This window comes from Vipera ursinii, assembly GCF_947247035.1.
Source record: "Vipera ursinii genome assembly, chromosome: 8".
Lineage (NCBI taxonomy): Eukaryota > Metazoa > Chordata > Lepidosauria > Squamata > Viperidae > Vipera > Vipera ursinii.
Window position 1 is genome coordinate 10628206 of NC_139519.1, and position 72089 is coordinate 10700294.

Sequence of the window (72089 nt, forward strand, 5' to 3'; positions counted from 1 at the left end):
GAGAGGAGCCTTATTAGAGACAGACCTGGCATTCAAATACACCAGCCGGAGCTCAGGAGGCTGCACACCCTCACTCCCGGGACCTTGGGGTAGAGCCAGAGGGTCGGAGTGCCCCACCGCTTGTAAGCAGCGCAGAGGCCTTCCCTGAGATCGATACGGCCCTCTGCTCCTACATCTGCTGCCATTCCCTGATGTCGTGGGAATAGGTAGCCCCACGACCAGCCCTGGAGCCCCGGAGGTAACCGACCCCCACTCCTCCCCCCTGCGATCTACATCGGCACTAGCCAGAACAGAGGTTGTTGGATCGCCCCCCTTGTCCAAACAACCAAAAGAACCCTCCTGCCTCCCTAACCCCCTAAAAAATTTTGACAAAAAAATAATCAGGGGCCTCTTGTTAGGTCTACGTCGAAGGCCCCTACCCGTGCCCAGCCAACTCTCAGGGTCCCAATAAATGGGCCCTTCCTCAAGGTTATAATCGGCTGGCAAGGCGGGTCGCACCCAGGAGGGGGGAGCACCCCTGAGGGCGAACAAGTCCGTGGAAGAATATTTAAAGGAAGGCATAAATAGCAGTCCGGATCGCAGGCAGTCCATAGATAATAGTCTGTGAGGAGGATCCATTCAGAGGAGGTGTCCCAGGCCTCCGTCCAGCCGCTGCCACTCAGCTGGATAAACCCCCCCGGGCAGGCCTACCACCGTCCTCTCACGACGGCCACAGAACCAGTTCTCGGGGGGATGGAAGTCTGGAGCAACCGCACTGGGTATAGCATGCCCCATAGAGCTCTCACCTCTAGGGGCAGCAGATGTAGATTCGGCCATCCTCTCACAATGGCTAATACCCAGAGTTCTCTGTCCTTTGGGGGTGTAAGGGGCAATGCGCAGTCGATTGTAAAGGCAGAAATAACAAGCCATCATAGTCAATTCTGCTAACGGCCAAGTCCCCCGTTGTCCCGTCATTCCTAGAGGTTGTAACTGACCACCACTCCATGGGCCCTCAGTTCCATAATTATTAGGGCCTTCCAGACTGTGGTCAACAAAGATTGACTCTGTGTTATATATGTAAACAGTTCTTTAATCGATATGTTATATGTGTAAACAGTTCAATAAGACTGCATTAACAAGTATAAACTAAACAAGCCGCCTGACAGGAAAACACGCGGGAACTTTGACAGCTGTCAAAGTTCCCCGCACAGCGCAGGCGCCACCACTGACAGCTCGCGGCTGTCAAACTCCGGACCATGAGGAAGCCTGAGCTGTCAAAGCTTCCACCGCACAGCGCAGGCGCAACCACTGACAGCTCGCGGCTGTCAAAACACCAACCCATGCGGAAGCCGGAGCTGTCAACAGAAGACGACGTGGATTGGTCCCTGCTTGACACGGCGCCAAAATAAACACCACTGATTGGTCCTCGCTACCAGCTGCCGGCTATAAAAGCCGGACAAGTTATTCTATGTTTGCCTTGCTCTTTAATAAACCTGTTGTTAACTAGCCTGTCGTCCCGAGTGGTCCTTAGGCTACTTCACTGGCGACGAAGGTGGGATCGCTCCGGAGCTGAAGTCACGGCCGAGGAAGAGAGTTCCCGGCAAGAGCTGTCACGGAAGTTCTAACTTCCATCGGAGCAACCCAGGACCGGACGACATGGCAAACTTCGGCCGTGTGAGGGAATTTGATACCCGCCATCCCGAGAGATGGCAATCACACCTTGGCCAGGTCGAGGGATTGCTCCTCGTCAGTAAAATCACTGACGACCGAGCAAAGGCCGCCGCTCTGCTGTACATCAGCGGACCTCCAGTGTATGATGCAGCCGTCGGCTTGTTCAGCCCGGTGCCCATCACTGAAGTCTCCTACGCGGACCTGGTGGACCAGCTGAACAAGTACTACATGCCGGCTCGTTCAGAACTGTACTGGCGGGTGCAATTCGCACAAAAGAAACAACGGCCGGACGAGCCCGCCAACGAGTTCATCGCCGGGGTCAGACACGCCGCACGGAACTGCTGTTTTCCCGACCTGGAAGACCGCATCAGAGACCAGGTGGTGATCGGTCTGAGGGACGAGAGGCTACAGAAGAAACTGACGTCCAAACCCGACATGAACCTGGCAGAGCTGACCAGAGAGATCATGGCATACGAGCACAGCCACAAGAAGAAGCCGACGAACACGACCCCAGAGAGCCCCGCGACCGTCTATCAAGAAAGCGCAACCTTCAGCGACAGCGGAGAGTCGGTGGATTTCACCGATGGAGAAGCCCTACAGCGCAGAATGGAGCACCGGCAACCGAGGAGAGGCAACACGTCGGACCGCCGTAGGTCCAGGAACCCCCCACCGCCGCCTCCGCGCTACGAGCAACGAGCCGCCTGTGCCAGCTGCGGGGGCAATCATGCCCGAGGAAGCTGCCGCTTTAGGAACGCGAAATGCCACAATTGCGGGAAGACTGGCCACATCAAGCCGGTGTGCCGCAGCAAGGGCCGGGACAACATCAATGATGTGGAGGCAAACTCCCCAGGTAGGCCGGCTGCCCAGGCCAGCAGAGGAAACCCACCAGGGCCCCTGGTAGAGACAATTGACCGGGTAAACAGCATAAGCTCCAAGGTTAAGATCTGGGTCAAAATTCAGGGGGTGCCCTGCCACATGGAAGTGGATTCAGGGTCAGCAGTCTCCGTAATTTCGCTAACAACCTATCAGGAGATCTGTCAGCAAGGCCAAGAACAAATTCCCCTGAAACAAACCCAGGTACACCTAGCTGATTTCCAGAAAACCCCCATTCCGCTGGAAGGGAGAGCCAAGGTCGTAGTGCAGTACAAGGGGTTCAAGGGTCCCTTAGAGGTTTTAGTTACGCCAGGGAACCGTACCAACTTGATAGGGCTAAACTGGTTCAGTCCACTAGGCATCGCCTTAACGGGGGTTAATACCATTCAAGCAACCAGCCTGGAAGCCGTTTGCGACAAGTACGCCGACGTTTTCGATGGCACTTTAGGAAAATATACGGGTCCCCCCATTTCCTTGCAGCTAAATCCAGCAATCCAACCAATTAAAATAAGAGCTAGGAGGGTACCCTTTGCCCTTAAAGAAAAAATTGAAAATGAACTTGACCGCCTCGTAGGACTAGGGGTGCTTGAGCCAACAGAAGGGGGAACCTGGGAGACCCCTATTGTCACCCCAATCAAACCTAATGGTGAAGTGAGAGTGTGCGCAGACTATAAAGCGACAGTCAACTTAGCCCTCAGCCCCCATGCTTACCCGGTGCCAGTGGTAAGGGACGTATTTGCTTCCATCCGCTCTGGCGCCATTTTCGCCAAGCTTGATCTCACACAGGCGTATTTGCAACTGCCTGTCACAGATGACACCGCGGAAGCTCAAACTATTGTCACCCACCGCGGTGCCTTTAAAGTAAAGAGGCTCCAATTCGGCATATCGGCAGCCCCGGGTATCTTTCAGGGTATCATGGAGAAGACCCTGAAGGGAATACCCGGGGTCTGCCCCTATTTCGACGATGTTCTCATCGCCGGAGAAAACGAAGCTAGCTTAGCTGACAGGCTGTCAGCTGTACTGGACCGGCTCAGAAAAGCCGGTCTCAAACTTAAGCGAGAAAAGTGCTCCATTGGAGTCACATCTACAGAATTCCTAGGATACAAAATAGATAGCCAGGGCATCCACCCCACATCAGAAAAACTACAGGCTATTCAAACCGCACCCAGCCCTAGGAATAAGCAAGAGCTTCAATCCTTTTTAGGACTGTTAAACTTTTACCATGCCTTCATTCCCCATAAAGCCACTATCGCGGAGCCTCTGCATAGGCTCCTAGACAAGGGCACAACTTGGTCCTGGACCAAAGAACATGAGAATAGCTTCCAATCGTTAAAAAAGATTATCTGTCACAGCTCAACTATCACCCTTTTCAGGGAAGACACCCCAATATGCATCGCTTGTGATGCCTCTCCCTATGGAATCGGGGCTGTGTTAAGTCACCTATTCAAGGACGGTACACAAAGACCCATAGCCTTCTATTCACGCACTCTGACCAAAGCTGAAAGAAACTACGCACAAATTGACAGGGAAGCCCTAGCGATAGTAGCAGGGGTCAAAAAATTTCACGATTACCTGTATGGAAGACCATTTACTATATTTACGGATCACAAACCCCTGCTAGGCATATTCACTTGGAATAAAACTACTCCACAAATTCTCTCTCCGAGAATTTTACGATGGTCTACATTCTTAGCAGCCTATTCCTATCAACTAATACATAAACCAGGTAAAGAATTGGGACACGCTGACTGCCTCAGCAGACTACCCATGCAAACCAGGGACTCAGACCCAGCCCCAGCCAGCCTGATTTTAGCAATCTCCCAACTTCCAGAATGCCCCTTGACTGCAAACATTATAGCTAGTAATTCAGCCAAAGATAAAATACTTACCAGAGTCCTCAAATGGGCCACAACAGGGTGGCCAGCTCAAAACCCACAACCCCAATTCCAACCTTATTTTAACAGAAAAAATGAGATCTCAACACATAGAGGCTGCCTGCTGTGGGGAAATAGGGTCATCATACCAGAGAAAAACATAGACCAAACATTACACATTTTACATGAAGGACACCCGGGGATTGTAAAAATGAAGGTGATGGCTAGAAGTTATGTGTGGTGGCCAGGCATAGATAAACAAATAGAAAAGTATGTGGGTGGGTGTTATACCTGTCAAGAGACCAGGAACGAACCACCCCAGGCACCAATCCATAAATGGGAAACTACAAGGAACCCTTGGTCACGTATACATATAGATTTTGCAGGACCTATCCAGGGCCAAAGTTTCTTAATTGTAGTGGACAGCTATTCTAAATGGCTGGAAGTCACTCCCCTTAGAAAAACAACGTCCCAAGCCACTATTCAAGCCTTACGAAAAATATTCGCTACACATGGCCTACCTGACACCATAGTTTCAGACAACGGACCTCAATTCACCTCTCGTGAATTTCAGATGTTCGCTATGAAGAATTGTATTAGGCTGGTCACGTCGGCACCGTTCCACCCGTCGTCGAACGGAATGGCTGAAATTATGGTACGATCCACAAAAGAAGCTTTAAAAAAATTCGTTAAAGGGAACTGGCAGAGGCGTCTCAGCCAGTTTCTCTTAGCACAACACACAACTCCATGCACTACAACCGGCAAATCACCGGCTGAATTAAGATGGGGGAGGAGGCTAATAACACGACTCGACAGACTGCACCCTGACACATATCCAGAAGAAAAACAGCACCCCCACCCCGCCCGCACACTCAACCCTGGACAAATGATATGGGCACGATCATACACAGATAAAAACAAGTGGGTCCAAGGGACAGTAATAAAACAAACGGGGCCCATCTCATACCTTATAGCAACGCAAGCACAGGGCAACATACGCCGCCATATTGACCAACTCAGACCCAGACAACCACCACACAATTCTGAGCAACCAACCAATGCCGACAATGCCGAAATACAACCCCCACCGGAAATGCTGCCTATCCCAAACCAGGAAGACGAACACCAAAACGAAGGACCAGAACCAGACCACCCTCCACCCCTTCGCCGCTCAACCAGGAATCGAAGACCACCCACCTACCTAAAAGACTATCAGTGGGCAGGTTCCAACGTCCAAGAGGAAAGAAACGCACCAGGGGAGGGGTAAGGGGTGTGTTATATATGTAAACAGTTCTTTAATCGATATGTTATATGTGTAAACAGTTCAATAAGACTGCATTAACAAGTATAAACTAAACAAGCCGCCTGACAGGAAAACACGCGGGAACTTTGACAGCTGTCAAAGTTCCCCGCACAGCGCAGGCGCCACCACTGACAGCTCGCGGCTGTCAAACTCCGGACCATGAGGAAGCCTGAGCTGTCAAAGCTTCCACCGCACAGCGCAGGCGCAACCACTGACAGCTCGCGGCTGTCAAAACACCAACCCATGCGGAAGCCGGAGCTGTCAACAGAAGACGACGCGGATTGGTCCCTGCTTGACACGGCGCCAAAATAAACACCACTGATTGGTCCTCGCTACCAGCTGCCGGCTATAAAAGCCGGACAAGTTATTCTATGTTTGCCTTGCTCTTTAATAAACCTGTTGTTAACTAGCCTGTCGTCCCGAGTGGTCCTTAGGCTACTTCAGACTCCCCCAGGTCCATTAAGTTCCCCGGAGCCCCCTCGAAATCCCGAAACACCAGCCAGATCACAACAAGTGTGTTGGGGGGCGCCGGTCTTCCAGAGTCTTTCGAAATGACCCAGGTCCACAAGGCTCCACTGGGCTCCACCGGGATCCACCGGCTAGCCCAGGAACCTTCAGGGCCATCAGGAACAATGGGGGTGCCAACCCATCTGGGATATGCAGAACCAACCGGGGAACCGGCGAACCGGCCATAACGCCATCACTGAGTCATCGGAGCCGCTGCCGCTGGGCCGCTATGGCCGCCGCCGCCGCCATCACCGTTACCACCGGAACGCCGCCAAAGCCGCAAACAATCCGGGGAAAGCCACCGCCACCGCCGATGGAAAGCAGGCCAAAAAGGCCCAGGCGGTAGCGGGACAAACGGTCCGGCAGAAGCAGGCCAGACCACAGCAGTCGATGATAAAGTGGCCCGAAAACGGCCCGGGAACAACGCCGCCGCCGCCGCCACCTGTTATATCCCGCCCTTCTCCGAAGACTCAGGGTGGCTTACAATCTAAGAAGCACAAATCAATGTGCTTAGCAATAGCCTTCATTCTATGTATATGGCTGCTTATTCGGGCTTTCAGCCCCCCAAGTGGCATTTTTACAAAGTCAGCTTATTGCCCCCAACAATCTGGGTCCTCATTTTACCTACCTTGGAAGGATGAAAGGCTGAGTCAACCTTGAGCCTGGTGGGACTCGAACCTGCACTAATTGCAGGCAGCTGGTGTTACTTAAGGAGGCATTAGCCCACTGCTCCACCAAGGCTTAATAATAATAATAATAACAATAACAATAACAATAACAATAACAATAACAATAACAATTTACAATTTACAATAACAATAACAATAACAATAATTAATAATGATAATAATTCCTCTACCACATGTTCAAAGGGGATTTTGGAGTCTCCTCCTTCAGGAATTGCTGTTGGGAGGGCATTGCATTGTGCTAGGGATAAGGTCCTTCTGAATTTTGGAATACTTGTGTGACTTAGATATCTAACCAGTTGGAGAATATATGCAGAGGAGCTCAAGAAGGGATTTCTGAGAATTTATTTATTTAGAAAGTGTATATGGGTGCCCACTAATTCTATCATAAAAACTTTGGATTTAAAAAACTTTAAATGGCATTGGTGACATCTTGTGGTGAAGTATGATATTACAACTTGGACTGGACTGAAGGGGTTTTAGCTTTTAATATTGTTTTAATTGTTGGGCTTATGTAATTTAATCTATTTTAATTTATACTATTTTTATATCATATTTTATGTTGCCCTGTAAACCGCCCTGAGTCCTTCGGGAATAGGGCGGTATAAAAATTTAATTAAATAAATAAATAAATAAATATTTCCTAAAAGAGACTTGGCTTGAAGCCCAGACTCAAGAAAATTTTTTTCTTGAGCTTGACAGATACCACCTGTGAAAAACTCAGCTGTAAAGAAGGAACTTTTGGGTGGCATATCTGGCCTCTTTGAACTATGAATATAAACCTTTACTGATTTTCAGAGTTATATGTGGGGAATTGCTTTCCTATTTCTTTACATGAGAAGCATCTGTTACTACACAAGATGATGGAATACTTTGGACTATAAATTCTTGGTAAATAATCTCTACTATAAAGTCTACCTATAACACATGAAATAGATGTCCCATACCCAGTTAAAAAAAATGAAAAACTGTTTTTAACATTTGGTTTTAAAGTCTTTAACCTAACACATTATCAAGGGAATATGGATGAAGATCAGGAAAAAATCCTTTCTATGTTGAAATCAATACATGAAACCATTATTTCAGCTTGGGACAAGATAAGATGCAACATAAAGGAACAAGATGCCAGCTTAGATATACAAACCCAGTCCTTCACTACAACCAAAGAACTAACAATGCAGAAAATAACAGGAGAAGTGGAACAACTAAACCTAAGACGGAGGACCCAATTGACCAACAGATCCAGTCAACAGAAAAATCAAAAAAGGGAGTGACAACATTGAGAATGGAAAAGACCTTTTACATAAATCAGAAGAAATTTGAGGTAAAGAAAGAAGAACAGTTTGAATGAAAGATAAACCTATCAGGACAATTGTGGGAAAGTTGATTAATAGGGAGGCAATCTACTTAATATAAATGGGCTAGTTCTTCCAAAAATCTTGTAATCAAATGGTTTTTCTTATTTCATATTATTTGAGGGGCTGCCACAAAGAAGAGAGGGTCAAAGTATCAGAGGGCAGGACAAGAAACAATGGTTGTAAACTGAAAAAAGAGAGAAGCAACCTAGAATTAAGGAGAAACTTCCTGATAGTGAGGACAATTAACCAGTGGAACAGCTTGCCTCCAGAAATTGTGGTTGCACCGTCACTGGAGATTTTAAAGAAGAGGCTAGACAGTCTCTTGTCTGAGATGATATACGTTCCCCTGCTTAAGCTGGGGGCTGGACTAGAAGGCCTCCAAGGTCCCTTCCAACTCTATTCTATTCAAGCTGAAAAATTGGCAATAAGTCCTTATGAATTTTTTAGAAGGATTGGTAACCCTAAAACCTCCAGATGCTATTAAATTAAAACCTAGATATATTACACAGAAGAACTATACAAGAATAAGCTTAATGTCCCTGATAATCACAATGACGTGGTCACTGACCTCAAGCCAGACATCCTGGAATGTGAAGTGAAGTGGGCCTTAGAAAAGCTGGGCAACAACAAAGCTAGTGGAGGTGACAGTATTCCAGCTGAGCTATTCAAAATCTTAAAAGACGATGCAGTAAAAGTGCTACACTCAATTTGCCAGCAAATTTGGAAAACTCAACAGTGGCCACAGGATTGGAAAAGATCAGTTTACATTTCAATTCCAAAGAAAGGCAGTGCCAAAGAATGTTCAAACTATCGCACCATTGCACTCATTTTTCATGCTAGTAAAGTTATGCTTATAATCCTACAAGCTAGACTCCAGCAGTATGTGGATCGAGAACTACCAGAAGTACAGGCAGGATTTCAAAGAGGCAGAGGAACTAGAAATCAAATTGCTAACATATGCTGGATCATGGAGAAAGCTAGAGAATTCCAGAAAAACATCTAGTAATGCTTCATTGACTATGCTAAAGCCTTTGATTGTGTGGATCACAACAAACTGTAGCAAGTTCTTAAACAGATGGGCGTACCAGACCATCTTACTTGTCACTTGACAAAACCTATATGTGGGCCAAGAAGCAACAGTAAGAACTGGACATGGAAACACTGATCAGTTCAAAATTGGGAAAGGAGTCCGGCAAGGCTGTATACTGTCACCCTGCCTATTTAACTTATATGCAGAGCACATCATGAGAAAGGCAGGGCTAGATGAATCAAAAGTTGGAATTAAGATAGCCGGAATAAATATCAACAACCTAAGATATGCAGATGCTACCACTTTAATGGCAGAAAGTGAAGAAGAACTAAAGAGCCTCTTGTTGCAGGTGAAGAAGGAGAGTGCAAATGTTGGGTTGAAACTTAACATTAAATAAACCAAGATCATGGCATCCAGCCCTCTCAATTCCTGGCAAATAGATGGGGAAGAAATGGAGGTAGTGACAGATTTTATTCTCCAAGATCACTGCAGATGTGGACTGTAGCCAAGAAATTAAAAGATGCTTGCTCCTCAGGAAGAAAGCCATGACAAATCTAGACAGCACACTATAAAGCAGAGACATCACCCTGTCAACAAAAGTGTGTATAGTCAAGGCTATGGTCTTTCCAGTTGCAATGTATGGCAGTGAAAGTTGGACCATAAGAAAGGCTGAGCACCAAAGAATTCAGGCCTTTGAGCTATGGTGCTGGAGAAGACTCCTGCGAGTCTCTTGGACTGCAAGGCGATCAAACTGGTCAGTCCTAGAGGAGATCAGCCTTGACTGTTCTTTAGAAGGCCAGATCCTGAAGCTAAAACTCAAATACTTTGGCCACCTAATGAAAAGGAAGGACTCACTGGAGAAGAGCCTAATGCTGGGAAAGGTTGAGGGCAAGAGAGGAAGGAGATGACAGTGAATGAGGTGGCTGGATGGAGTCACTGAAGCAGTAGGTGTGAGCTTAAATGGACTCCAGAAGATGGTAGAGGACAGGAAGGCTTGGAGGAACGTTGTCCATAGAGTTGCGATGGGTTTGACACGATTTCGCAGCTAACAACAACAACAGCATCAAACTGAGATAAGAAAAGCATTAGTAGCACGCATACATTGAGTGCTACTTTATGATTTATGATTTATCCTCCCCTTGAACAGAAAAGCTAAATTCAGCATAAGATGTGGCTTGAGGCTACTTTGATAGCTATTCCCCTAACATGCTTAGCAATTTTAATTAGTCTGGAGTTATTTCAAGGGAGGATGGCTGGTGATGGTAAGGGCAGAAGTTCTGAAAGAAAACAAGATGGCCACCAAAGTGGTTTTCAAAGGCTCACATACCTTCTTGTTTCTAAACAAAGAGAAGATTCTTTTCCCTTTGTCCTCTTGGAATGAAGCCGCTGTTTCCACTGTGGGCTTTCTTTCCCTCAAAATTGCCAAACAGACTAATCAAAAGTAGATTTTCCTCTTTTCTTTTTCATTCATCAAAGATTTCTGATTTGCCTTTTTCCACACTCACCTTTATTGAGACGTGGAGGAGACAAAAGAAGAAGATTATAAGGGAAAAGTGGGTCCTCTTAAGGCAATTGAAATGGTTCACTCTGTTCTGTGATTCATCTCAGAGTTCCCCTTCAAAAGAGTTCCCCTTCAAAAGCCCTTTACAAAATAACAGAGATCGCTGACATCTTCTAGACCAGCCCCCTGCTCGAACAGGAGAGCCTATATCATTGCAGGCAAAGGGTTGTCCAATTTCTTCTGAAAACTCCCAGTGTTGGAGCACCCACAATTTCCGAAAGCAAGCCACTCCACTGATTAATTGTCCTCACTTTGAATGCATATTATTGCAGCTGACATTTGCATCAACATATAAATCCCGTTTCGGAAAATGGAGGGCTTGGTGAAGGAATTATATGAAGAGATAACAAAAGTTCTTGAGTTGTCTAAAAAGTAAGAATCTATTATGGCAGAGAAAGTTTTTTTTCCCCTGTAGTGAAATCAGGGATCCAGGCAAATGCATTGACATGGATTCAGTCAGTGCTAGCAATATTGAAAGGATGCTAGATTGCTCCAAAAGTGCCTCTTACTCACAAAATACTGTAAAAACCAACTCTTGGCATTTAAGACCCCATGCACCAGAGGCCCCAAATTTAGTTGTATTAACATGTGAGCCAGGGAAAGGTCTGCTGTGACCAATTAATCACCTCCTTTGGGCTTTTGGTTTGGGGGATGCCGTGAATGAACCCTCCCAGCTCTCATTTTTGGAGTGACATGTGCTAAACAGCTGGAAACCTGCCCTCCAATAGTATTGTTACAACTTAGAATTTCTGTAAATCCTTTAGCAAACACCTTCTCATATAAGGGCACAGTACACAGGGGAACAGCTCAGGTTGGCTTGAAAGCAGAAAGCGATTTCCTGTCCACCAGCCCATCCAGGCTCCAAAATGATCCAACCTCTCTTGGTTGTTACATGCTTAGTGGTCTTTCCATATCCAGGTAAGATGTTCTCTTTGGTTTCCTTGTTCAAATTCTTAGTGGTAAAAGTCTATGACACCTAACAAATTTCTTTGGTTTTTCTTTGGATACTTAACCAAACTTTGTTCCACTTCAGTTTCTACAGACTTAGCAAAATAATGCTCTCAAAGATAACATAAAGTTGTATAAATGTTTTTCTGATGTTTGCTTAAATTTTGTTAAGCCGCAAACAGATGCTAAGAAAGAAAAAGGGCATTCTTTCCTATCCTAAGATACTCGGAAGAAAAAGCACATTCAAGTTGGAGAGAAAGTTTCTCAATAATGTGAGTTAAAAAGAAAGATTATAAGACTGAAGAGAACAGAGAGACAGAGATTATGGCAAGAAAATTTCAGGAAGCAAAATGTTAAAGAAAAATAAAACGTTTTCAGTTTTAATTTTCTTTCAATAGATCAATTAGACATAATATGTAGCCAAACAAAAGCTAGTGCTACTGTTGTTGCAGAGAATCTTCAAACTGCGCTCAGGGTAATATGACACTAAGTTTTTTCAATGCAAGGTTTTGAATTATCTCAAATTATTTCTTCCCTCCATTCCTTTTACTCTTCAGAAAACCAGGGAGGTTCCCTTCTGAAATTCTTCCCATGTTCTCCTTCCTTCTGTGGGCTGTGATACCTTTCACATGCCAGTTGACCAGTCTTCCTGCCTCCTAAATCATTCCCCCATATCATTACAAGCAACCCAATACAATTGATTCAGATGGTTGCCAAACACAATTAAGGGTTAGAAGCTCACTGGGGGAGCCCCATACATTTTAAAGCAAGAATAGATGGGGATGCCCTTACCATGAGGCAGCAAACAGTAATTTAGGGAGAACGATATAGGAAAGAAGAAAGGGAGAGATGGAAAGGAAATTGCTGCTTTTTCTGTGCTATACTCTAGGCAAGAGAGGAATAGTAAGCTTGCTTGCTAGTAGGTGCAGTTGAGCCCCTCCCATGTTTCTGGGAGAATCAGGTACAAATGAGAAAGATGTATTCTTCTGCCTGGGGCTTCCTTTGGAAGATGCTTATCAGCAGTGCTTTTTTTATAAAAGAAAAAGGTGCCGGAACTCACACATGTCATACAACCCACCTTGCCTACCCTACAAGGTTCCATCCAAAAAAGGTGCCAGAACTCCATTCTGAGCCTTCTATGAGAAAAAAAAAGCCCTGCTTATCGGTCTGAGAAGATATATTTCCAAGGCCAAATGCTAATCCTGCTTAGATATCTCTCTCTCTCTCTCTCTCTCTCTCTCTCTCTCTCTCTCTCTCTCTCTCTCTCTCTCTCTCTCTCTCTCTCCCTCATTCAGTCTCAATTCTGTAGGTGTTTGGCTAGCAGGTTTTTTTCCCATACCTTATGGAAATTGATATTTCAGTTTATTGTTTTATTTCCATTTGCAACTACAAGCACACCAATCATATATCGAGGAATACTGTAGGTGTTGGACTGCCACATTTACAAAGTAACAAATGGCAGGTGGCCATTCAATGTCCTTATGGGGACCAACTCTAAGTTTTTCAACTGTTGGTCTAATTCTGAAATCACTGAATCTCATTATGTACATGTTGTTAGATGCCCCAGTGATAACTATGATGCTGTGGATTCTCCATAGATACTTTTGAAAGTGAAAGAAAGGAAAGTCAGCCAAACTATTAGGATGACAGTGAAATAGCAATTCAGCTGAAAGGAATTCCTAATAATTCCTTTCAGGTTTGCCTAGCTTTTTGACTAATGGATATGCTAAGCCATAATGTAGTATGGTTTACTGAATTGCATGAATCACATTATTTTGATTTACTGTTTCTGGTGTTATCCTTATCACACAGTACACAAACTTGTACATTGTTTGAGATTTATTTATTTATTTTTCTGATTATTCAAGCTCCGAATTCTTTCTTTTGCACCTGCCCAAAGCAATGTCTCCACTTAGACTTCCAGCTCCCCAACATCATTCAGCAAATTGCATTCCCAGAGAAAATCTGGATTTCTGTGCTGTGTCCCACTAGAAAAGATTCCATTTGTCACTGATAACTGAATAACAAATTGTGTTGTGGTCGTGAAAATGGTAGAAATCCCAAAGGCAACCAAACCTTTTCTTTTTTCTTACGAAGGGAATTCTGTAATCCTGGAATCTGGGAACGTTAATGATTATGAAGTAGTGTATCCACAAAAAGTCACTGCATTGCCCAAAGGAGCACTTCAGCAGCCTGAGCAAATGGTAAGAAAAAGATCTTTGTTTCATCAACAAATTGTTTCTTGTCAGCCCACAGAAATTATGATATTCCTTTGCTGCCATCTAATGGTTATCTGATTTTTTGCATAGCAATCTGTGTTCCTGCTTGAATTATTTAGTTATTTATTAAACGGATTTATATGGCCTCCCAATTCACACAAAATTGAGGAGACTCCTGGCAACTTATAACAGAATATCCTAATATTAATAGGTTCGTATAACTAATAAAGTGTTGGAAGACACCCAGGCGTACAGTGAGGAGGGATCAAGTAGGGAATTAGCCATGAGTCATTTCATAGCTGCAACAGATCCAGGACTGACAGCTTCCCCACCACCACCACCCCCAGGAAATTCCATTAAATTTTATCTATCTGTTCTGAAGAGAAGGGAAGCAGTCTATGGAGATTCCTGTATTATAGGCAGAATACAGTAAAGTAGCTGATTTAAATTCTACACGTGTGGAACTGGTTACTTGTGCCTAACATAAATTTACTGCTAATAGGGAACTTTGAGGGATTTTTTTCTTCCTTTTTATGCTCTTGGGTCATCTACATAAAAGATGATGGGAAGCTGTGACAGCTATCAACCATGAGATATGAAATTATCCTTTCTAGCTTCCCAGAATGCATCACTTTGAAATATAAAAGTTGTGTTTCTAGGTGAATATGGCATAGTGGTTACAGCTCAAGATTAGGACTAAGAACCAGATTCAAGTCTATCACTGGATGACTTTTGAGTCAGACTCTCTGTCCCAACTCAACCTCATTCACCAAGATGTTCAATTAGAGAATGAAATTTTGAACTTATGCAGAAAAGTTAATTTAAGATCTTACAGTTCAAAGCACCAGATGAAATACTCTGTCTAATAAATAATTTGGCTATGGCAAATTATTTATTAGATTTAAATTGATACAGATGTATAGTTGTTAAGATTTTATTTTATTTTATTTGCCTAATTTTTTGGAAAAAATAAACCCTGAACTATTTGCATTTCAGTATGAAGACACCATGCAATATGAATTTAAAGTGAATGGAGAGCCAGTGGTCCTTCACCTAGAAAAAAATAAGTATGCTAACTCAGAAGTTCTCTTAACTTTATTAGGACAATGTGGAAAATGTATATTCCTGGACACAATCTAGGAGAAATAATAATTGCATTCCTTTGTTTGGAAATTAAATTATATGTTACTGGGAAGGAAAAAAATGGATATAGTGATTGAATATGTTAATTGTGTCTTACCTTGGAACTGAGAATTTTTTTACTCCTGCTCTCCTATTGTACACTGCTGGACCATAACAATTTTAGACAAAGTTGAACCATTCAAGGATCAGAACCTTCTAGCAATTGAATTAATTAGGTTAGTTATGAAATATTGCAGAGATTTTAAAGTGATTGCTGATGCTGCTTCACAGATATCCCATCAATCTGAATAACATTTCCTATGAGACCTGCATAGCTGCTCAACCTATATCAATATTTATATGTTAAAGCATGAAAGGCAGGAAATGTCATATCCTATTAAGGCCTGAAAGGGGACAGAACCTAAATAAGCCCCAATTTTCACTACACTTTTTTTTTTAAAAAAAAAGCCATGTGAGTCTTCTCAAAGATGTTCCATTTCAACTGTAAATTAAGATATGAATAAAACTATTATGCAAATGTAAGGCACCTGGCTTATATTTGCATAATAACTAACCCATTGAAACGAGTTTTTGGTCTTTCACTGACTCATCTAGCCAGGCCTTTAAAAAACATTGGCAGCTTTGCTTCACTATGGGGAATAGAAATGGAATGAAACTATTTTTCAGCATAAAAGAATAACATAGTTGAAAGGGACCTTGGAGGTCTTCTAGTCCACCCCCCTGCTCAAGCAGGAGACTGTACCGTTCCATGGCTGTCCAATCATACCTTGAATGCCTCCAGTGATGGAACACCCACAACTTCCGAAGGCAAGCCATTCCACCCATTAATTGTTCTCATTCTCAGGAAATTTCTCTTAGTTCTAGTAAATGAACCACGAACACCACTAAAAGAAAGTGTGCCATTTTCATTACCCTAAAACCTGTAAATGACGTATCACCATTTAAATTAGTATGGCAGCCACTACACTGTAAATACAGTATGTCTCTGCAGCCTGGTGCAATTTAATACTAGTGTTAAGTCTGAGATACAAAGTTGGTGCATTGGGAATGACTGCTTGGCTTTGATTTTAGCATGTATCTTGGTTTTGACCATCCTATATGTATCTTAAGGGACGTGGTGGCTCAGTGGGTTAGGACGCTGAGCTTGTCGATCAGAAGGTCGGCAGTTTGGCGGGTCAAATCCCGAGTTCCGCGTAACAGAGTGAGCACCTGTTACTCGTCCCAGCTTCTGCCAACCTAGCAGGTCGAAAGCACGTAAAAATGCAAGTAGAAAAATAGGGACCACTACGGTGGGAAGGTAACAGCGTTCCGTGCGCCTTTGGCGTCTAGTCATGCCGGTCACATGACCACGGAGACGTCCTCGGACAAGCGCTGGCTCTTCGGCTTTGAAACGGAGATGAGCACCGGCCCCTAGAGTTGGAAACGACTAGCATGCATGTGCGGGGGAACCTTTACCTTTAGCTTAATATGTATCTTTAAATGTATATTGTCTTTATTATTAAGTATCAGCTACTAAGAAATTGCCCTATATGTATCTTTCTGTCACTTTATCTTATACTACTGGAGATGGTAAATTCTAATGTGTGCTTTAGAAATTCTAGTGTCTCCTTTTGTTTTGTTTAAATATGAAAGCTGTATGAAATTTCAAGGGTAGCATCTGGAAGCTCTTGTTTTGCCATGGAAGCAAAGCAGGACTAGAGAGGGAAGACCAGCAAGAAATATCTAGATTGGAAAAATAGAAGGCAATGCCAAGTGTGTAGATGTGACACCAGGAATGGAAAGTGACTCCACAAATTGGTTCTGTTTGAAGGTTCAAGGCATTTATTTCCTTGAGGTTCCTTCAAATTACTCTAAAGTAAATAGAGCTATACTGCTCTCCTTTATAGACCAAGCAGTTCAATGAGACTGTTGTATAGACTAGAACAGGAGTCTTCAAACTTGGCCTTTTTATGACTTGTGGACTTCAACTCCCAGAATTCCTAGGCCAGATACGCTGGCTGAGGAATTCTGGGAGTTGGTCCACAAGTCATAAAAGGGCCAAGTTTGAAGACCCCTGGACTAGAAGAATGAAAAGAAGACGCAATACCAAATGTCTTCTCCTGGTCAATCATGCTTCTCTGAGCCTTGATGAAGAGAATTGCACACCTTCCTTAGTGTAAATCTCTCTCTTCAAGTGAATCTAGTATAGCACTCCTCTTAAATAGCCCTCTCTGAGCCTTGATGAAGAGAATTGCACACCTTCCTTAGTGTAAATCTCTCTCTTCAAGTGAATCTAGTATAGCACTCCTCTTAAATAGCCATCCTCATAGGATTGAAATGCTTACTACTTTCCTTTGATACCAAAGAAGATGCTTAAAAGGCCACTATACAATAGTTGTAAACTTATTATAAAATTATCTCAGTCCTACTTAGTTCCTGACATAGATATTCTCTTCTTTGCATTCTTTCCAGAGATCTTTTTTCAGAAGATTACAGCGAGACTCATTATTCCCCTGATGGCAGAGAAATTACAACAAACCCTCCGGTTGAGGTAGGGTCTCACTTTTAAGAGTCTTACTTTTAGGAAGTAAATTGAAACAAATGTTTCTGCACAATATTACAAATATACAAGAAGGAGACCAGGCTACTCAAACAAGAAGGGCTATATATGTATGAAGTATCTTATATTGATATGTTCTTATAAGGATGTATGGATTGTTAAACCCAGTTTGTTTTACTCATTGAATTGCCATGGCAATATTTCAATCATCCAGTTCTTTCCTACTGGTTAAAAGCCAACATTTTGGGGAGTGAGTTTCACAAATAGATTTATTATAAGAACATCAGGTTTAGAAGATCTATATTTTCATTTATAAACCAGACTACAGGGATACATGCAAAGTCTTTTATCTGTAATACCAAAAGTGAGAACAATTCATTTTGTTCCTATACAGAAATTCATATATCTTTCATATTAAAATGGTACAGAATGTGGCCCTACCAGCTGCCAAAAAATGACAGCACTAACATGCTTCATGAACTCCTTGGCTCCTTGCCCCAGATTGATCTAAATGTGCATCCTCTGTCTTCAAAAATTATCTACCTCTGGCTTAGCATCTTCAAAGGTCACACAAATTACTCCTATTTAGTGTGTAACAGAAATCTTTTGATTTTAATATCTGCATGGATCCTGCTTCCAGATAATGCTAGAAATTATATATCTCTGTATATTTCTGAAAGCTTTCCTTGTGTGAGCTCAAGGAAATAACAATTATTTGGTATTATTAGTAAATGTGGAATTTTTCAGTAAGATTTCAGAATGTAGGACAATCATGAAGTCTGAAAGTTTATTCAGCAAATCCTGTGGTTCAGCGCTAGAGTTCACTTCCAAGAAAACATTTTATAGTTTTGTGTTGGTTGTCTGCCCAAGCAGGTCTTCTGCCCCCCTGAATCAAAATTTTCTGAATAACTGCTGTCTTAATATTTCATTGATCTTCTGGAATACATTGGAACTGTACTTCTGCTCAACAAATCACACTAGAAACAAGCTTTAACCAGTGTAGTCCTCTTGCCTCCCTACAGGATCACTGCTATTATCATGGACACATCCAGAATGAGGCTGACTCAACTGCAAGCATCAGTGCATGCAATGGTTTGAAGTAAGTTGGTCTCTAATCTTTTATTTATTTTATTAAGAATAATATACTGCTCTTGGAGTTGTCACAGTGAAAATGAAGGACATCCTCAGTTTTTCATGGAAATTAGTTGGGTGTGATCCAAGACTTCTGCAGAATTAAGACAGACTTTGGTTGAATACCATGAAGAGCTGCTGCCAGCCAGTAGAGACACTGGGGAGCTAAATCAGATCTGTCTAAAGGAGCTTCCAAGCCCTGGTCTCTTTTCCTTATACGTAGGAGGTGATGTTACAGGTAGAGAAGATAAGTAGGTTTCAGACTGCATACCTTGCTAGAACGTGTACAGGAAGAGGCAAGCAGACTTTTCAGTTCTTTTCGGAAACACTTTCTTGAGCCACTCTGCACACCTTTTCCAATCAGGTAGATATCTTAGCCACATAAAGATACCAAAATTCAGAAGGTCCTTATCATTAGTGGGAATCAACATCCTTTTAACATCTGTTACTGAAGGAAGACACTGAAAGATCCCCTTTGAACAGAGACTGTGTCCATGCAGTGGAGGAATAAATGAAAAGATGGAACATAAAAAAAAACAACAGAATGATAAAGGAAAAACAGAATGACAGAATAACAGCATTGGAAGGGACCTTGGAGGTCTTCTAGTCCAACCTCCTGCTCAAGTAAGAGACCTATAGCATTCTAGACAAATGGCTGTCAATCTCTTGACAGCAGCAGTAGTGATAGAACACCCACAACATCTGAATGTAAACTTTTCCACTGGTTAATTGTTCCAATTGTCAGGAAATTTCTCCTTAGTTCTAGGTTGGTTCTCTCCTAGATTGATTTCCATCCATTACTGCTTCTCCTCCCACCAGGTGATTTGGAGAAAAGGTTGTCCCACACTTTTTTGTGGCGGCCCCTTAAATATTGAAAGACTATCATGTTATCTCTACTCCTTCTTGTGGTTAGCCTGAATGTACCCTGTTCCTGCAAGCATTCATCATATGTTTCAGCCTCCAGCTCATTATTACAGTAGTCTGAGTTGTTATTCATGTTATTCTGCATTACCCTCTTTAATGAAGATGCTTGCCAAGACTTGTTATTTTCATTCTTTATTAAATATCCTGGTCATCCTGACTCTTATCTTAAATTGCTATCAGATCAGTTTGAATTTATTTCTTTCCTTCCAGTTATATATTGTTCCTGTTTTTATCATAAATAGTTGTGATTTTGGGGTTTTATCTGTTGGCTTATGGCTTAATAAAGATTTATTGATTGAGTGTATTATATATATATATATATATATATATATATATATATATATATATATATATATATATATATATATATATATATATATATATATATATATATATGATATAAAGTACTTCACCCTTATGAGATAATTTTTACACAAAAACAGAATCTTTCAAATAGCTTTAGTCTTGCATTTGTATAGCTAGAAACTTTATTTTTTTAACATTCTAGAAAATATGCAGTGTTGGATTCCATGCCAAAGTATCTCCAAACAAATACTGTACAGATATTTTGTGGTTGCATTGAGTATGTGCAATCTCTTATATCCTTATGTTCATAGCTGTATCTTTGAGAAGTACGAGAAAGCGATATGAGTGCTGAGGAAAGAAAATAAAAAAATTCATTGAATTTTAAGAAGGGATTCAAAAACATGAGGAATGGTGACTTGGTTAGTTAAAAATGGGTCTCAGAGCTGAGTTTCATTACCCAACTAGGTAACATCATCAGTGCAGTTTATCTCTGAACTAACAATATTCTCTTCTCTTGCTTCTCCATCTCTGATCACCCTTTTCCACACTGTTTTACAGAGGACATTTCCAGCTTCAAGGGGAGACGTACTTAATTGAACCCTTGAAGATTCCCGACAGTGAAGCCCATGCAGTCTACAAATATGAAAACATAGAAAAAGAGGATGAGGCCCCCAAAATGTGTGGGGTAACGGAGACTAATTGGGAATCAGATGAGCCCATCCAAAAGGCCTCTCAGTTAGTTGCTACTTCTGAAGTAAGTCTCAGAGTTTGAGAACATGGATTCATTTACTTGTTTCTAAAATGTAAAATAAAAGAGAAATTATTTGGGGAAGGTGATTAAATAGAATTCAAAAGGGAGGAGCTCCTATTTCTTTTTTATTATTATTATTCTAGCCCTAGTATAAAAGAAATAATCAAGACTTGATGAACAGAAAATACATGTTCCAGGCTTATAGCATTTTCTTTGGTCATAAGAAACCTAGTTTGGAGATTTGAATCAAAATGGAATTAAATGAATCTCCAAATCATCTCAACTTTCTAAATCATTTTTTTTAAATAATCAAATTAATTTTTTATTCCTCTTTTATGCATGCAGAGAGGACTTGGGATGGGGGAGAAACTGGTTTGAAATATTTAATGGTGTTGAGATGTCTGATAAATCATTATAGAATCTTGACTCTATTGTCCAATTTGATTTGAATCATCAAGTTGGATTGACAACGATTGAATAAAAAGTGACGAATTGAATCTAGTCACAATTGACCCTCATATTCCTAATATTTTCCTCCTTTACTGGAGGGACAAAAGTTAGAAAACAAAGTGACAGCTCCTTCCTTCCTTTCGCTGGCAAAAGTTGAAACTGGCTGAAATATATCTAGAATTTCAAAATCCCAACTTTTTTATTAAAATGTTAAAATTGACATGGAATAATAGTTGTTGTTACAATGGAGTACCAAAATACAAGTGCAGAGGCCAAAATTGATTATGAAGTCTGATTTGCCTTTTGCCTTCAGTGTTTCTGGCAATTAAAGATTCTTTATCCTCGGCAAGTTGTGGTTATATGCATTTTGTTTAATTGGTCCTTAATTGGTCCTCTATCTTGAATGTTCTTGTCTTAATGTCAGGTCTTGAACACTTTATTCAAATTGGCTGTCAGAGAGCAAGGAGAGAAATTGCACTCTAGAATTAGCAATTTGGCCTTGTAGCTCTGTATGCTGAAAAAACACGAGTACACTTTCCTAGGGAAAGAAGCAAGTAATGCACACTCACACATTCAGGTCTTAGCATAAGTGTACTTCCTGAGCAACCTGGGTACTCTAGTGGTGGAATCTAAATGTGGAATGCAGTAGGGAGGGGCTCTTTCCCAGGGAAATAAGAGGCAGATCAGAAATGAGTCCTTGGATTGCAGAAAGAAGCCCGGAAGGGATCCTCCCTAAAGCCTTCACAGGGTGTATCTCATGGTTACACAGAGTGTGCTTTAGTCTGGCAAGATTCCCGTCTATAGGAGAACAGCAAGAAAGAAACTACTCTGAGCAATTAACCATGTTTTCTTGTTCCTTGAGCCTGAGAACTCTGGAGCAATATTTCAGTAAGCATTTTAAAATTACATCAAAAGAAAGGCACAATTCTTTGGCCATTAAGAGTGAGTTCAGTGGGTCAAAATGTCTGATTGCCTCCCCTTACCTTGTCTTTGATGCATAGTGTGATATGATTGCAGGCAAGGTCTAATTGGTTCCATAGCATGACCACATCACCGTGTTTCTCACGTGATTGGTTGGGATCCTTTCTTTGACAAGGGGAAGGAAAGGTGAGAAAGTCATTGAAGGATCATTTTGACAGCCAGAAAAACAGGTTAAAGAGAGCTATTTCCTCACGTGCCTGTTCTTAGTCCTATTAAATTCTGTTCAGAATTAGATATTCACATATACCTGTATCTTTAAATGTAGGCATCAAAAATTCCAAAAACAGATTAATTGGAAATATTTGCAACATATACAAAGAACGTGACTTTTTTAAGAGGTGACCACTTTTGTTTTTGCTTGACAATCCATTGCATAATGTACTTTTTCCTCAAAGCTTTGTCAGCACTTTCTCTAAGTCAGAGTTCCCCAACCTTTCCAGCTTTGCAGACAGGTGGGGAGAGGGGATGGATCCATGTGAGCAGCGGGGTCATGCCCATGCGAGCAGTGGGCACACACAGTCCTGCAAATGGAGCACACACACCCATGCTTGGTCAGTGGTCATCCAAGTGGAGATGCAGGCGCTCACCTGCCACTTCCATGGCCCAGTTCCGAAGGGCTCAAGGCCCAGGGATAAAATTTTAACAAGCTGTCTCCCTATAAATGTCTTCTTCAAAGAACCAATATTCTGAAAGTTCAAGTATTTTGAGCAGAGAGTAAAACAAGCACTTTTCCAATTGTCTGATGATGACCAACATTCTTGTTGGCTGCTGGGAGCAACATGTCTAAACAGTCTTTTGTTTATTGTTCTGTTTAGCAACAGAGAAACATCCAAAAATACATTGAGCTTGTCATAGTTGTAGACAATGTAATGGTAAGTATCCTGGATATCTTTCCATTTTCTTTCTGCATTGAGCACCACATTTTGTTTCTGCTTTTTTAATGAGATTAATAAACATCCTAACTAGCTTTCTCTTAAAGTATGCTTTATCATAAACTTTGATATTTTTTTGTTATTGGACCCAACCAATATTTACAAAGTAAAGAGACATTTGCACATTTGTTCTTCCTGGATACCGTCTAAATTTATTTTTATACCACACTGCTTAAACAGTTCTGTAGGTTTGTTGGAAACATTCCCGAACTCTCTGTTTGTCCAAGCTGACAACACAGGAAGAAAAAGAGATACTGTATAGTGAGGAATGTTTATCTCACACCTCTCTGAACGTGGAAATGTAGCATCCAGTTTAGAAAAGCATTTCAGTAGGCTCACCAAAACTTTCTCCAACCAGGAAAAAAGCCCTTTTATGCTGCTGAAAAGTTAAAAACCTTAATATATTAATGGGACAAATGTAGATTAAAAATCAGCACAAAAGAATTCTTTGGACTGCTTGGATACAAATTATTATTACATCAACAAATTCAAAGATCCTTTCACTGATATGTTCTTTCTCTCCCTCCTTCTTTCCCTTCTTCCTATAATTATCATCTCATCTTAACATTTTTATCTTTTCTGTAGTTCAGGAAATACAACGGCAATTCGACTGCTATAAAAATAAGAATATATGAAATGGTCAACACTTTAAATGTGGTAAGAGGATATGGCAAATATTATTTTGCTTATTGATTTTAAACTTGTCTCAGCCCCAGCCGAGATTTTCACCGTGTTAACACAACACACTTAACCAGGTAAAGAGAGAGAGAAGATGGGTTTCTACAAGAATGCTAACTTCTGTGGCTTTGAGTGAGGCAAAACTGGGTCATTTGGCCAGCTGGTGATCCAGCATGTGAGGCCATCCCAGAAAATGGGTTAATTCAGTAACTAGGTTAATAAGTCTCTTATGGGAATACAGTCACTGTGTTGGGAGGATGCAAGTCCAAAAGTGTTGCAAGAATTCAGTCAGAACTATGTCTGTAGCTGGATTCTTTCAGGGCTGTGGTTAATGGTTCTGAACTGGGAGATTAGAAAGAGATGGACAGACTCAGTCTATTCCCAGTTCAGTTGATTATGAAACTGATCCCTGAGAAGAAACTCGGAGAGAGAAACTCAACTTGACTTGGATTGTGGTACTTAGGAGCAGATACACTCATATTGCAGTCTCCTATTAGCCTTGTTTATATTTTCACTCTTGATGATCAGTTAGAAACAGGGAGAGAACAGGAAGATTGATGAGTCAACTCTCTTGTTAGTCCTCCTACTCTTCTGTTCCTGTTTATAGAGAATAATCACCTGCTTCTTTTTATCATGTTATTTATTTCTCCTGCTTAATACATTATTATTATTCCCCAATATATAGAGTCCTGGCTGCTGTCTGAGCTTGGTGGTTTCCTTGCAGACATTTCATTATCTGACTAAACAACTTACTTAGTAAGCAAAGCAGCAAACTCAGAGCACCAAGGACTTCAACCTTGAGCTCCAGAGATTTCTCTTCTATTGATGCCTAGATCTATTTTTTTTCACATGCCCATAAAGACCAATGTCAGTTGCTTTTTAATCTTGAAATATTTCTCAAGGTTTACTTTTGTTTGAGTTTCTGATAGATGCCATATCCATTTGACAGGTTTTCAGAGTTTTCAGAATTTTTGTAGCACTGGTTGGCGTAGAAATTTGGAACAAGAAAGATCAGATTAAAGTGCAGTCAGAAGCAAGTGATACTTTGCACTTATTTGGAGATTGGAGAGACAAGAATTTGCTGAGGCGCAAAAGACATGATAATGCTCAGTTACTCACGTACGTCTCATGGTGGGGAAAGGGAGTGGGGGTGGCTGGGAGCGGAGGATTATGGGAAGGTTAGTGCTTGTTCTATGCTGTATGCTTTAAAACACGTGTGAACTATGTTTCAAAGTTAACCACTCTTTTTTTTTTTTTGGAGAAGAGAGCTGGTTTTGAGAAATCCTTGAATGATTGAGTGTCAAAAACCCAGCTTGATTTGATTTCACATGGATTTAAAATTGAAACTCAAATGATTAGAAATAACCCTACAGCTAAATAGATAAACCAAATCTATTAAATAAATATGTATTTGGGTTTTTCATACTTAATGGAATTAAATTAACCCAATGGGCTGGATTGAGACAACATGCTAGCCCTTCTCACCAATCTAATTCATGCTAACACCAGCCATACTCACCATACATTCTGAATATTTTTAACAGACCTGCTTAGTTAAATGGCTTCGGAGACTACAGCCTAAAATGAATTCCAACATTCTGAAAACTGGTAATAACTGAGGACGGGTCGAGGAGTTTGCAGAAAGCCATTAGTTATGTATGCCCTAAGACTACAAAACATGCTTTTAACTTCTATAAATTTTATTCCCCTCCCCTTCTTTCTTATAGGGGCATTGACCTCAATGGACGAACTTTAGGAATCGCTCCCGTGAGCGGCATGTGCCAGCCAAAGCGTTCTGTAGAACTTATTCAGGTTAGTAGGGGAAAAAAGGATATCTGTTATCTATTTGTACTCAAGTGAAAACTTATATACAGGCATAACTTCTTTACAAATAAAGTTCTTATTTTTGATCCACATTATTTTCATCCATAATTAATTTAAATAAATAAATAAATAAATAAATAACACCAGCTGCCTGCAATTAGTGCAGGTTCGCATCCCACCAGGCTCAAGGTTGACTCAGCCTTCCATCCTTCAAGGTAGGTAAAATGAGGACCCAGATTGTTGGGGGCAATTAAGCTGACTTTGTAATGATGCTGCTTGTGGGGGGTGAAAGCCCTAATAAGCAGGCATATACATAGAATGAAGGCTACTGCTAAGCTTGTAAGCCGCCCTGAGTCTTCGGAGAAGGGCAGGATATAAATGGAATTAAAATAAAATAAAAATAAATAAATATTTATTGATGGACTTGACATCTGCAGGTCCTGCCTCAACTCGTTGCATTTTGACACAATGCATTCTAGCCATGTTGCAGAACAAACTGTTTTGTATACAATATGCTATATATCAAAGATGACAATAATATTATAATGTTTCTAGATCAGGAGGAGTCAAACTGTGCTCTAGCTAGCAAATGAGCAGGTCAAATCATATAATACTTATAATACGTTCAAATAAGGCTTCTGAATAATGTTCTTAGCAATCCTAATGAAAAACATGAGTCACCCTTCTTTCATTTCAAGAAATTTAGTATCAAGATTGCTTATGACTGAATTATACTACATTGAGAAAATGAGAGAATACTAAATCTATTTAAAAAGAAAAAAAAATCCAGTATTTTAAGATCCTGAAAGAAAACCATATTAGTTAAGTTGATGCTATGCATTTATTGAGAAACAGTAAACTTAGTTTTTTTTTCTTCATGTAGAAAGAATGGATAGTCATGGCAATAAATAAAACTTATACAACAAAGCTCATAAAGTTTTGTTTCTTAATAAGCAGAGTTAGGATCCTGGTAATACGAGGTATTGGTAAGCCTGTTTGCTCAAGAAGATTATTTTACTCAGAAAGACCAAGTCATTCTTAAGTCTGCATAGGATCGGTACCTTCAATATTCTGAAAATGCTAGCTTGTAGCAAAAGACACTGAGTAGCTTTTGGACTGATGTTGCCTCTAATTTTTAGTAAGTAAATAAATGCAGACAGCAAATGGATGCATAGCTTTTGATCTTCTCATTTTGCTGTAGCTTCTGTGCTTTAAAGTTTCCTTCTGGATGTGTCTGTGTATGTTCTAGAATCTTGGTGGACACACATACATTCAGAAGAGCTAGAGAAATCCTGAGATAATATCCTGGATTTAAAATTGTTTGCTTAGTCACCAGGTTTAGCCACTTAGTGTTATTAATAATCCGATTCACTTTCAGTTTCTTGGCAGACTAACAATAAACAAAATATTCTCTTTTCTTCAGGATTATAATGAATCATATCTTTTGGTTGCAATTACAATGGCCCATGAGCTGGGTCATAATCTGGGCATGGAACATGACAAGGGTAACTGTCTTTGTCCTATTCATAGGTCATGCATTATGTCTCCGGTGGCAGGGTAAGGACTGAAGAAAAATTTTAATGCCTTTCCAATCAAGTTATTTTTAAATGGTTGCAATTAATTGTTAAATTAAATATGCTGAGAACTTACAGTGTTCCAATATATCAGGGGCTGCCACTTAGAAGAGGGAGTCAAGCTATTCTCCAAAGCGCCTGAAAGCAGGACAAGAAGCAACGGATGGAAGCAAAGAGAGAAGCAACCTAGAACTAAGGAGAAATTCCCTAACAATTAGAACAATTAACCAGTGGAACAACCTGCCTCCAGAGGCTGTGAATGCTCCAACACTGGAAATTTTTAAGAACAGACTAGACAGCCATTTGTCTGAAATGGTATAGGGTTTCCTGCCTGAGCAGGGGGTTCGACTATATGACCTCTAAGGTCCCTTCCATCATCATCATCATCATCATCATCATCATCATCATCATCATCATCATCATTATTATTATTATTATTATTATTATTATTATTATTATTATTATTATTATTATCAAAAATGAAATAGAGAGTTACAAAAAAGAGGGTTTGGTCATTTGTGTGTCACTTTCCATGTGCAGTTAAAATGTGTCATATTTAAAAAGGTAGAAATGTTCTCAGCAATTGATTGCCATCCTTCAGTAGCTTCCTCCCAAACCCCAGAATTTAAAGAAACAGCGTAGTAAGCACAGCCAAAGAAACCAAATATTAATATCTGTGATGGATAAAAGAGGAAACCAAGTTAGATGTTGAAGACTTTCCTAAAGTAGGAAGCAGAATGGGGGAAAATATTCTGAAGCAGGCAACAGGAGGAAGAAAAAGATAAATTAGCAGCCTTGGGGTTTTCCTGCCTCGCCCTTTCAGAATAACAGAGTGGGAGGGACCTTGGTGGTCTTCGAGTCCAGCCCTCTGCTCAAGCGGGAAGCCCTATACAAGTGGCTGTCCAGTCTCTTCTTGAAAACCTCCAGTGTTGGAGCACCCACCACTTCTGGAGGCAAGTCGTTCCACTGATTAATTGTTTTCACTGTCAGGAAATTTCTCCTTAGTTCTAGGTTGGATGTCTCCTTTCTTTTTCATCAGGGTAGAATATGTTACATCTCTGTCATATATTGCAGTCTTCTGAAATCAACAGGTAGCAATGTACAGGAAGTCATTGACTTACAACCATTTGTTTAGCAACCGTTTGAAGTTACAGTGGCCCTGAGAACAGGGACTTATGACTGGTCAATTACAACTATTGCAGCCTCCCTTCAGTCACAGAATCAAAATTTGGGCATTTGGCGACACCCTCGTGTATTTATGACGCTTGCAGCATCCTGCATTCATGGGATCCTCAGTTGTGATTCTCCCAGCTGTCTTCCCATATGCAAAACCAGTGGAGCAAGCTGAGTCCCTTAATGACTGTGTGATTCACTTAACAAAGTGGCAAAACTAGTTGTAAAACTGAGCATGACTCACTTAGCAACTGGCTTGCTTGGCAATGGAAATTCTGGTCCCAGTTGTGACAGCAAGTCAAGGACTACCAATATTTTCTTCCGGGTGCAAGTTTAGGCCTTACTTCATCAAGAAGGAAAAAGAAAAGAAAAATGAAAGCAAAACCTTCTCAGCAATTGTCTGTTGCAAAAGTCCCCATAACTTTGGTGTAAGCATTTTGTGTAGGCTCAGTGATCATCCCACCTTTGGATCAATTTCTCGTTTCTTCTGCTAAAGTCCGAGGACTTCGTTGCCTCCTATTTCGTGCAATAGCAAGGAGGCCAGGAAGTATGGAGAATGTCACGTAGCCTTTAATGTCCTTCCTGAAGAATTTCTGGGCATCATGATTATTCTTTAATACTTCTAGACACTTTGTGGTGTTTTGTACAGAAGACTTTGCTTAAATTAATTAACCCTACCAAAGGGGTCTGGTGCAACTTTGACCTTGAAAGAGGACCATCTTGTCTATTTAATGGCCACCATCAGATTCTCTTTGCATTCTTGTTTCCACCCCTTAACTTGAGGGCCAATGATTATATTACTAATGATTTGTTTTAACATTAGGAAGGTGCTTTGCTGGGCTTAGGATGCCATGTTTGCATCTGTTTAAGTATTCAGCTTCAGAGGTCAGTGGCAAGTTGCTGATATTATCACCTTTTCAACAAAAGAAATCAACAACAGATACTTTAAGGCCAATAAAGAGTTAGCATACTTAGCTCTCTCTTCATTGTTATAAAAGGTCCTATCCCTGCAAAAGAAGAAAATTAAAACTGGATCAAAATTTCACTGTTTTCCATTCAATTATATTATTGCTCTTCCACAGAGAGGCTGACTAAAAATTAAAATAAAAGGCACCCCACTCAAACACAAGACGCAGCTCGATCAACTAATATCACATGGAGTACTCATTGCAAATGTATTTTGTTAAAAAAGAAAGGAAAGTTAGTGGAATTAAAACTGAGGGAGGATAACCTGGGGCTAAGATCAAGGGGTACAAAGAGCTCTCTTAGTTATTTTGTAAGCTTTAGAGGAAAAAAACACTGCATTTCTTCATTAGCCATCCCTTTTTCATCTTATATGTTTTTGCAATGAATTCTGTTCCTAGTCCAAATATGGATGATGTCATGGTCTTATTTTGGTTCATCTCTACAGGTCTAAGCCTGCCTTTTACTTCAGTGATTGTAGTTTGAATCAATACCAGACGTTTCGTAATGATATTCAATCAAAATGCATTGACAATAAACCCTTGAAAACAGATATTGTTTCACCTGCAGTTTGTGGAAATTACTTTGTTGAGGAGGGAGAAGAATGTGACTGTGGCTCTCCTGGAGTAAGTTTTATTTTTAATTAACAATGTTAATTCAAAGAACTTTCTCAAAAATGGGAATCCTTGCAAAACCATCTAGCTTTCTAAGTGTTTGAGCCATCCGAGGGGTTTGTTTATGAAAGGCACAGGTTTGTGTCCTTCTTGTACATGCATGTATGAAGTGGTTTCTTGGATTTGGTTAACCAGTTGTAGAGGAATGGAGAAATGGTACCTCACTACCATTTGAGGAAGACAGCGTATTTTTAAAAAATGATTGACTTACCACTACAAAAAAATCCTTCCCTCCTGAAAACCCCTATTTTGTTGATATGGCCACATTATCTCTCCCACTATTTTCTTGAGCTGCTTCCTCCCATAACTGATGATCTTCAATCTATGCTCTGGTCCCTTATAATGTTTTTTATGAGAACAGTAATTTAGTAAAATGTTCTCTTTATATTTTTAAATACACATGTAATGGTCTGTGATAATGTCCTTGAGAGACCAAAGGAGGAGGAAAAATCAACTCAGTGTTCAAATAAGAGGATACCTTAGTCTGCAGAAGCTTTGGGATTACCAAGCATCTTAATTTCTTGATCCGGTAGAAATGTACTTTCATTGTTGAAAGATTCTGCTACTGTAACCTTACGAAGTAGTGTTAATACTCATGGTTGGTGCTTCCTCTCTGGACCACGTTAAAGTCTGACATCATGAGTAGAAAATCCCTCATGAATAAGAAAGGAATGTGGGTGTACATTGACCTCACACTTAGGAGGTGAGGATATTTTTTATTTGTTTTATTCTTTTCATACAGAAGATATCAGGTAAGTCTGTTTCACGTAGATATGATATCCTCCATTTGAAATAACAGTTTGTGCATTTGCTATCGTGAACCCATCGGAAGGAACACATGGCAGAAATATCCTTTTCCTCGCCCGTTTCCCTCTTCAAAATAGACCAATTGAAGAAGACCAGGCCGAAAAGCCTATGACATTATTTGATATGTTTTGATTTTCAGAATTGTCAAAATCCGTGCTGCGATGCTACTACGTGTAAGCTGACACCAGGGTCACAATGTACAGATGGAGAGTGTTGCGACCAATGCAGAGTAAGGCTTGTTTATTTTTAACACCAGGAGAGATTTTACCCTGCTCCATACTAGCCATATAGAAATGAAATGTAATATCTCTTGGCTGTTTACTATCCATCAAACATTTCAACCCTATTCCTATCCCTTTTTCCAGTTTATCTGACCCTTATGAACATATCCGTAGGGAGGATAATTTAACAAAATTTCAGCCTTTTCTCAATCTAAAATGCACTCTTTCTTTTATTATGTATGTGTGTGTGTATATATATATATATATGTAATCCGAAATGTTTCATATTTTATCAGCAACACATTGTCTACGTTCATTTTTCCAATATTGAGCAAGTACAATTTTCACTGCAGTTAATACATGTAAAGTTAGATATATACACTCTTTCTCATAATTTTCTACAATTGTGCCTAACAAAAATAATTCTGGCTTAAAATCTATATGTTTTTTAGTCATTTTCTCTAACCATAAGTGTATTCTTGACCCGAATCTATTAGCTTTGGAATATGTCCACCAAAGATGGTAATAAGTGCCTGGTTTTTGTCTACATTTCCAACAGTTGCTAAATATGTTTTCAAACATCTTTGCTAACCTCACCGGTGTTAAATGCCACCACTTTTGTTATTTTAGAATTGCTTTCCCAAAGGCTTTGCCAGTTTTCTAGTTCTATGTAATGTCCAAAAATCTTTGCCCGTGTGATCGTTATTTCTTTAACTTGTTCCTCTTCCATCTTTATTCTTAACGTACCTTTATAAAGTTTCTTAATCAATTTTTCATCTGATGTCAGTAGCATCTTGTCAAATTCTGTCTATTCTTTACAAAATCCAGATGTTTTAACGTCTTTTTCATATCTCATTTGGATTTGCAGATATGGCGACTGTCGTAGGTCAAAACCCTGTTCTTCTAATTCTTGTCTGTGTTTTAATTTCCCTTCATTATTCAAGATGTCTTTATAAGTTATAGTTTTCTCATAGTTAGTTAGGTTTGGGTGAATAAATGCTTCCATTGTTGAGAGCCATACAGGTATTTTCATGCAAAATTTTGTTTTTACTTTTTCCCATTCTAAAAAAACTGCATGTAGCCAGCCGTACAAACAGGCTGAAAAATAGCTTTTATCCGTGGGCTGTTAGGCTTTTAAATGGGACATAATCTTATGCAGAATTGACTTGGGAGGCCGGTGTGTGGTGTAGTTGGGTCACATGGTGTGGTGGGATGGAGGGTTTTTGTCACTGTGTGTTAGGGGGAGAGAGCACGGGGGGAGGCTCAGCTAATCTCAATGTACACATGTTGTACTTTGACAATAAAGGTTTATTTATTATTTATTATCATGTCCCTCTAGGTATAGCAGTCTTTTATCTCTAAGCATTATCCACTCTTTTAGCCATGTTAATACAGCTGCTTGATAGTATAAAATCCAGTCCGGTAGTCAAAATCCTCCATTTTCTTTCGTTTCTTGAAGCATTTTCAATCTAATTCTAGCTTTTTTTCTTTGCCAAATGAATTTCAGTATTAATTTATTTAGTTCATCAAAGAAGTTTTTTCCTAATCTTATAGGCAATGTTTGAAATAAAAAAGTATTTTGGTAGAATATCCATCTTCATTGTTGCTATTCTCCCCAGCATTGTAGGTTTTTCCATTTTTTCCAAGTCTAGTTTTATTTGTTTTAGTAATTTTATGTAATTGTAACTGTCTTCTTTTATTGTTGCACATCTTGCTGTTAAATAAATCCCCTCTTTTGACATGTTAAATCACATCTGTGAAAATAATATATTTGTTCTTTGAGTTTGCATGGAAATCCAGTTTAAATAAGGGTGGGCAATGTTTGAGATTGGTGCCCTAACTCAGCTTCCTGACTTTCTGGAAGGTTCTAAGAGGTCCCTGGTAATGCCGTGACATTTTTCTGTCTGAGCCTTTTAGGATGGAAATTGGTGCAGGAGATGTCTGGAAGTAAAGTTGCCTTTTTCCCCCTTAAGTTCTCTACCTGCTCTGTAAAGCTCTAAATTCAGGTGTTTTGGTGGCTCATTCTGGAGGTTCTGCAAGACCATGAAAAGAGAGGTGCCTCATTCCTTCTTTTTGTGTGGGGTCCCAGTTGACTCTGTAATGAATCTTTTGAGCAGAGGGGCCCAAAACATTTTGTTATTACCATATTTCCATCACAAGTCCAGAATCACAGCAAGAGAAGGGAGCCACGTGTTTTTCAGCATGTGACAGAAAATTCTATGATAGCTTCTTTCCATGTAAAGAAATAAAAATATATCAGGATAAGTTCAGCAATTCACTTTTTGCTGCTTTTTCATGGAAGCCCAACTGATTTTCACTTTACGGTCAGCCAACATGTAGAACTTGTATTTCAGGAATTGAGCCTTTCATTGCAATCATTTCCCCATAGCAAATAAGACAGACTGGGACTTCTAGACACCACACACAGTTGTTACAGGGCAGGGATGCCTTGCTTGGTGATCCTCAAAACAGATGAAGAGGAGGTTTTGAAATGTGTTGTGAATCATGGTTTGACTCTTTGATCTCTGCTGCAGAAGAGTGATAGCTGGGAGTATTTTTGATTCTCACCCACAGATTCAGACAGCAGGAACAGTATGCCGGAGAGCAAAGGATGAGTGTGATGTCCCTGAACACTGCACTGGCCAATCTGCTGAGTGTCCCATGGATGTCTTCCAAAGGAATGGACAACCATGCCAAAACAACAATGGTTATTGCTACAATGGGGATTGCCCCATCTTGACAAACCAATGTATTTCTCTCTTTGGATCACGTAAGTCAACTTTAGCATTTCAGAATGCTTTTTTTGTAAAAGAAAAAGGTGCCGGAACTCACACATGTCATACAACCCACCTTGCCTACCCTACAAGGTTCCATCCAAAAAAGGTGCCGGAACTCCGTTCTGAGCGTTCTATGAGGAAAAAAAGCCCTGCTCATTGCCATTAATGAAAGATATTTTCTCCTTTTTTATCCATAGTAAATCATCATTACATTTCTGTTCTGTAACAGAGCTAGAAGGAGCCTTGGAGGTCTTCTAGTCCACCTCCCTGCTCAAGCAGGAAGCCATATAACATTTCCAATCTCTTCTTTAAAAAATCTCCAGTGTTGGAGCATACACAACTTCTGAAGGTCTTGTCCAGGTGGAATATTTTTTTCAAGAAGAAGGTCTTTCTTTGAAGGTTTTAGAACCCAGCCCTCCAGATCTTTGGGTTTAAAGCTCCAGTCATCCCTAGAGAACTCGGCCAAAGGTCAAAGATGATGGCAGTTGCAGACCAGAAATCTGGAAAGACGGACTTTGGGGGAAGGATGCTTTTGTGGGTTGTGGATACATTCCCAAATTGGAGAATGATATGAGACAATCTCAATGAGAGATAATGTAAATTGATTATGGGACTGTGTGCTAAGAATATTCAAACCCCGAGATTGAAATTTTCTTTGCATTTGGCATAATAATTGAAGAGACAGATGTTGAGGGATGTGATTCTTGTCACTGATCACTCCTGACTTTCAGACGATTCACAGAATTTGGTTTTATGTTGAAAAAGGAAACTGAAAATAAGTTCCCTTTTCCATATAAAGTAGATAGTTTTCATTAGGGAGATTTATCTTGGCCATAGATCAGTGGAGCAGTGAGGATTTGCATGTTGAAAGCCCAAACACAGGTTTCCAGTCACTAATCAAAAGAGTCAGAATTAACAGAATAACTGAGTGGAAGGAGCCTTGAAGGTCTTTTAGCCAACCTCCTGCTCAAGCAGGAAACTGTATACCATTTCCAATCTCTTATCTAAAAACTTCCAGTGTTGGAGCACCCACAACCTCTGAAGGCAAGGCTTTCCATTGATTAATTGTTCTGTAAGGAAATTTCTCCTTGTTTTTAGGTTGGTTCTCTCCTTGATTAGTTTCCATCCATTGGTCGTGTTCTCCTTTCAGGTGTTTGGAGAATAACTTGACCCCCTCATCTTTGTGGCAGTCCCTCAAATATTGGAACTCTGCTATCATATCACCTCAAGTCTTTCTTTTCATTAGATTAGACAAATCCAATTTGTGCCACTGTTCTTTAAATGTTTTAGCCTCTAATCTCCTAATCATATTTGCTGTTTTTGTCTGTGTTCTTTCTGGAATTTCAACATCCTTTTTATATCGTGGCAAACAAAACTGGATGCAATATTCCAACTGTGATCTTACCAAAGCATTATACAGTGGTACTAACACTTCACATGATCTTGATTTTATCCCTCTATTAATATAGCCTAGGACTGTATTGGATTTTTGGCAGTTGCAGCACACTGATGGTGCATATTTAAGTGGTTGTCCACTAGGATTCCAAGATCCCTCTTACAGTTACAGTGCTGAGGCAGGAATCACCTATTCTGTACCTGTGATTTGGTATTTCTTGCCTAAATTTAGAACTTTATTTTTTTACTTTTTTCACCATTGAATTCATTTTGTTAGATAGGACCGAGTGTTGAAGTCTCTTCTGGATCCTAAGCCTATCTTCTGGAGGGATGGCTATTCTCACCACCTTGGTGTTGTCTGTAAATTTGATGAGTTGCCCTTCTATCACCTTGTCTACATTTTTTATGAAGGGTCAGATGGCATGTGATGGTGATTGGGAATCCAAATTTAAATCAGAATATTGTTTCACTTGCATGATCAACCCATCTATTAGATTAATAAATAAATGGAGACTTGCTGGATTATTTCCATTGCTTTGAAAATGGAAACTCTCAGTTTAAACAAAGAAATTTTTATTTTGGTCACTTAAATAGCATGAAATGATTTAACATTCCAAATAATGGAAATAGCTCACTCTTTTGCAAGTAATCCAGCTATATTCAGAAAGGCTTATGCCCAGGAATTGAAAAGGTCTCAAACCAAGAATGACACAGGATGGTTTTTCCATGCTGAGTTCTTTCTTCTTTCACTGCTGTAGACAAAATCTTTCTGGACTAAGGACTCTACTATCTGCTCCTACAATACACTCTGTGAATAATTAGGGAGTAGCTGTCTTCACCCTCTTTCTCTCACATGTAACATTGGGGCTGAATTGCCTCTTGTTCATCTGGACTGCACCCCTCCCACCCGGGGATCCCCCTCCTCACTGCATTCCACACAGGAATGTATCTACAATAGTTTTAAACTTGGGAAATGGAGGATCAGCACACAGAGGAATGAAGCTGCGCTCAGATTCCCCTCCAGACATTGATTTACTGTGGGTCTTCTGCAACTTGCATAAAGTGGCTTCAGCTTTTGTGTCCATAAAATGAAATGAGCAAGTTTAGTGTAGCACTGTATCAGATAGAGGATGATTCAAGCCTACTGAGGATTAGATAAATAATGGATTACAAAATAATAGATTACAAATAAGCAAATATTAAGTAGCAAATAATAAGCAAATAATCTCTCCTCTGAGATCTCTTAAGCCAATCTTTATATTGCTGGCATGTTACACATTCAGGTATTTGTCTTCACGCTCTCTTGCAGATGTAACTGTGGCTCCAGAATTATGTTTTGAGTATAACCTGCGAGGCACAGAACGTTACCACTGCGGAAGGGAAAAGGGTAGATACATTAAATGCAAACCACAGTAAGCAATCTAAATTATTTCCTGCTATGATGACGATATGATATAAGGATAACATCAGAAATATATTTATGCCCACATCTGTTGGAACTTGATTCTATCACCTGGCTAAAACAACAGAAATGTGAGTCAATATCTGAATGGCTAATTTTCCTTAGTTTTCCATCTTGGGTTACAAGATGGAACAAAAGCTGGGTGCAAAAGGAGTGCCATAAGGATAGAAGTGCCTTTTAAAAGATTGTGTCAGAAAGGAGATATAGTCCTTGACTTACAACTATTTGTTTAATGACTTCAAAGAAGTGACGCACAACTAGTCCTTGCACTTACTTAATGTTGCAGCATTCCTATAGTCGTGTGACCAAAATTTGGGTGCTTGGCGACCAACATATATTTATGAGGGCTGCAGTGTCCCAAGATCACATGATCATCATTTCTGACCTTCCCAGCCAGATTCTAGTAAATCAAAGTCAATGGGGGAAGTCAAATTTGCTTAACAACCATGCGATTCATTTAACATCCATGGCAAAAAGGTCATAAAATTGGGAGTAGCTCACTTACCAACAGCCTTGTTTAGAAATGGAAATTCTTCACCAATTTGTGGTCATAAGTCAAGGACTATGGTATAATCAGCCTTTCTCTTTGGGAGGACATCACCCAGCTTGTTTACCCTGCATATTACTGAATAAACCCTGGTTGGCTGAGATTATGAATTGCATTTAGTGATAAATCATGATTTATAAAGCACAATGGCTAAATTTGTACCACATATTGAACCCAAAATAAACAATAAGGCACATTTTCTTTTAGTGATCTGTGTAAATCCAAACTCTGCCTTTAGCTCTTACACAAACAAACAGACCCCTGTGCCATTGTTTCCTGTTATTCCTCTTTACTCTCATATTTTTATTAAATTGAAATCGAATGTTAGCAATTATTCAGGACAATTTCACTCTCCAACATTTAGTGAGGTTGATCTGTAGATTTCAACTCCCATCATCCCGTCATCCACTGATCAGAGATTGTGAGAATTTTAAACCAGAGATATGGAAAAACCAAGCCTCCTAAGATCCACTTTAGGAGTTTTCCAGGTGGATAACAGGTGCATTCCTTGCTCTTAAGATAAGAATCCTGACTCAATCATCTTCACCCTCAAAAACAAGGAAATCACAGTGAGCCAGTTGGAGATACAGGAACTGTGTTCTCTATTTTGCCCCAAACCTTGAAACACCTTGTGAGATTGTTCAGTTATGTGTTAGGGGCAACTAGTTCCTACTGAGGCTGAGCAAACGCCTGGTTCTCCACCACTAATTAAACACACACACACACACAAACACACATACAACACAAATCAAGATTGTTGGCAGAGTCACTCATGCCCTGTTCCCAGCTGGATTACTGCATAGTGATAACCCTTGAAGAGCTTTTGGAGGCCACAACTGGTACAGAAGGCAATGACGCTGAGAGTCCGGGAGGCCCTGGTGTGGCACATGTGACACCATTGTTACACAAGCTGCACAGGTTGCCAGTTGCTCCTGGAAAATTCAAGGAGTTGGTCATGACCTTTAAAGTCCCTTATGCCATGGGTCCAGGGTATCAGTGGAACTGCCTTACCTTGTTGGGACTAACCTGCCCCAGTGTTTCCATGGAAAGGGCCTGCTTTGGATTCTGTCAACCAAAGACCTTTGGCTGGCGAGGTGCAGGAGAAAAGCCTTTTCTGCTGTGGACCCCCCCCCCCCCCTTGGCAATATTTTCTTGTCAGAGGTGAGGTCTACCCCAGAATTCTGGCCTCCGGGAACAGCCTATAAACCTGGCTCTACTTGGGTCCCCAACATGGGCCTGCTACGTTGGGGTGGGCTGACTGGGTAGAGAAGGTAATCTCACCCCCAGACTGCCCTTCATCTTGGTTTTTAATTTTTAACTTTTATTCTAATTGATTTTAGCAATTTCTAATTTTTTATTGTATTGTAAGTCACCCAGGATATGGTGACATGGGAAACAAACAAGGAAACAAAATGCTTTCAAATAAGCAAAGGAACCAGCCTCTCATTACTCCATTCTTGCTAATTAGCATGAATTCACTATTTCCTTTTCAGGGATAAAAAGTGTGGCAGGTTATTATGCGTAAAGCCCCCAACTGGAAATATAATTTCTTGCAAATCCACCAATTCACCAGATGATCCAGATTATGGAATGGTTGATCTTGGAACAAAATGTGCAGATGGAAAGGTTAGTAAAAGTTTACCGCTAATCGGTATGCTCTAAAGTCTGATTCCAAGGGGTGATCATTAAAAATTTCACAATGGATCTTGCTGAAAGCTCGTTTAGATTTTCCACACTACAGTGAATCTAAGAAGAAGAAAAAGGATTCATCTGGCCTTCTTTCGGTTTTCTTATTTTGTTTTTCCTTCAAACTACAACCCCAACAAATGAGGTGAATGTCCATGGCTTCTTTCTTTCTTGCAAGAAGAAAATGCCTGGCCTTCTTAGAGCCTTGTGCTTCTTTCTCACAGTATCTTTGGATAGACTGTCAAGAGACAGTCCTTTCTCTGAACTTGTAGGCATCTCCATAGGGAAGAGAGAAACGAGAAAATCAGAGCTGGTTGTGACTTAATAATGAAGCCACTTAGAAATGCTGAAGCAAACCCAAAGCTTATCTTAAAGGATCAGGAATCATTTCCGCTTGCTTTTTATAACCTGAAAAAAGTTTGGGTTAGTTCTAAGGAACGACAGAGCTTAGTTTTGTAGGAAAGTGCAGTCTTATTCCACTGATAATCTCTTGCTTTGTCTTTCAGGTCTGCAACAGTAACAGGCAGTGTGTTGATGTGAATACAGCCTACTAATCAACCAGTGGCTTCTCTCAGATTTGATTTTGGAGATCCTTTTTCCAGAAGGTTTCATTTCCCCCAAGTCCAAACAGACCCATCTGCCTTTATCTTACTAGTAAATCACCCTTACATTCCAGATGGCATCTAAATTCTACAAGATTTCTTCTCCATATTTAATCTCTTTACCTTTTCCTGTAATCAAACCTTTTCCCCACCACACAGCTCCATGGGAATCAACAACACCAAGGGCTTATTTGCTGTCAAGAAAAAAATGGCCATTTTACCATTTGCCAATTGCAAAGCCCATTTAATACAACAAGTTCTGCCTTTGGAGCTGGTGTATTCAAAGCCAATGTTTCCTCTCCCAAAATTTCACGCTGGCTTTCCCAGATGTAGCTGCTTCCATCAATAAACTATCCTCATTCTGCATTGTGTAAAGACTCATTATTCAAATCTGATTTGCTGGAGTAAACCGCATCAAGACCTTGCATGCAATCCTGAGGTAAACCATCAGGTGAATTATCTACCAGCATTAAAGAAGTTGGATTTAGCTTATTCACAATCACCTGTCTCATTCTGAGACATTCTATCTCAGAAAGAGCCCTAAAGAAAAATCATCCGCATATTGCAACACAGTCCCAAATGTGCTTTTCAAAAGGCAACTGGACTTTCTTGGTTTTTCCTTGAAAATGTTTCACCAAGACACTTCTGCGGTTCTTCAAGTCCTGCTGCCTTTTGAAAAGCACCTTTGGGAAACCATGACCTGGATGATTGAGAATCTCCATAGACACTGCAACACAGTGCTATTTATTCCTGGTTGGGGGTGGGGGTGTCTATCTGAGTAGGTCAGAGACAAGAGCTTCACCAAAAATGCTCGAGTTGTTTTCAAATCCTTGGGGTAACATAGTCCACTATAGCTGAGTTCCCTGTACATGTTGATTGTCAGACCACTGAAAAGCAAATACCTCTGGCTAGTTCGTTGAAGGTGAATAGAGAATAAGGCATCTTTTAAGCCCAACACAGTTGAATCATGCAAAACTAAGGTGAAATCAAAATATAAGAATTTAGCACTGTAGGGTGAATTGTCGCTGTGAGTAGACTGATAATTCTGCAGTCCAGAGCCAGATGAAAACCCACCAGGTGTCTTAACTATTTAGTTATTTGCCATATCATATTTCAGTAAAATGGAACACAGGTAAAATTCAAAACATAATTTCTTAAATGGCAGAACTGGACAATGGAAGGACGTTTTCCCTTTCTTCAGAAGATCATACTGTAGGAAATAATTAGTGATTGCCCTCAGTCCTGCTCTAGCTTTCTCAGAAAGAGCATACTGTTTAATTTGCACAGGTTCCTCTCCTGGTTTCAAGGCAATTTCCACAGGAGGAATATGCTTAGCTCATCCTGGATTGCCTGAAGACCAGACCCATGACATAATTGTGTTTAAGATAGACTGCCTTAGATGGGGAAACTCTTTCCTGTGTGGGGATTTCAAGATAGGCAAAAACAAGTCTCCAGGATTCAAGTTTTGGCAAAAACATTGTGATTCTTCCTTGATCAAAAGAAAGAGTGGCTTGTCATTTAGAAAGTAGGTCACCTCCCAAAAGTGGATGGGGCAGTCATGAACGTTCAAAAGGCCATGTGTCAACTTTCTCCTCCAACATCCATTTCCAAAGGTTGTAAAAGGGGTTGATGTTGGATTATCCTGAGGCTCCAACAACAGGCATAACTTGATTAGATTTAAGAGCCAGTGGTTTAGTGACTACAGAATGCATAGCACCCATATCCACCAGGAAATAAATCTTTCCACCTTCCACCATAGCAGATACCAAGGGCTCGGGAGACACTAGGGTTGTTTGAAGACTCCACACCCATCTGCTTCATTCTTTGTCTTCTGGCATAAGAACATAAGGGCTGGTAGACGTGTGCTGATTGTCTGCAGTCTGAGCAAGTCCCCTTTTTGAATTCAATGGGCCTGCACCTTGCCAATGTCCTATTTTCTTACAAAGAGCACCTTGATGCTTCTTAAGCGTTTCCAGCAAGTGCAGAGTGGTTTAGTAAGGTAAATGGTGCTATTCCTGTATCCCAGTGAGACAAGTTGCATCTTCTCGGTGTTACTTACCTGTTTTATTAAGACAAAATCTCTCTCTCTCTCTCTCTCTCTCTCTCTCTCTCTCTCTCTCTCTCTCTCTCTCTCTCTCTCTCTCTCTCTCTCTCTCTCTCTCTCTCTCTCTCTCTTACCATAAAATTTTGGCCAGAAGGGCAAGCAAGAGGACAACCAGAATTTAGCCCACAAGGAACAAAAAAGCTTTACTAACAACCTTACACTACTACTGTATAATAGATTGCCTCCTTCATGTCAAACTTCACTTACCCTTAACTAACTATGAATCTCTGTCCATGTCTCCTTGCAGACATGTACATTAATTCTGACAGCTTTAACCTAGCAGTACAAAAGCCTCAGACAGTCTGGCACCAAAGCCAATCAATACGTAAAGTTCATTTTTTCTAATAATTCATTGCCTATGGGAATATTATTTGCAGGAAAGCTAGGCCTTGGGGGGGAATAATATAATCTCACTTTATTCATACGCTTAAACTGTGTCCAGACTAGCTTCCTGACTGCAAACTTTTCAGGAAGAAGCCCAGAAATTTTAAAAAAGGTGGATGAATGACCTACAGAAGAAAAATCTAAATGAAACTTCTCTTGACTGGATGAGAAAGTTAGCTAAATATATATAGTTTGAACTGCATTGAAAACTTGCCATCTGAACTAGCTACCTCATCTCTAGCAGCAAATCTTCCTGGATTTTCAGTAGTTCTGTTAGAGCATGAATTCCTGTAAATACATAACAAGCTTCCACCATAACTACATATTTTATTCATTATATGTTGAATCAAATACAAATTGAATAGTGACAGTTGCAAACTAGCATACATCTAGAGGGAAAACGCAATTGGCAGAAGTAGCTTTTCTCAGAAGACTTAGTTGTTCAGGGAAGGCTTCTATGATTTTTTTTTCCCCTTTCCCACATCTATAGAAAAAGAATACTGTGTTGCAGGATATCTTCTTTTCTTGGAAAATCCCAAAAAGTTATCCTTGAGCCAATGAGGACTGCAGGCAAACTGATTGGGACATTTATCCTTCCTTCCTTCCTTCCTTCCTTCCTTCCTTCCTTCCTTCCTTCCTTCCTTCCTTCCTTCCTTCCTTCCTTCCTTCCTGTCAAAATCTCATTCCATTACTCCATGGATTTATAATCAGTAATTATCAGGTTCCCCCCAGGTTGCTTCATGTAATGTCTCTCCTGCATGCCAGGGACTGCCTTTGCAATAAAATCCAGGAACATGAGGACCACTCGCATGCTTTGACCACCTTCAGAAGAAAGACTGGCATATTCAACATATTCTAATTGACATTAGAGCCATAAAAGAATTCCCCAGATATGCATGATCTCAGTGATCTAAGAGCCTAGAGGGAGGAAACTATAGGTTGGAACAAGGATTGATGTATTTATAATAGCCATTGGTTGCAGTATTCCAGGTGTAGTCTTACTAGGGTTTTATAAAGTATTGTGTGACATTTCTTTAATTCCCTGGATCTCCTTGGGGGGAAAAGTGTTGTTATTTTTTTCTTTAGAGGGCTATTGCAAACATGGCATGATTTCTTGGCTAGGAAAAGAAGTGGACATCTTGTATTCCAGGATGTATATGGCCACTGGACCTCCCTTCTCTGCAGTCTCTAATACAGTACTTATTGTGCTGCTGAAAATATCAGCAGTACATTTTCTATCATCTTCATGGGGAAATGCACGTCCCTGGAGTATAATTCTTAAAGCAGGCTTAATAACTCTCTTCTATACCATATATCAATATTTAACATGAAAAAGCCATAACCCCAAACATGGGATCTGCAAGACTCCAGGGAACATTAACGAAAAACAACCTTTCTTATTTGTCAGTCTTTAAAAGTTCATAGAAAAATCATGAAAATTGGGGAAAAAAAGTCAGCATCTGTTTTAGAAAATGAATTTAATACATTAGAGTTAACATGCATTTACCGGTAATAAAGCCGATGTTGGAGAAAAAATGGAGAGGAATAAAGGCAGTTAGGAAAATTAGATAGACTTTAATTGTAGTGTACATGAAATGTAGTGTCTTGTGCATTATAAAAAATCATGTAAGTTGTATACAATTTAGGAAAAGAAATAAATATAAAGCCCATATAATAGCAGCTGCAAATCTGCAGGAGGATTTTTAAAAAGCATTAACGGCTGAGAAAGGTCTAACAAAATATAGCTGCTCAGAGAGCTGCGTATATGACAAGTTTCCAATGAGCCATTTTGCTCCTGTAGAAGTTACTTTTGTGGATAAAATCTTGCCCCCTGCTTTCTCTACAGCTGAGCCTTCCTCAACCCTTCTTTTAAAATTGGGATTACTTCAATGGAGGACACCATAAAGAAATCATAATTTTTTACATGTTTTTTAACATTTCAGCATGGTTGTCCACGTAGCCAGCTATCAGGGATGCTTTAGTTTTGGATTTATATACTGAATTCCAACTACTTAAATTTGCATTTTCCTTTCACTAACAGCTTCGCTGGTTACTTCTGTTTGTGGAACTGCCTTTTTCCAATTTTTCTGACACGGTGGATGTTGTGTAGTGAGTTCTTTGGAGGCAGGAAGCGAGACGAGAGGTTGCAAACAGGAACATTGCTTTATTGAGGCAAACAGGAACAGAACTGAACCAGAGGCTTCTGCGCAGCTACTTATATGGTTGGCTGCTAGGCGGCAACCAATAGGTTTAAAGGAACCCATTCCCGCTCAGAATCATCCAATGATCTTCTTGGAGACTGCATGTCTGGCTAGCCAGCGACCATTACACAGACACCTCAACTGAGCAACCTTAAGCAACATTCAAACAGACACGTGAAAACAGTTCAAGTAAAATCCCAATACATTACAGCGGACATCATCCTGGTCCCATGTATTAAGTACTTGACTCCAAAGCCATTCTACTAGTTGCCAGTAGAGAAATGAGATCCATTTCTCTAATTTTAAAATCCAAACAGTGCAGCTCCAGGATAAATTAGACAACGCTTTTCAAAGTGGAATCTGTTTGTCATTGGGTGAGAATCTGCTGAATACTACTAACTCCACAGCATAGGGGTTAGAGTTAGGCAGCAGGACTTTTGTATATCAGCTCCCACCAGATGGGATAAGGTCAGCCTCCCAGGGAGACCAGACAGGAAAAACCACCAGGTGAGTGAATTTTACTTTATTGCAAGGCTACATTAATAGATTCTTGGAAGTGCTGCTTCCTAAGTTTCTTGCTCTGCCTGTTTACTCAGTTCTGGGCTTCTACACCTTTTATCTGATCATTTCCTAGGCCGCATCTCTCCCGCTGCCCGGTCCAAAGTCATTCTTATATTCCATTACAGATTACAGACACAGTCCACCAGTAGTCCATTCAACATTCAGACACAAACACAGACCTCTTTTCTACTTTTTTCCTGAAACAGGCTGAACTGCCTATGAAAGCCTGTTATTATGTCTCCCCATGTTGAATTTATCTTTGCTTTTTATGATTATCTTTGGGTTTTGATATTATTTCTCTTTATCTACTTGACTTCCTCTTTACTGATGGGGTGTCTTCGGATCTGGACAAGGTGATGGGTATTGTAAAATTTTAAAAAAGGACAAATAATATTTCATTAGTTCATCAATCTTCTTTGGCCCCTGTTTTTCTTTTTGGGAGAGGAGAGGTGGGGAAGATTTTTATGTATTTGCTCCTTTAGAACCAGAATGTTTTTGGGTTTTGGTGTGTGTGTGTGTGTGTGTGTGTGTGTGTTTTTAATCAAGACCATCACACAATACTGTAAAATATACTACAAAGGAGAGAAAGAGACAGAAGGGGGAAAATCTAATTAAGAAAATCCAAATGAAATTACTTGCTTAATCATTACCATCCCCTTGCTTGTCCACAACCCCAGTGACCTTGCCTCTTCTCCACATTGCTACGGCACTAGATAGCAAACTCTGACTACAGGACTTTTTTGCCCATTGTGTGATGCTTAATTAGGTAGGAATACTTCCTTGAGTTTATGAGCAGAAATATTAGGCAGAAGAAGAAATGAAAATAAATTATTCAGGAAGGAAAATGAAGAAATGTTGACAGCCACATAGGAATGAAAGCATTGATGCCACAGTTACTAATTATGGGTTTGTTGAAATGAGAACTGGTCCTAATATACACCATAATAAAATGGGGTAACCCAAATTAATTATGAACAGATTTTCCAAGCACAGTATTTTCACGGGTTTGGCAAACCTCCTCATTTCCTTGTTCTCCCTTTTCCTACCCTGTAGTTCCAATATAAAAGCTTGTTTTTAAGCCAGGTTTTAGAAGAAATTCTTGGAAGCATGCATGCAATGGAATGTTCTTGATTACTAATTGAAAGGGTAGAAGCCAATGGTGATTTTGTTTTAGTTTGTTTGGCTGGCTGGCTTCTGAGCTACATTTTAGCCCTCGAGTTATAAAATCCCCTTGGGAAAGAAATGAAAATAGTGTTTTATTCCTATTCCATACCATCTGAAATGGATCCCATCATCTCTTCTTAGATATGTGAGAATCTCTTCCCTATTCTCATTGTTGCAATGTGAATGTGAATGTGAATGAATGTGCATGGGAAAGAAAGATGCCTACTTCAAAAGCCTAATTTGCAAACTGCAATTTTTTATGAATGGAGTTGTTCACCAGGAATTAAGGAAGCTGTGTGTGTGCAACACAGCAAATTTAAAAACAAAACATCCAAAAAACTTCCATTTATATTGCTCTCATTCAGAGAGCAAGCACCAGTGCAAAGCTTGATCACATCTGAAAAGGTAAGCTGTGCAGCCTACGTTGGGCATGCTTTGAGCACAATGAAACCATCTGTCTTGGACTCATGAAGCTAATTGTCTGAAAAATGAATTTTCTATGGTTCAAACCAGCTGGGAATAATGGAATAAAATAACATATAGTACAATAAATGAGCTGCCTAATTGTCTGTTAGACTAAAGACTTCCACGTTGCATGGGGCTGTATTTTATAGTAATAACGAGTCAAACAGAAGGCTTGAAGAAATAAGTTGCTTTTTTCACCTTATCCCAAAGAAGGTAAATCAATCGATCAACCAACAGAAATCAGCTATGGTAGGGTTTAGGAATCAATCCGTATTTATATCAGTTTGCATTATTTCACCTGATTTTACATGATAATGGATTTCTTGTCCTTAGTTTCTCAGCCTTGACTATGGAAGATGCTGCTACAATTTTTAATAATGGTCTTAAGCTCTTTGCTTTCATCCTTGCAACCTTTAACACATTACAAAACCCCTGAGAAGAATACTTTCAGTTGTTTGCCATTGTTATTTTGCATATCTTCATATCAAGAAGACTAGTAAGAATATAATCGCTGTAACGTGCTTCTATCCAATATTTCTTCAATGAAGGTTATTGAGTCATTATTTATAACAGGGCTGGGGGACTCATGTGGCTCTCAGAATATTGCTGAACTAAAATTCCAACAACTCTCAGGAGTGGCCATATTTCATAGGTAGGCATCAAATTTCCCATTCCTGATTTCTTAGCTTCTTTTGGGACTCCTAGCCAGACAATGTTTGATCAAAAAAATTTGTACTCTTAGACTGCAGTTGAGAAAATGCTGTGCAGTATTGACATATATGCACACTTTGAAACCTGAAAAATAGTTTTTTCCTGCTCAGCTAGCTCCCATATTGGACTGAAAACTTCAGGCCTTATTCACATCTCTAAGTGCAGCAAGAGCTTGTTATAAAATAATTGAAAGAATCTTGTGCTTTCCATACACTGCCTCTAGAGAACACTGTTCAGTATTCAGCAAGATATATCTACTGAGGTTGTCCCATACTATGGATTGGGAGAGGAGAGGAGAGGAAGGGGAAAGATGGATAATTTAGAATACATCAAATTTCCTGCAAATAAAGACTCACCAAAGTGATGAATACAACTCAAGATGTTTTTTTCAGAAGGCAACTTTGAGGGAGAAGAAGAAGATGTCGAACTGATGAAGCTTCTTGGATGAGAAGCAAAACATTCTCTTCTTCTTCTTCCTGAAGGGGGAAAAAAGTCCACTTGTCTTTTGAAAGAGCACCTTCGAGACAGCTGTGACCTGGATGACTGAGGATATCCATAGACATTGGTGAATAGAACATTTCCTACTGCAAATATCAGTGGGGATATGTGTTATTTTACAGTTGCTAGGGCTGTTCTTATTACTTGCAGGAGGAAATAACTGCCTGAGGCCTGAGGGGGTTGGGCTAGAAGACCTCCAAAGTCCCTTCCAATTCTGTCATTCTGTAATATCAAGACTGCTGATGCTGTGGAGAAGGATGTTGACAATAGTGTCACAGATACTGGAGACTGAAGCTATGTGTACCATATCGTCAGCCTTCTACCTCTTAGCTACTGCAATAGAGGACCTACAGTAGATGCACTGCCTGTGTTAAAGAAGAATCAAGAATGAGTCCTGTTTGCATTTATGAAATAATCTCATTTTGTCCCTTCTCTCTGGGAGTGATAAGACACCCTAGGTAAAATTCAGAACAAATGAGGCAAGTCAATGGGATTGATACAACTCATCTTCTCTGAGTTATACTCAGCATTAATGGACTAATTCATGGATACTAATTTTTTGGGACACTTGCTTTTAAATTAAACATTTAATGTATCTCATTGTTGGAATTTAATTATCCTTCCCAGCTACTATCAAACTTACTTGCATTCTGTGTCAGCCTTTGGACCGAATATTAACTAATATGATTCTACTTTGTTTGCAGTTTCCTTTCATGCTGAGCAAACTTAAAAGAAGGCATCTTGAATGCCATTCAGTCCACTGGATAACATCTTAAGATGGGAGAAAAACAATATGAATAGATTTTTATTATGGAAATCAATATTTTTTGAAAAGGAAAAACAGCAGAAAGTTAACATTTTATTGCCAAAGCTTGCTTGTGCAAAATTCTGTTTGTGCTTATGGACAGGAGGAGCCAATCCAAATACTGTTGCCAGAAATAATGCTGCGGAGAGAATACCAAATGTATCTTGTTGGGAAAAAAAGGAATGTTAGGTATCCAAACTATGCAAAAACCAAGGAGAACTTTCTGAAAGTAGGCTGCTAGTTTCCAGAAAAGCTATAAATGAAAATCTAAGACATTCAAGTGCTTTTTAACAGTGTAGATTTTTTCATACGTTTGCATGCAAAAAGTACCCTGAAACACAAAAATCATGTTTATTGGGAAAACAATGATTCAACCTTGCATAGATCCATGGGTAGAAATCCACAAGTATATTAATTAAGGGACATAAAGGATCTAAAATTAACCAGTGAAAATATTTGGGAATATAATAATAATAAAAAATGACCCTGTAATCCCTTTTATCGGGATGGAGTCTGGGCAACTGAATGGAGCTGAGCATTTACTGGTCAGATGCCCTTCCTGATGCCTATGTGGAGTTCACAGCAAACAGTTTCTCTTTGTGCTCAGATGGAGAAACATCTGTCACTGCCTAGGATTGAATTCTCAACCTCCTGAGTGTGATGTGAGAGTCTACACCTCTGGGCCACCATGCCGCTCATTTGGAAATATAGTAAATAATTCACTGAAAATATCATTTATCTAGCCACTGTGCCTTCAGTGAGATTTCTGCAAAGAGTTATTTAAATATATCAGGATAGATACTGTACGTAAAACCAAAGCTTCTATAGGCACACACACTCAATGCCGCCTTGGGTATGGTCCACAGAGGCCTCTAGAAGTCATCAAATTGCTATATTTAATGTGACAAAAGGGGGGATATTGGACAGAAATCGTACTAATTATATTTAATTTTAGATAAACGTACATATATGCAACACAGAATGCAATTTAGGGTGTTTTTTCCCCTGACCCCCACCTATTATTGTTTGAAGGCCTCAGCACCTCATTCAAAAGCCAATAGCAAGTTTTAATCAAGAAAGTTGTACAAATAGTCCTTGACTTAAAACCATTCATTTATCAACTGTTCAAAGTTACAACAGGACTGAAAAAAATGGCTTACGAGTGATCCATACACTTACAATCATTGCAGCATCTTCATAGTCACGTGGTTAAAAATTGGGCACTTGGCAACCAACATGTATTTATGACAGTTGCAGTGTCCTAGGTTCATATGAGCACTATTTGCAATCTTCTCAGCTGGCTTCTCATAAGCAAAGTCAAAGAATTAATGTAGTTTCTCATAATAATAACTCTTACTAACTTAGGATAGAGCCCTGGTGGCACAGAGGTTGGAATGCAGTATTGTAAGCTAACACTGTCCACAGCCTGGAGTTTGATCCTGATAGGGCTCAAGGTTGACTTGGTCTTCCATCCTTCTGAGGTCAGAAAAAGAGGACCCAGATTGTCAGGGGCAATATACTGACCCTCTGAATTGCCCAGAGAGTGCTATAAAGCTCTATGGGGCAGTATATAAGTCTAAATGCTAATGCTATTGCTACTACCTTTTTTATTTTCAGGCATACAACTCTGCACCAAGGCTCGTTGCCTTGGAAGAGTGAGGAAAATTTTCAGGGATGACTCACACCCTGGACTCTATCTCTTTACTCACCTACCATTGGGTAGGAGATATAGGAATATAGCCAGCCGCACCAACAGGCTGAAAAACAGCTTTTATCTGTGGGCTGTTAGGCTTTTGAATGAGAAATAACTTTTGTGAATTTTATGCAGAATTGACTTGGGAGGCCGGTGTGTGGTGTAGTTGGTTCACATGGCGTAGTAAGATGGAGGGTTTGTTGTCACTGTGTGTTGGGGGGTGGGAGCACAAAGGGAGGCTCAGCTAATCTCAATGTACACATAGTTGTACTTTGACAATAAAGGTTCATTTCACCTGTACCTAGTGACATCTCTCTTTCTTTCTCTCTTTTACACAATTGTAGACCATGCATTGGAGATGTATTGTAAAAACAGAAGCCTCTGTGCTATCCCAACCATAGAGAATAAACTGCATGGGTCAGGCATACCATGACATTGTTGTCCTGGAAACAAAAGGAGCTTAAGGGTAAAGTATTCTACAATACTCATTTATTTCCCAGACACCTGGAGCCAAGATTAAGAATGATGGCAAGCAAGCAATTCCACATTTAAGCTAGGGGCAGGACATCAAAGCCCAAAAGCTTTTATCTTCATTAGCCATGATCAGATGTGACATGTCTTTTATCAACCTACATCCTCTAATATCCACTTTATTAAAAAAAAGGAAGTCCATCATGCCAAGCCTCATAAGGGGATTGGCAAGGAAAGAAAGTTAATTTATTTGACCAAAGAGGCAAGGGGGAGGTGAGAGGTAGGAAATGTTGCTTTCTTCCTTGCCTCCTTTAGTTAGCATCTTTTCAAGAAAGATGTATTGTATGACACATAAGCTCTGGGGTGATGATGAGCATGGAACAGTGCTGGGAAAATGAAACCAACAAGACACATATCTAAGGAAAGTCACACTGGCTGAGGAATTCTGGGAGTTGAAGTCCACAGGTCATAAAAGGGCCAAGTTTGAAGACCCCTGCCTTCGATCCTTCTAATGACATAGATCTGTTGGAGTCCTTGGTGCTCACTGAATTTGGCTGTTTGCTAGCAGATGTTTCATTCCCTGACTGGGAAACGTCACTACAAGCAAACAATCAAGCTCAGAAAACACCAAGAACTCTCCATACCTTTTCACTCAAAACAGGAAAGTGAGGAACCGAGGAGGAGATAGAATTTGGAGTGGCCCTTTATACTCCTATCCCTTCTCCATTTTTATGGCTGATATGATCTGGCTAAAGAAGAGGTATGAAGAGCCACCTGAATGTGTATGAATTTAGGGATATGAATTCTATTGTAAAAAGAATTAATAAAGTTTTTTTAAAAAAATCTGGGTGAATGAAAGCAAATATACACATCCCAGGATATTGTTGCAGGATCCAAACTGCAACAGAACCAAAGATTTATTCTTCCAAGCTTTTGGGCTCATGCTGGAGCCCATCATCAAGGGACTTCACTCTCTCCACAATATGTGCACTGGGCTATTCTACGCATTGTATTTATATGTTTCCTGCTTGGGTGTAGCTTTTAGTTCTCAATTAGGGTGGAATCTAATTAAAAACCTAGGTGTTGGTGAATTACAGATCCAGTGGATCTTAGCCAAAATGATAATGTTAAAAAATGTTGGAGGCTGCAATTTGGCAATAGCAGTTAGCAGATAGACTTACATACCACTTTGTAATGCTTTACAGCCCTCTCTAGGTGGTTTAGCTTATTGCCCCCAACAATCTGGATCCTCATTATTGACTTTGGAAAGATGGAAAGCTGAGTCAACTTTGAACAGGTGAGAATCGAACTGCCAAACTGCAGGCAGCTGGCAGTCAGCAGAAGTAGCCTGCAGTACTGCATTCTAACCACTGCGCCACCACAGTGATGTAGAATTTGGAGTGACGTAGAAATCACATCCCTGGTGTAGAGATAATTCTGTAGGAGAACCTCAAGCTGAGCCTGAGGCAGGGGTCAAATATGTCATATGTCACGAGTCTCTGTGCACCCAGAAGAGATTTAAGTCCAGTTTACCCACGCATTTCCCTTGACCGCTAGTTGGTCAGATTCTTGTAGAGAGATTAAGCTTGCAATAAATCTTTACACTCATTTGAACTGCCTGAGTCTCCTGATTTCCCTGGCACTTGACAAACTCCCTGAGATTGCTAGAGATTCCTGATAATTTCCTGAGAGTAGAGGTGCTTGAAAATACCTGGAGCTCTATCATACAGAGACACGTTGTAGCCTCAAAACTCAATGGCCTGACTTTTATAGAAATTAAAATCTGAAGTAACTGGAGCCTGATGGAAGGACTGTTTAAACTTTGACAGCAGAAGAATTTCCATTAGGTGGAACTGTTAGAAAGTGGGATAATTTATGTGCTTGTTTGTTCCTGTAGGAAATTATTCATACATAGTGTGAAACTGGGCTGTTCTACCTTGAGACATGGATGCTGCCAAGACCAGATCTGGTGCCAAAGTCTGGACAGGCTGTCTATACTGCTTTTGCAACATCAAACTAATGCTAATTTATTGGAATTACCAGCCATTGCTTTTAGCAAGCTACATTCTTTGAGGTAGCAGATTCTATAAATTGCTTCAGTTATCTTCTTTAGGATTGGAAGGGGCTCTGTCCCTTAGAAAGTCAGTTTAGTTTAGTTTATTACAAACATGAACCAGATCAAAATCAGTTCAAAATTACAACATACAATTCCCATTTGGCGGTCATGAGAATAAACAGTAATATACTAAACTATGAAAGCTATGTATGACTGACTAATTAAAAATGAAACAGAATAAAACTAAAAGAAGTAATCAGCTTTTTTGGCCAAAATGTAAATGTGTAGTGTTATAGTTTGTTTCAGGCACTTTATAATGCCTTGGTAAGTCCACACTTGGAATACTGCATCCAGTTTTGGTCACCACAATGTAAAAAAGATGTTGAGACTCTAGAAAGAGTGCAGAGAAGAGCAACAAAGATGATTAGTGGTCTGGAGGCTAAAACATATGAAGAACAGTTGCTGGAATTGGGTATGTCTAGTTTAATGAAGAGAAGGACGAGGGGGGACATGATAGCAGTCTTCCAATATCTCAGGGGTTGCCACAAAGAAGAGGGAGTCAAGCTATTCTCCAAAGCACCTGAAGGCAGGACAAGAGGCAATGGATGGAAACTAACCTAGAACTAAGGAGAAATTTCCTGACAGTTAGAACTCCAGAAGCTGTGAATGCTCCAATACTGGAAGTTTTTAAGTAGAGACTGGACAGCCATTTGTCTGAAATGGTATATGGTTTCCTGAGCAGGGGGTTGGATTAGATGACCTCCAAGGTCCCTTCCAACTTTATTGTTGTTGTTGTTGTTGTTGTTGTTATCATCATCATTATCCCAAAGATATTTTTCCAAAAGGCAATCAGAATCTTTTTGGGTTTTTTTGTTTTTTTTGCCTTTCAAAACATTTCTCTTCTCAAGCAAGAAGCTTCTTGGATGGGAAATGTTTGCAAAAAAACCAAAAATACTCCAGTTGCCTTTTGGAAAAGCACCTTTGGGATGACTGGAGCAAAGTCACACAGCTGGCTTTGTGCCCAAGATAAGACTAGAATTCACAATCACCTGGTTTCTAGCCTGATGTTTTAACCACTACACCAAAATGGCTCTCCAAACAGCAATAAGCACAGTAGATAACATTTAACCTGACCGTGCAGAATGCTTGTTTCTGGCATGAAACAGCATAATAGGAACAATCAGGGCTTTTTTTCTCATAGAATGCTCAGAACGGAGTTCTGGCACCTTTTTTGGATGGAACCTTGTAGGGTAGGCAAGGCGGGTTGTATGACATGTGTGAGTTCTGGCACCTTTTTCTTTTACAAAAAAAGGGAACAATACAAATCAATACACATCGACATCTCAGTTGCTCCTGTGCCACAAGTGCAATGAATGCCAGGGCTTTCATTTGGATAAGGGTGCCATGTAATATACCATCCTTGTATCTCTCAACAATGAAGGAAACATGCCCTTTGAGGATTATTTCTCTATTTCTTACTCCTCATGCATTTATTTGCCCCTTATCCTTTCTTGGCTAAAATGTGAGTAATCTTTTTGCCTCCTTTTTTTTTAATTAAAATTCAATACAGCTGTCAGCAGGAACACTAGTGCTGCCAAGGAACACTGTCTACAGTGTCCTTCAGGACAATTTTTGGCCATCCTATAAAGGAGATAGATTACAAATGCTCACAGTGCCCTTTGACGGCCCAGGTTTGTTTTCAACTGTAGGATGAAAAATGTCAATAAATAGGATGGTGTCCTGGGAAATGAGAGACGTTGAAAAGGTTTTTTTTCCTCTCTTTGATCTGGGTCATTTATTCTCTAGAGTGGACAAAAATGCTTCCTTGAGACCCTTCTAGGATTATCTGAAGCTGATTTGACAAAAATCTTTTTTTTTCCTGAAGGCCCTAGGGGACGACTGAATTTCACTGAGAGGATTCACTGCCAAAGTCATTTGTTTGAGGAACAAAAGAAACTGAAATGCAACACTTGAAGACATCGACGCGTTTATTCCATTTCTAGACAGCTGCCCTCCCAAGGAACTCAGGTTGGAAAACATTGCTTCTCCTTTCCCCCTCTTTTCACTTTTGCCCCCCCCAAAGTGTCCTCAGGTTATTTCGAGAATTAGTGATTGAACTATGGCAAACTTGGCTGGAAGGCATGGATGATTTGGGGATCATCACCTTTCTTCTAGGTGTAATTTAAAAAAAAAGAAAAAGGAAATTGTCAATTGTCACAGTTAGGCAAATTGTCTTCCATTCTTGTTGAAAGTAAGCCAAATAATTCTCATGATAGGATGAAAAATAAATCAGATGCAAGTTCAGTTCAATGTATCTTACCTCCAAATAAGCATATACATAAGGATAAACACCTCACCGTGAACAAGATTTTTAAAAAAATAATTTTGCAGAACTAAACTATGGCTTTGTATATGAATACCTTGCTCCTGTGGGATATCCATCACTTCTCTTAATTCCCCCCCCCCCCATCTTTAGAATAGATCATTTATGTACTAATCCTTAACATATTTGCTGGGGAACACGTTTGATTAAATAATATGGGAGTTGCTGCTGGGTAAATATGCAGATTTACTAAAAGAAACTCACAGCATTAAAAATTAAGGGATTCAGCTGCTGGGTATCTTGCAGTCACGCAGAGCCATCTTAGCAGTGTGTTTTCATTACACCGGTCAACATTTTCTGTTAGAAAATATACTGTAGTTGCTTTGTCAACTCTAAGTACTATGGCAACTGATAGACATGTCAGAATGGCAATATCTACTGGCATAGCAAAATCAGGAAGAGGAGAAGAAATGGCTACTTCTAACTTCTTCATCATTCCTAGTTGCTTGCAAGGAAGATAGTGGCCCATTTTTGCGCCCCTAGGTTTTGCGTGCCAGAGGCGGCACTCAGAGGCGCCTCCCTGCCCCTCCCCAAGGGCACCACAATGCTGATGCGGCCCTGGCACTTTGCGATAAATAAGTGGGTTTTGGGTTGCGGTTCGGGCACTTGCTCTCTAAGAGGTTCACCATCACTGATTTAGAATATTGACTAATGATGCATGAAAAATTGGCCATGTTCTTGTCACTGGTCCATGAAATTTCAGGAGTAAGCCAGGTTGTACATTGGCAGCTTTTTAAAAATCCTTTTCTTCTAAGCTCACTTTGTGTGAGGGGGAACTCTACTCTTCATTTTAAACTGTCAATGAGCACTTAGGCAAAAGAAATGACCTATTTTTTCATACACTTAATATACAGCTTAATGGTAGGGGAGCAAGTGCTTGATGATTCCTATGATTTTAAAAAAATTCAGGATAAATAATTATGTTAAATTGTTTAATGGTGATGTTATTAAGCCTGGAACAATGTTATTGATTCTAACAAAGACACATAGGCTTTGTAGATGTTTAGGAAATAAAACTCCAGTGTTGCTCACCACTGACTCTACTGGCTGAGGTTGCATAGTATGGTAGTCAGCAACATCTGGAAAGGCACAATTATATTCACTGATTTTCATTATGTAAAGAATTGGCAGTGCTTTGTCTGCACAAAGTTAGGGAGCTCAATTAAATGTTCCCCCAATTACAGGACAACTGATTCCTTCCAATCAGGAAACTTTAGACCTGCCACAAAACTCAAGAGATTTTGTCCCCAGTTCAGTCTCTGCCAAATAGGGTAAGAACATTCATTGTCTTAATTTCTGGCTACCTGCTGTTAATCAGTGCATGGAATATTGGGCAAAAAAGACTGATGCAATATAGGCCATTTTTCTCTGAATCCCAAGACTTCCATTAAGGTAAAGGTAAAGTTTCCCCCGCACACGCGTGCTAGTCATTTCCAACTCTAGGGGCCGGTGCTCATCTCCGTTTCAAAGCCGAAGAGCCAGCGCTTGTCCGAGGATGTCTCCGTGGTCATGTGGCCGGTATGACTAGACGCCAAACGCTGTTACCTTCCCACCGTAGTGCTCCCTATTTTTCTACTTGCATTTTTACGTGCTTTCGAACTGCTAGGTTGGCAGAAGCTGGGACGAGTAACAGGCTCTCACTCTGTTACGCGGCACTCGGGATTCAACCCGCCAAACTGCCGACCTTCTGATTGACAAGCTCAGCATCCTAACCTACTGAGCCACCACGTCCGTTCTAGGTTGCTTCTCTCTTTGATTAGTTTCCGTCCATTGCTTCTTGTCCTGCCTTCAAGTTCTTTGGAATAGGTTGACCCCACCCCCACCCCTTCTTTGGGCAACCCCTTATATAGAAGGTAATTTTTCCAGAGCTATTCTCCTTAAACATTCAGGTTATCCCTTCTTCTCAATGTCAATTCATTTCTTCTTGTATTCATTTTCTCCTGATCCAAGAGATAATTTTGCTACTGTCATGGAAGAATCAGAAAGATTAAGTATTGTCTCATTAAGCAACATCACTGTTTTCTAAACCATCTACAAGCAGAATTAACAGTGAACATGCTGATAACAGCATCTCCAAAGATGAGTCATATTAATTGAATCTGATTTATAATTATCTCATAATTTCAACAAGATGGCATGATTATAAGATCTCGTTGATTCACTTGCCATCTTTGTGTTTTGAAGGGTATTAAATATTTTATAGCATGTTTTATCTTGGCATTAATTTAAAGTGCAGTTCATTGTCAATTGGACTGATAGGAAATGATAGGAAATGGAAGGAAAAATATGGAGATGCAGTATTGTAGTAGTGAAACAAGTAAATATAACTGTTTGGACTATGACCTATGTTATTTTCTCCTGCCTAGTGATCTAGAGATGTATTCAGACAGCAACATTCTATGTTGTTAAATAAGTGATTGTTCCACAAGAATTAATTAGAGTGCCCTTGTAATACTAATTCAGCTTAAATGCTAATGCAAAAAAATGCTGTTTCAGTTTTAGAAGAATATTGCCTTAACTTTAATCCAGCTATTTTTCAGACGGCATCAAGATTTGGAAAAAAAAAAAAAACCTATGAAAATGACTTACTTTAAATCAGACTTCTAGTTTATATTTTCCAGCCTACACTATTGCTAAATTCTAAAATGCTCTCCTGATTTTAAATTATCTGGTTTTCTTCCAGAGTACAATTTATATATTGCATAGTCTCTGTTTATTCCTCTCATATTTTTAACCTTGTAGAGAGCAGCACAAAGGTATTACTTGTAGCCAATATTTTTCCCCTCAATGCATTCAAATACTCCTCCTCTCTATGCCAATAGAGATTTTAATGGATTATTAAAATAGTACCCAAAGTGCCAAAATTCATTTTATGCCTGTACAAGTCATAGTCATATTGAGGTTCTTTCTGCAAAAGATTTACCAATGTTCAAGTATTTCTTTAGGCCACCTAAATAACACTCCAAAAAGAATAGCTATCATGACTATACATATCTCAAAATTAATCTTTTTTCATACTTTTTAATACAGTTGACTGGTGCACAATGTACTTAGAAAATTGTAAAATTGGTTGGGGATTTGTGTGTCTGTCTGTCTCTCTCTCTCTCTCTCTCTCTCTGTGTGTGTGTGTGTGTGTGTGTGTGTGTGTGTTGTCTTTGCAAGTTGTATGCACTCAGCCCCTTTGGCTAGTTTATGATTCACTGCATTATGTAACCCTAGAAAATGTATTTACTTAAAGGTAAAGGTAAAGGTTCCCCCGCACATGTGTGCTAGTCGTTTCCGACTCTAGGGGCCGGTGCTCATCTCCGTTTCAAAGCCGAAGAGCCAGCGCTTGTCCGAGGACGTCTCCGTGGTCATGTGGCCGGCATGACTGGACGCCAAAGGCGCACGGAACGCTGTTACCTTCCCACCGGAGTGGTCCCTATTTTTCTACTTGCATTTTTACGTGCTTTCAAACTGCTAGGTTGGCAGAAGCTGGGACAAGTAACAGGCGCTCACTCTGTTACGCGGCACTCGGGATTCGACCCGCCAAACTGCCGACCTTCTGATCGACAAGCTCAGCGTCCTAACCCACTGAGCCACCGCGTCCCTTTTTGTATTTACTTAGCAAATACAATAATCTTGTTGGGTAAACACTCTCTTTGACTGCTAACTATTGGACATGGAATGCTGTTGCATGACATTACACCACTGGAAAGTCTTGTCCACAAATAGAATTCCACTTAGTGCAACTCTGTTTTCTATTATTCCCCACAAGAGCAGTCCTGCAAGGTATGTAGGACCGGGAGAGAGGTTTAGGTTTTTAGGTTTTATTTAATTTGTATACCGCCCTTCTCCCTGGTAGGGACTCAGGGCGGTTCACAGGGCATATATAAATAACAATACAAAAATTAAAAAAAAGATTAAACCAATGCCCAGTTAAAAACAATAATACAATTCTAAAACAACAATTTAAAACCCATAATCCCCTGTCAGGCCAGACCAGCTAATTCAAATAAGTGGGTCTTCAGGCCACGACGGAAAGTTCGGAGGTCTGATGCCAGTTGGTTCCATAATGCCGGAGCGCCCACAGAGAAGGCTCTCCCCCTGGGGGCCACCAGTCGGCATTCCCTGACTGGAGGCACCCTGAGGAGGCCCTCTTTGTGGGAACGCACAGGGCGGAGGGGAGTTGACGCCGGCAGCAGGTGGTCCCCGAGGTAACCCGGACCCATGCCATGTAAGGACTTAAAGATCATAACCAAAACCTTGAACCTCACCCGGAAGACAACTGGTAACCAATGCAGCTCGCGGAGCAAAGGTGTAACATGGGAGTACCGGGAAACTCCCAAGACAACTCTCGCGGCCGCATTCTGTACCAGTTGGAGCCTCCGAGTGGTCTTCAAGGGAAGCCCCATGTAGAGAGCATTACAGTAGTCAAGGCGAGAGGTCATGAGCGCATGAGTGACCGTACACAGGGCATCCCGGTCCAGATAGGGCCGCAACTGGCGCACCAGGCGAACCTGGGCAAAAGCCCCCCTAGTCACAGCCACTATATGATCTTCCAGGGTAAGCCGTGAATCTAGGAGGACTCCCAAGTTGCGAGCCCTATCCACTGTCCCAAACTCACTGAATGTGTTTCTGAAGCTGAAGATGGAATAGAACCTAGATCTTCTCACTGCCAGTCCAAAGCATTAACAATTATACTATCCCTGGTTTTGTAAGCAGGTAGTATCTTAACAACTGAGGTTTATTAATTGGCCTTTTGGATAACGGAGAAGGGTGCAGTCGTCTTTCTTTCAAATCATAAATGTAATAGGCTTGTAACCAGACAAGAAGAGAATCAGAGTAGACTTTTTAAAAACCTGGTTTCAATGGGAAAAAAGGGGGTTCATGCCCAGAATTTACAACCTATAAAAGCTGCCGCTTTCAGTTTCAAAAAAAGGCATCTCTTCAATAGTTTTTATTGTGAAGTTTACCTCAGAACAAGCTCTGTGATTTTGCATAATTCTAATGCAACCAGCAGGGACCTGGCAAAACACAGAAGTTGCTCAACTACTGTCATTACTAGAATATTGAACTGGAGATAGTGGTACAGATTGTAAGTATTGAGGTGAAGCCTTCAGGACCATGGAGAGCATTAAGACAGTTGCTGCGTGGACAGGTTACTCCTAGTATTAGATATCAATAACAATCCTTTTAAGGCTAAGGAAATGACACGTAAAAACAGAGAAACTTATTAAAATTAAATCAATTATAATTATTGCCTAATTATTTTTTGTCTGTTCCCTTCCTATCTGATTACTTTGAGGTTAGCTTTGGAAGTTCTACTAAGGCTTGAAGGCAGACAGAAGGAGGCTTGTGCTCCTTTTAATAGCCATGCAGAAGGGTCTGCCTAGAAAAGCTGTCATTTTAAATTCAGTCACCAATATAGAATAGCTGGCATCATTTTCATGTGGATTCTTGCTTCTCTAAGCATACTGGAGAATGCTCTATGGATCTCTTTTTTTTCAGTCAAGGAATCTGAGGTCCACTTCTTAAAGTCAGAAGGCAGTGGCATCTTTAGGGAATGGCTACTTGACCTGAATGTGTGTTGCTCCAACCTGGACCAAGATATGGACATCTACAAAAACGAATCTCTGAAATTTTATGATGACTTATTCAAACTACATACATGTTTAGAAAGCATTCCATTTAATGCAATGTAAAATTAATATCTGCTGTTTGTCTTTAATTTCCTATGCACGAAAGAAAATCCAGAATTTATAATTCATCTTAGAAGTTTCATTTATATTTGAAATGATAAGATATCACTCGTGTCCTCCTAAGTCAAACCTGAGCATCATTTTTAGAATGTTTTAAAATATATCCTAAATTTGCAGGGTATACTAATAGCACATTCCAGATATAGATGGCTATCCAATGAAACTGCAAACACCTTTGAAATGACCCTGAAATACCCTTTTTTCACACATTGTAAAATAAGTAAATAAGTGTTCCAGCTTCATTACTTTGGGGAGAGAAAATTGTGAAGTGAATGCATGAGTCTGTTTTTGATTATAAGGAATGAGAAGTGCCTTGGCTGTGCAGATTTCTCTCTCTCTCTCTCTTTCTCTGTGTGTGTGTGTGTGTCTGTGTGTGTGTGTGTGTGTGTGCACGCGTGTGTGTGTGTGTGTGCCTCATTGTCAGTCAAAAGCACTTTTAGGAAGAGAGAAAATGCCAAAAGGCTTTGATATATCAAGAGCATCTGTCTCCAGTCTAATGCTTCTAGATATTTTAATTGAAGATTCGGGAAAATTTACTATCAGAGTTAATTTTGCTTCAACATAACCGAGCTGTGTATTCCATAAACAGTAAGCTTTTTGCAAATGGAATGGACCTGGAGTTTTATCTGGATTCTCGAGCTGGATGTTGACACCAGAATACATTCAGAGAAATATGGAACCATCTCCCATGTCCCCAAATGGACCAAAACATTATATCTGGAACTGTTATTGCAAAGATATTCCATGATAAAGTTGATCATTAATCTGTTGGAGAAGAAATCTGTCTGGCAAAGTTGATATAAAACAGACTGGTTTAACAGCAGTCTGCACATTCTTTTTGGACTGCAGCCTGATGACCCTTGATTTTTCATCTGTCTTCTCTCTTAGCAATTGGGAGTACATGGGGAGAAAGAATACAAGAGCAAATGAAAACTGTCGCCCAAGGGGTCATTATAGTTCAGTTGTGGTGGTCACTACTGAAGTCCAAATGAGCCTGTCTTTATGAGATAACTATCCCAGAACATTTTTAGAACAATTGCATTGGCTCTTCCAAAGGATGAGGTAAGAGTCTGAAAGAATAATTATTTGCAAGCACCTGTCATCTCCATTTTCCATTATTAATTGCTCTTCTGAATACCAGCCAGGTATGCATGCCAAGACTGCTTGTCTGCAGCTTTGTATAATGTATCCTGCCATGGATCCCATTTCATCAGAATTTTTTAAGGAAAGGATGTGATTAGAAGATTTTAGAATTCAAGCAAACCATTTGCTTGAAAAATATGTCTTCCAATGGATGCAATTCTACCACACATTGAGAGTGGTTGCTAACCCATATTGAGAACACGCATTGAGCATTGCCTAAATCAGAGTTTTTCAAACATGGCCACTTTAAACTAGGTGGGTTTCACCTCCTAACCAGCATGTTGAGATGGGCAGCCATACCAGCTTAATTCATTAATTTATTCTATTATCAGACCCCCAAAACTCTCAAGAAAGACATGCTATAATTCATACATACATACATAAAAAGGTAAAGGTGAAGGTTCCTCCGCACATGCGTGCTAGTCATTTCCAACTCTAGGGGCCAGTGCTCATCTCCGTTTCAAAGCCGAAGAGCCAGCGCTTGTCCAAAGATGTCTCCGTGGTCATGTGGCCGTCATGACTAGACGCCAAAGGTGCACGGAATGCTGTTACCGTCCCACCATAGTGGTCCCTATTTTTCTACTTGCATTTTTACGTGCTTTCGAACTGCTAGGTTGGCAGAAGCTGGGACGAGTAACAGGCGCTCACTCTGTTACGCGGCACTCGGGATTCGACCCGCCAAACTGCTGATATTCTGATCGACAAGCTCAGCGTCCTAACCCACTGAGCCACCGCGTCCCTACATACATACATACATACATACATACATACATACATACATAAAATATATTAAACCTGTATGTACCTGATTCTCAACAACTGTGGCTAGTTACAAAATCACCATATATTTGCCAGGAGTTGAACTGAGCTTGAAGAGGACTTTACCTGGCTTATATAGTTTGACACTAGCTGGTCACTTTTTATGAGGTTCAACATTACCCACAAAGGAAGAATGGCTGGTGAAGATGATGGAACTTGCAGAGATGACTGAATTAGCATATTTGATAAGAGAAAAAAACAGTATCTATATTTATGGCTGACAGCAAACCATAATGGACTTTTTGATGAAACAGAAAAAGGTGCACCCAAGATTTCTGGGTTTTTATGATTAGAAAAATATATAAAAAGTGAGATTGTTTTGTAATCTTAGTGTAAGAATTAATATTGTAATTGTACTTGTATATTTGCAGCTGACGAAATCAGAAAATTCTTTTTTGTATTTCTTTGGGTTCTCTTTTTTTTGTTGCAATACTCTCTTTTTCTACTTTTACTTTCCTCTTCCTCTTTTGTTCCCTCCTTTCCTTGCTCTTTTTACTCTTTATTGGTTTGTTTTATTTTTTGTGTCCTTTGTAGAACTTTTAATAAAATTTATACAACCTCCCTCTATCCCGAAAAAGTCATTAGCCACATTTACAGGCATTAAAGAGATTTCTTCACTTGCTATCCAGTTCCAGCTTCCTTTAGCTGCAATGCAGGGATACATGTGCTTGCAGATTTGAGGCCACTCCTCTATTGAGCAGCAAGGAAATATACAGATGTTTAAATAAAGAAAAGGAAGGTGTCTGGAGGCTATGGTGAAAATTTGAAAGAAAACAGGAGAGTAAGAGATGGAGATTCTTTGCAGGATCCATCCCTTGCTATACTTTCTCATAGATGCAGGCATAACATGTACAGAAATCTACGCTTCATATACACAGCAATTTTGTTTCTGCCAAAGCAAGGAATTCTGGCAGCCAACCCTCAAACATCATAAATGGAAAGCTGCTTATTCATATCCAAACAGTTCACACATTAGTCTAAAGCAGGGTTTGCCTTGTCAGGTGTTGTGAAATTAAATATAATGGATTGCATTTGCATAACTCTAACTGTAAGCATGATCTAAAGGCCACTCTGTCAGAGGTCACAGGAAAAAGGCAGCGTAAAACCACATAAACATTATGATTTATTGCCAAGAACAAACACAGTGTCAGCTACAAAAATGTGTGAGAAAATAGCTCATCCAACACACCAGAAGCTACATTTAGACAATATAAGCTTGGCTCTTTTTGTGAATTAATCATGCCTATTATACCTGTTTGGTTAGCTTATTGTTCAATATATTGTTAACACTGGGAAAAGTATTACTGCAGTGAACACAGTCATTGAGTATTACAGAAGATCCATGTTAAAAAAGTGCATCCCTCTCTGTCATGGACATCTAGAGCTACATATATCCTTGGTGGCATGTCTAAAAAAGGTCTCTAGATTAAACTTTTTTGCAGGATGTAATCTGGGTTGGTCACTGAGACCAGAGGTTTAGTCTTCCAAGCTTTCAGACTTGTGCTGAAGCCCACCCTCAGGGAACTTCTCTCTATCAGAATGTACTTGCATTGGAGCCCATCTTCAGAGAACTTAGAGTGCATTCTGTTAGAGAGAAGTTCCCTGAGGATGGGCACCAGCACGAGTCCAAAAGCTCAGAAGACTAAGCCTCTAGTCCTGGTGACTGTCCTAGATCAGATCCTGCATTATCCTGGGACAAGTATATTTGCCTTCATCCGTAAACCTTTTTGGTTGCTTTTGTTTTTACTTATTCATTTATGCAGAGATGGAACATTCTATTACATGAAATTCTGCCCCTGAAATTGGAAATGATCTAATCCAGGGAAAGGCTTAAGTCCATAGGAACGTGGGACATGGAACGTCCTTCTAGAAAGCTATGTTCTGCAGTTCTAATTGTATTGACAAAAAGAAAATAGGATTTTCTTCTCTACAGGAACTGGCTCAGCAAGATATCTGCAGCATGTTTTTATGTGGGCATGTGCTGCAGACTGATGTCAGATCTGCTCATTCCTGACTAAGAATCCCAGAAGACTTTTTAAAACAATACTGCAGACACTGCAGAAAGCAGGGCAGGGCTTTGGATATTTGTTGGGGGGGGGGGAATCAGGCTGAAAGACTAAAGTATTTAAAGGGGCAACCATTCTCTTTCGAATCTCCTCTTCCCCTTCATCAGTGAGTGGCCTCAAGAGATATTTTTTAAACAACTGCCCATTATGCAAAAGAAACAAAACAATTTCATTAGAGCAAGAGCATTTAACCTTCCTTCCCTATTTGCTTGGTATATCCAAACTTTAAATAATTCTGTTTTAAAAAGAAAGAGCTCCAAGAGATTATATACTGACAGCAGTGTAAATATCTTGTTCAAATGATCAACGCAGTGGTAAAATTAACCAGAAAGGTTCATGAATCTCTCTTAAATTAGAATCATGTTTTGAAATCCTCAGGGTTTCTTTTCCTAATTGGGTTTAATATGTTAGCTAGAGAAAAGTTTATTTCTTGGAATATGTTCACACTATGGAAACTCTCCTCTTTTAGTGTACCTACAACATGGGTGTCAAACTGCCAGCCCATGGGCTGGTTGCATCATGCGGAAGCCACGCCACCCCAACTCTGGCAATGCAAAAAATGTTGTGATACGTCGCAACACATCACCTGACGTGGCAAGTTTGACACCTGTTGCCTACAATATTCTGAAGGCATAAAAGGAAGTTGAAAATGAGTTTTGCAGCAGAGCTATAGTGGAGTAATGTCAGGAACCAAAGACCAGGCTATGGATTGGCCACCCTGTTGCTTTTAATTATAGTAAGGGAAAAGAGGGGGTTATCACCTGAAAGGCTATTTTGGAGGGCAGCAAGTCAATGATAGGCAAAGTTATGTTTTCAGCATTTATGCATGATACAACCTCTCCAATTTCATCCCAAATAGTCATTTCAGCTATTTTTTTCTTGCTTACTTTTGCCAACTGTTTGGAAAATATCCAGGAAGTTAAACCCCAATGGCTTAGCCTAGTTTGTACCAAACTGAAATATAAGAACAGCTTAAATTGCCTACATTCAGAAGAAAAGGTATTTGTGATAACATATTGTTGGCCTGGCAGACATTAAAATAATTAGTCTATTTAAAAGGTCAACATTGTTTGAAATCCCTTCTGGAAGCAAAAACTTTGGAGAGAAAAGGAGGAGCTTTAGAAGGAAGAGAAGAAACGTTTAAAAATCCTGAAGAAGGAGAGATGTTCAGATGCTCTATTAGCAGAACATTGATTTTCAAAGGCTCAGTGACTCAGCACCATAAAATGTGACATTTCATTTAATCTCACGTCATTCTGATACAGATTCAGAATATAATATGGAATATTCCTTCCTTTTGAGTTCAAGGCCCAGAGCAAATTATTCACTGGCTGCATAACCCACAGCAAGGAGCTGGTAGCAGACAGAAAGTGCCACCTAGAATGATGTCCACAATTAGAGCCTGCTCTCGTTTTGCTTTTGTCGGCATCTATTGTGTCTTAGGATATTCTTGCATGACATGTACAAAAAAGAAAGCTCATTCTGCAGGTCAAAGGTCAATAGCCAAGCATAATCCATAGCAAAAAGATAAAAAGAAAAGTGCAAATGAAGATTATGCAAGAAAAAGAGCTGACTTTTGCCATCTATGAATTTTATGTAAAACAAACAAGAATTCACATCTAAATGCAAAAATGAGAATCTCTAATAGGAAAACTATTATAAAATATAATTTTTTTTAAAATTTGTTTTTAACTTTTGTATCTTGGTTTTTTAATCACCCTGTAAACCACCCTGAGTCCTTCGGGAAAGGGCGGTATATAAATGTAATAATAAAATAAATAATAAAATAAAATAAAACTGCACCCAAAAAGAAATTATGAATGGTAGCTACAGTTACAGTTTATTTATTGTGTTTTGTACTGAGAATGAGATGGGTGGTATCTAAATTTGAAAAATAAATAAATGTTTGCCACATGGAAGTCTGCAAAGGCTTACAGATTTCAATTCCATAGGGTAGATTTCAGTTACACATTTGGAGAACTTTCTTCACAGTAAGATCTCAGAATGTTAGTCCTGTTAGAATTCTTAGTTTATGAGGCAAAACCCAGTTCATTGTAGGTTTTGGAAGTAGGTGGAAAGAAAGAAGTTGTGAGGAATGATCATTACTGGATGACCTTCTCAGGGCACAACATGTCTTGGCTGGCCATGACCCAAGATTGTTGCACATATTGTTTGAGGTTACTCAAAGCACTATTTCTTCATTCATCCCGTAGGATGACAGTTTAATAAGGAGGACAACAGATTCCAAACGGTGTTATTTATCACTTAAAGTCATGACTATCTGGGCCAGGCAATAAGGAGTACAGAACAAAAATAATCATATAAATAATAAATAATAAAATAAGTAAATGAAGAAACAACCTTTTTCTCTGACCAGCAAGCTTTTCCAAATCCAAATAATATCCACTTTAAAGTCACTTCATTCTCAGAATGATTTCTTACTCTGTTGCTATGGTCTAAACAACCTTACGGAGCGTGGCATCTCCTTACTCAGGATTCTAAATAAGGGTTTAAAAAGTATGGAATTTCCATTCATGTTTGGCAGTCTTGGTCAAGATCTCATCCCTGTCCCATCTATCTCCTTGGTCCTAGGGTTGGGTTGTTGTTGTTTTTTGCATAGTTTTTTAAAAATGTTTTTCTATTTATCTTTTTATAGTTTGTAAAATAAATAAATAAATAAATAGTAAAGGTAAAGTTTCCCCCGCACATGTGTGCTAGTCATTTCCAACTCTAGGGGCCGGTGCTCATCTCCGTTTCAAAGCTGAAGAGCCAGCGTTTGTCCGAGGACGTCTCCGTGGTCATGTGGCCGGCATGACTAGACGCCAAAGGTGCACGGAACGCTGTTACCTTCCCACCGTAGTGGTCCCTGTTTTTCTACTTGCATTTTTATGTGCTTTCGAACTGCTAGGTGGGCAGAAGCTGGGATGAGTAACAGGCACTTACTCTGCTACATGGCACTCGGGATTCAACCCACCAAACTGCTGACCTTCTGATCAACAAGCTAAGCGTCCTAACCCACTGAGCCACTGCGTCTCTAGAAATAAATAAATATCTATCTTCAAAAATTAGTCTTGAGCTATTTAGACTTTTAACGCTTTATAGCTTTGCAGGGTACGGCATTCAGAAAACCACTACACAACATTCAATCTTCTTTTCAGGACTACAGTTAAAACATTGCAATCTGTTAAAGCAAGGCAGCAACCAAATTCAATCCATTAACTTCTTTAAAGTCCCCTAACCCCCCAAGACTCTGGTTGAAATCTTTCTCTCCCTTTCTATTGCACATCTATTTTTTTTCTTCTTCCCACATTTCTTTTCTACCGCTTGTTTTGTTGAATAATCAAACAAAACAAAAATGGAAATAAAATTCTCAACACAAAACAACTAGGAATAAACTGGCTGGCCTCCACATTAGTTTCAATCTGCCCAAACTGTAATTAAAGCTCTCTCTACAAAATTTTGTAAAAAGCTCTAGGTCAGTGAAATGTTTGAATGATTTAAAATTAGAGTTAATAGTCTCATCATTATCTTACGTATGTTCACAGGTTTATAAGGAAATGTTCTTGTTTGATTTTTTTTTCTCTAACAGACCTTACTCACCCACTAATAGATGCCAACATGAAGAAAATCCATTGTACATTGATATACCTTGATTTTGACAAATGTAGTTTCCCCTACTTTCAAAATCACTCCTGTTATTTTGAACAGAAGACAAGAGATGCACAAGTCATGATTTTGTGGTCCTTGGGCCCCCCTAATATATGCCCTAAAATATACTTAACTTCCAGAATTGGAAAATTGTAGGCCTGCCCACATACACAGTTTTCAACTAATTAACTAATTAGGTCATTTATTTAATTTTATGTATATCCCACCACAATCCCAAAAGACTCGTAGTGGTTCACTGGATTTACAGTAATAGCCAAAACATCAGTGGTTAGTTGAAAATTGTGAACATATAAAATTGAATAAAACATGCCCCCCAGCAGCCACTGATTTATAATATTCCATCCAAGATAGCAACATGCCCCAAATGCCATTTTCAACTACTTTCAAAAGTCTATCAGAGTGAAAATTAGCCTCAATCTATTGGGAGACCATTCCAAAATCTCAGCATCTAAGAGCCTCAGCTACCCTAATCCTCTCTAAATTAAGGAATCACCAGGAAGCAAGGTGAAAGTGATCAGGCTGATTCTCATAGGAGAACATAGTCATCCTGAAGTTCGCTTGGTTCCACAACATACAAGTGCCTTGGAGATCAAGAGCAGCAATTTCAATTCCCCCCACCCCAAAAAAACCGTAATGCTAACTAGAGCAGGGTTCACAGCACCGGTTCCCACACCACCAACTTCTAGCTAACACTGGACATTTACTAAGTGGTGGGATTCAAATATGGGAATAACTGGTTCTCTGTGTGGATGCCACTTCCAGAAGTCCATTCTGGGAAAAATTAGTACCAGTTCTACTGAAGTGGTGCGAACTGGCTGAATCCCACCACTGCATTTACTGCACTTTGGACCATGTGAAACTTTTGTGTGGTCTTTACAAGCAGCTCTGTTTAGAATAGAGCAGGGGTGTCAAACTCAATTTCACTGAGGGCCACATCAGCATTGCAGTTGCCCTCAGGGGGCTGGGTGGGTATGGCCAGGGTGGGCGTGGCCTACTGGGTGGGTGTGGCTAGAGTGCATATGGGCTACTGGGTGGGCATGGCCAGCTGTACATCGTTTGCATCAAGGGTGCCTATGGGGGCCTGAGCAGGAGTGGGACAGATCTGAGGGTCTCTGGCAGAAGGAGGGTCTCTGGGCCAGGGCCAAGGCAGTGGGGGCCATTCCCTCACTGTTTCCAGGATGGCTTCACAGGCCGCATGAAACCACTTCGCAGGCCAGATCTGGGCCCCGGGCCTTGTGTTTGACATGTCTGGAATAGAGTCTCAGTTGGGAGTAAAAGGGGCATAAGCCACAATACCACTCTATCTTCTCATCCCAGGTAGAGCCTACCTGATGTGCCAGCTGAACTTCAGCAAGGATTCTATTGGCCATAGCCTCCATCTGCTGTTCCCGCAAGAGCTGCGAATCCAGTAGGATCTTCAAAGCACCTTTTCTCCAGCCCTCATCTCAAAGCCATTGTATGAGCTGAAACCCCTGCTAAGCAGATTGCTTCCCTTCTTCAACCAAGTTTTGATAATATACACCACATGTGCCTGTTCATCCATCACAAAATCATGGATGGATGTGGTTTATTAATATAGACCTGGCCAAGATCATCTGCCCTAAAGATAATTGCATCTCTTCACGCAAATGGACATATGCTCCTTATTTTGTTCCTATTGACAGCAGATACCAGAGCAACAGCTGGCAGACCAGAACTTCCATTTATAGTGTTATGGTATGGTGGAGCTCCAGAATGCCAGTTTAAAAGACCTGCCTCTTCTCCTTCTGAGGGCAAAAGCCCTGCCATAATATTCATGGATGGATGTCCATGGTCCTGCCATTTAACAGGGACATCTTGAGCAGACACTCTCACAATCTACCAGGTTCCCAAGATATGATTCAGTACACTTTGCACTATTATTGCCCTCCTGACCATGGCTGTCACTCTTCCCTCTACTAAAAATTGAAAGTGTGGTTCCTGCCTACAAAACATCCCCTGTTTTCAGCTTATATCAGCAAACATTCATAAATCTTTACTTTTAGCTATTTGGTGAAGGATGCACAGAAATGTACATATTGGAGACCTTGCAGTCAAGCTCTGTTTAAAAATCAATAGAACTCAAAGAGATGGAAAATTATCAAAAGAGAGATGCAAGCCTATGAAAATGAATTGGGAGTGCTTGGAAGCTCTTGGGGAGAAGGGTCAACTACCAATATATGGTAAAATTATACACACAGGTCAATATAGTAATTGATTATTATTGCATCCCTTAGTTTCCATGTGACATAACATAAACAGATAGACTTGACTGCAATTCCTGGATTGCCCAGGGATAGTTAAGTGTCAACATCACAAATCTCCTTCTCTTCTCACAGCCACACTATGCAACACAACAGACCTGCAACAAAGCTACATTTCATTTATTCCAGCAAGAGATGGGCAGTCCTCAAGTGATGGATATTATTTCAGTGGCATCCAAAATTATTTCCAATTATGAAGAATGCTGGGAGATTGAGTGCAGAATTATTAGGAGAGCCACATGATCCTCACCTCTAGTTCAGGGAGTAAGGAACTCAAGAAAAATAAAACAGGTCAAACATCTAAGAGCCCATTGAAAAACTATCCTCCTAGGACATGGGTGTCAAAGTTGCCGCATCGCATGACATGTTGCAACATATCGTGACTTTTTTTGCATTGCCGGAGCTGGGGTGGGCGCGGCCTCTGTATGATGCAACCGGCTCATGGGCCAGCAGTTTGACACCCCTGTCCTAGGAATTTTCTTTTCATTAGCACTTCCTGGAATGACTACCTGATCATGCAATATTAGAAAGAGAGAGAGAGGGGTGATATAAATATAGATGATGTAGATATAGATAGACAAACAGAGTAGATGTATCTCTGGATGTTTTTGAGGTAAGGACTAATTAGTCAGACTATATTTGTGTTTTGTGACCATCCCATCATTAGTTCCTCTGAGAGTAAAATTTTCATGTCTTTGGGCTTATAGATTACAGTTCTCTTAAATATTCTGATCAACTCTTTGAATTCAATTTTCCATTTAAGACGTCTTCCAAGTTTAGTAATAGCTGCAGAATCCTTCTGATCCAACCATAAAGCCAACCCATCAATATGGAAGAGTTCATCATCTCAATTTCTTTCCATCAAATGACCTTCAAGCAAGTCATTTCCATAGCTCCTGGCTTCTATAGCTCCATGGGCATTTTTTCAAAGGTTTCCAAGTCTTGCAGATTTGAAAGCTTTTAGCATCTCAGTGCTATGGTGTGCATCTCTGTTTAGGTAGACAGTCTCTCAAAGTCTAAAATTAATAGCCCTTATTGGCAGGATGACTCAGGAAGCTGCTGCATTTCTAACAAGACAAGTCTGATTTATCTCATCTGCAGTAATTAAGGCTGCTTTTCCTTACTGCTTCTGCCATTGCAGGAGAGATTTAAAAGTAGCACAACTGCATTACCATCAAAAAAAAAGGAGGTGAAGAAAGCACTGCTGGTAGGACATTTGATATTGCACTTCTATATTTGTGAAGCCCCAAGCTATCAATGAGCTCTTAGCAACTGTAACCAGCCAGGTAGACTTACCAAATCTGCAGTTTGAGGCTGAAGCTGG

The 72089-nt window shown here is 40.2% G+C and overlaps 1 protein-coding gene across 2 annotated transcripts; it reads left to right on the forward strand.

Annotated features, from left to right (window-relative positions):
• Nucleotides 1–11637: 11637 nt before the first annotated feature.
• Nucleotides 11638–39915, forward strand: LOC310643885 (zinc metalloproteinase-disintegrin-like protein H4 subunit A). Of its 2 annotated transcripts, XM_083368547.1 has the most exons (17): nucleotides 11638–11760; nucleotides 13888–13994; nucleotides 15006–15076; nucleotides 17604–17682; nucleotides 18714–18790; nucleotides 20611–20806; nucleotides 23050–23106; nucleotides 23752–23823; nucleotides 24794–24963; nucleotides 25572–25656; nucleotides 27092–27225; nucleotides 29827–30004; nucleotides 30999–31088; nucleotides 33655–33850; nucleotides 36562–36664; nucleotides 38755–38887; nucleotides 39454–39915. In XM_083368547.1, the coding sequence occupies exons 1-17, from the start codon at nucleotides 11709–11711 to the stop codon at nucleotides 39499–39501; spliced, it is 1848 nt and encodes a 615-aa protein (XP_083224673.1). In that variant the 5' UTR covers nucleotides 11638–11708; the 3' UTR covers nucleotides 39502–39915. The 2 variants fall into 2 exon arrangements, with proteins under 2 accessions (XP_083224673.1, XP_083224674.1); XM_083368548.1 differs by lacking the exon at nucleotides 30999–31088.
• The last annotated feature ends 32174 nt before the right edge of the window (nucleotides 39916–72089 follow it).

Coding starts and splice junctions, on each gene's coding strand:
- LOC310643885 (XM_083368547.1), top strand. CDS start 11,709: ATGATCCAACCTCTCTTGGTTGTTACATGCTTAGTGGTCTTTCCATAT. Junction 15,077..17,603: donor CTTCACCTAGAAAAAAATAA/GTATGCTAACTC, acceptor CATTCTTTCCAG/AGATCTTTTTTCAGAAGATT. Junction 27,226..29,826: donor ATTATGTCTCCGGTGGCAGG/GTAAGGACTGAA, acceptor TCATCTCTACAG/GTCTAAGCCTGCCTTTTACT.